This window comes from Condylostylus longicornis, unplaced genomic scaffold (assembly GCF_029603195.1).
Source record: "Condylostylus longicornis isolate FDR11 unplaced genomic scaffold, ASM2960319v2 ptg000027l, whole genome shotgun sequence".
Classification (NCBI taxonomy): Eukaryota; Metazoa; Arthropoda; class Insecta; order Diptera; family Dolichopodidae; genus Condylostylus; species Condylostylus longicornis.
Genome location: NW_026577996.1, coordinates 4,696,277 through 4,768,365, shown reverse-complemented (window position 1 = coordinate 4,768,365; position 72,089 = coordinate 4,696,277). Strand labels below are relative to the sequence as shown.

The window sequence follows — 72,089 nt, the reverse complement described above, 5'->3', positions numbered from 1 at the left end:
GTACATATATATATTTGAATACAATTATTATTTTATTTTAACCTAAACCTTTTCTTTATTTGAGAAATTTATTTCTATATGTTCACCCGCAGTTTTAAAAAAACTAGGTATACATTCATAATAACGTGTGTTTGTGTTAATAATTTTATTTCTAATTTTTCCAACAGCAAAATTTCAAAATTTTCGATTCTAATACATTCATATGTACATACGTTCATATGTTGGAACGAAAAATTTTAAAATCTTTAATTCTAATCCATTCATATATACATACATACACACATGTATTCATATATACATACATACATATATTTTTACATACATAAATTATTATTTTGTTTTTGTTTCTTTTTTAATTTTCGATTCTAATACATTCATATGTACATACGTTCATATGTTGGAACGAAAAATTTCAAAATCTTCAATTCTAATCCATTCATATATACATACACACATATATTCATATATAAATTCATACACATATTTTTACATACATAAATTATTATTTTGTTTTTGACTAAACCTTTTCTTTATGTTTAAAATTCAATCCTATATGTTTACCCACAGTTTAAAAAAAACAGGTATCCATTCATAATTATGTATATTTCCATTTATAATTTTATTTATAATTTTTCCAACAGCAAAATTTCAAAATTTTCGATTCTAATACATTCATATGTACATACGTTCATATGTTGGAACGAAAAATTTTAAAATCTTCAATTCTAATCCATTCATATATACATACACACATGTATTCATATATACATACATACATATATTTTTACATACATAAATTATTATTTTGTTTTTGACTAAACCTTTTCTTTATTTGAGAAATTAATTTTTGTAAGTTTACCCCCATGATATAATAATTATGCGTTTAAAATTTATTTCTATATATTCTACAGTTTTGAATATTATTAAATTCATATAGAAAGCTTAAAAAAAATTACTCAGGAAGCTTTAAAAAAAATATACATACATACATATTTATGTACTTAAAATTTTTGCGAATTTTTCCAAACTATTATAAGAATATTTTTTTGGAAATTTTCTTTAAACTTTTATATAACATTTTTCTGTTATATATTAAAAAAAAAATAAAATACAAAATTTAAACAAAATAAAAAAAAAATATTTAAAATAATCCAAAAAAATAAAAACACGACAACATCCAGGCAAGCATTGATCCAATAACCTTCTGGCTATGAGACTACCACGCTAACCACTAGGCTACGCAGTGCCTTGAATTTCTCTTAATAATTTTATATTTTATTCATATTTCGTATAACTCTTCAAAAACCATCCTATTTTACATTATATACATATAGCTACTTCTCAGGTGGTAAAAAGTACGGGTACTTCTAGAAGGGCTAGAGACATGGGACAAAAGGCATTAGATAGAGTTTTACCTCTAGGGTCCCAGAAAAAGCAAGAATTCCACCCGCTTTCCCCCTTCACCACCGCCAAAGATGCTTTGGTCCATTTTTTTACAAAATGGTATTGCATCTTATGGGGGTAATGTTTATATAATTTTGATGTCATATATATTGGAAATAAGTTAAATTCTATAAGTGTGAGTTATAACAAGAAAACAAAAAATTAATAATATCTACATATAGTTTTATAGCATGTACGATTACATACACATTTACTTATATACATATGTATTCTTTTTGCGATTTGCTACAAAAGTATAATCATTTATACTGAGGTACAATCGGAAAGTAATCGATACAGCATTGGTATGCAATCATGTAAAAGACCTGTATGAAAATGTTTTAACAAAGTTTGGTGCCCAAAAACGTCAAAAATACGCATAGAAATCGTATGCAATACGTATTACCCTATATAGTATATACGTTAGTATTGGTGTTAACTCATTCTACAGTCACGCGTTTTATTCGCATGTATTATAAACTTCAAATACATACGTGCATGAATTGTAGTTTATAATTAACAATAATTTATGGCTTAAAGTGTTTATTGTAAAAGGTATTTTACGATTTTATGCGACATAACTCAAAGTGAAGTTTTAAAATAAATTACTCAAAAGGTATTAGATTTCAAAGGAACTAATTATTTGTTTAATTATGTATTTTTGGGTAATTATTTTTCAGAACTTTTTTATTTTAAGTTTTAAGTTTTATCTTATTATTTATCAGGAAAAAAACATATCTATATGCATATTATGGGTGTGTTTTTGAAGAAATAAAGTAAACTTAAAATATCTCAGCCACAGAATGGAACACAATTTCAAAACTACAGGCATCATACTTGCAAGGCTTGCAATGCAAGCACACACGACTAGTATTATTAATGAAGGTTCTTAAAAGCAATCAAAATGATGATTTATGACAGTTATATGTCAGTGAGTAACATTCTCTACTAACCAATTAATTCAGGCGGTGTTAACCTATTTCACACAAAATCTATTTATCACAATTGCATACCTCTAAGGCTGCGTTTTAGTATTTCTGCAATTCTGTCGATGTAATTGCAAATTAAATACAATTTTCGTTTGTAAACAGTGAAAAATTGCAAATTTTCTCTCAGTTTATATTTTTAAAACATTTACAATTAAATATTTAATTTCATAATTAATTGAAAATATTTAAATTTTTTTTTTCAACATCAATCTTACTCGTATTGTTTATTTTTTAATGCAAAAACACACTCGTTTTTTATAAAAGTGCGTCTTTATATTGGATAAAAGTGTGAATTTTTCTGTTTTCAAATTAAGTATTTAAAATAATATGCTAAAAAAAAAATTACGTATTCTTTACAATGCATTCAACTGAATATTAACATTGTACATATATATGCATACATTAAGTTTTATATTACATATATTCAATTGTATTTTTATGCTTCATGTTTTCCACATACTTACTTAACATCACACAAAAGTATGTTAACGATACGCAAATTAATTGATATGCATCTGTGAATCTTTGAGTTCAATTGTCATCATGAGTCATTTTATGCATATACAATGATTTTTTTTTTTTTTTTGAAAAAGTGTTACGATGCGGTTGAATTGATAGCAAATATGTCTAAGTATATAGTTGCAAGTTTAAATAAAATATTGCTATAAGTATAAAATAATCAATAACATTGCAGTTGGTATAGTGAAAAATGAGAATGTCCAAAGAATGAGTCATTTACCAATGATTGAATAACATTTTACGGTATAACCTAACTTAAAAATAAAACATAATAAAATTATGCATGTGCCGCATAATAATTATGAGGGTTTTGTGTATATTATAATAATGAAGTTTAATAACAAACATTAACAATGTTCAAGGTGAAAAAAAATATCAGACTTTACAAACTAGTCATTTAATTGCGTAATTGCGTATAGTAATATTTTACTATATGTAAATAATTTCGAGTTTGACAAAATTTCTTGCTCAAATTCCACCAAATACGAGTATGTTAACATGTAAGCTCTGCGTAATATTCGACCATTTCAAAATTTCTTTTAAAACCACTCAAATTTCATTGATTATGCTTTCATTTTTTATGTTGTCTAAAATTATTTTATAATTAAAATTAAATATTTTTCTTTTAAATCAAATATTTTGTACTTATTTTCAAATTTACAAATAATCAGTAAAATTAGCTCCTTAAATAGCCTGAATTTTATGACGTGGCGGGGCCTTGTTTATTTTATTTAGAGAGCAAATTAAAGAATAGCAATTTTTATTTTAAATAAACAAAACTATTGACTTTTTTTCTTATTTTATTTATTCTTTTATTTTAGTTTTAATCTGCGTACTTAACTGATAATAATTTCTTTTATTTTTAGACAAGTACGAGTACATATTTACTTTTATGTAAAATTTTTTGATTATTTTCGAAATTAAATATTACAAAACTCATTATAAAAATTTAATCTAACTTTAAAACAATAAAATAATTGAATATTAATCCAGTCAGTTTAATAATAAACTTTGTATACTAATAATAGAGCAAAGTCTATAATTTTTTAAATATAGAATAATTATACTTGCTTACTCTTTATCATTTGAGCAATTTATAGGAGAGTGTTATATTTACATTAGTAAAGTTATTTTTTAATTAATTATAGAGTTTAATTTAAGTTGTTAATTTAATATATATTAAGTAAGTGCTCCTTTTCACTAAACTCTTATTCTTAAATATGTGCACTATAGATAATATTCAATTGTATTCTGACTGAGCCATATTATTACTGCCGCATAAACATAATTGAGTGATTACTAAAAATGATTTAGGTAAAAACTTAACACCACTACTTCATTGCTTTCTCAATTATGAAAGACTGCCGGAAAGTAAGATGTTATGTATGAAAAAATGTTGGATTAGAATTCGCACAAATTGTGCTATATTGTATTTACATATATACACTCAAATTAGACTAAAGATATTATTGAATTAGATTAAAATTATTACTGATTTATACCTAATTAAGTAGTCGAGCTATTTTATTTTACATATAATGAAATGTAAATAATTAGTACCTTTGATGAAGGGAATTCCAAAAAGCCTGAATGTCGGTCCGGTTTGTTCTCTTGCACTCAGGGGAAATAAGTAAAAATGTAATTTAGAGAAAAATTCAAGAGTTTACAAAATAGTAGTTATAAAATTAATTACAAATTAAAGTAAATAAGTTATACTCACATTACTCAAATTGGAAATCTCACACTCACTAAAACTCACATTTGCCCACCTATATTTGATTTTCTTCACTATACATATTTTGAAAATAAAAATGACATTACAAACTAATTATGAATATTTAGCGTACACATTTTTTTTATTAAAACTTAATTTTATTGAATAATTATTATAACATCGCTAAATATTAGAAAACTATGTATATAGTAAGACACCACAAGAAAAACAACAAAATACAAAATCTTTAAAAATGCCACACACCATAGGTGTCAATTTCACAAGACTTAAGCCGCTCTTTTAGTTTTATTTTGTTTTTTTTTCTGTATTTGTCAAATTATATTAAAAAAAAGAGCTTTAAAAAAATAACAATATTTTTTTTTTGTAAAAAATAAAAATATTTTCCTAAATTAAAAAAAAAAAACTGTTTTTAATTTTTACCTTAAATGGAAGCTTGTTTTGAATTTTTGATTTTTTTATTTTCTTCTCTTTTTTTTCATAATTGAAAATCATAATGGCGTTTTTCTTTCATATCAGTCACATAATTAAATTAATTTTTTTTTTTGCATTCAATTTTAAAATTTTTATTTAAAGCAAAATGTTAATAATGATATTTTAGTATATATAACGTAAGTAGGTATGAGGGTATAAAATAGTAGGTAGAAATGTTAGGAATTCATTAATGCCAAAAATTTTTTTTTCATTTTTTTTAGTATTTTAGTACTTTTGTGTAAACTTTTTCATAAATTTATCCAATGTAGTCAGTCAAAATTAATTTTGATTTTTTCTTTCTTTTCACATAAATCTTCTAATTTTCTCTTTTTGAAATGTGAAGTGAACCTGAAATTAATATACTCTCCATGCTATACATATACAATTGTGTGGCATACCTACAAAATTAAAAGATGAGAAATGTCAATTTATTGTTGTTATTTAAATGTCATTATTATCTATTTTAGCATTATACAATAATGAGCCATAAAAAAAAAGAAAAATATGACGTTGTTTTTAGAAAACATTAAGATAAAGAAGTGAACAACATAATAATGATGTGAAAAATTAAATTATTAGATAAAATTACTATTTAATTTTAGTAACTATAAGTATTTTTTAAGAAAACACTAAAAAAAAAAAATTATTTTAGAAAATAGTTTTCGCTTTTTATTCTTTAATTTCAATTTGTGAAAATAAAAAAAAAACTTTTTATTTTGAATTGAAAAGATTTTGATATTAATTAAAAAAAATGGTTGAAATTAAAGTGAAAAGGATTAAATAGAGAAAAATGAATTTAATTTGTGAGGTTAATAAATAATTTGGCTCTTTTGTTTTGCATACTCTAAAAATAAAATTGTTAAATGTATTAATTAAATTTGCAACAATAAACTTTTTAATTTTAATAGCTCACTCAAAATTTGAATCCGATTAGGTTGAGAGGTTTGGTAGATTGACGCTCCGATTTGAGTTTCAAAATTATCAAAATGATGTATTAGCATAAAGCCCGATTCAAACATGATGTGACCGTACACGAACTTTTATTTCTGAACGCTCTCTAAATTTTACCTGATATTTGTCAAATCTGGCGGAGATACTCGATATTGCATTTACATTGTATACGTAATCTAAACTCCCATCGATTTGAGTTTTATAACTGAGGTTAATTTGTTGATGTGACGAATTGAAGCTAACTATCGCCATATGAAGTTCTCAGGATAAACAATTTTTGGGAAATGAGCCTGAAATATAGTGACTATTGATTAGATATTCTAATTATATTAAAGAGTACAATTTATTAAATATTATGTAACAAATTTTGCTGCAACTGGAAATAATTAGTGTAAACGAGTTGAATTTTTAATTATTAAACACAAATTTCAAACAATATATCTTAAATTATTATCAGCAAGTCTTCTTGCGCTCTCATATACTATTGATAAAATTTATGTATTTGCATTACATAAATTCTAAAAATTTTAAATTTACATTTGCATTTTTATTAAAAAATTATAAAAAAAAAAACTATTGCTAATAGTTTTAGATATCATAAATATTAACTATTATTTAAGTAATTTAATTTAGAGCAATAAATTTTATTATAAAATATTCCAAATCCACCCCAGCCGTTGTTGAATTATTGCTATTTTTTTTTTGTTATTCATTCTTTTGATATATTCTATTTAAAAAATGTAATAGTTCACATGTTAACAGTGTTTCTCAAATGTTTTCATTGTCATGATAAATGACGAAAACATCATGTGATGACGCAAACAGACTTACAGGGTAATTAAAAATACCAAGTAAAATTAGTATTCTTGTGTTTGCACAGCAATTATCAAATTAATCACAATAATTTTTATAAAAATTTGTACTTATTACTCACTCTCTTTTTAATTTATCCGTGATATTCAATTCAATTTTACCTAGTAATTAGTTATATTTTTAAGAAAAATGTCGCCACTTACGTTTTGCTCCGTTAAAGAAAACATAGTATTTGAGAGTCACTTTGTATGTTAATAAGACTCTTATAACTTTTTAAAAATTCAACAAAATCATAAATTAACATGAAAAATTAATGAATAATAAATCATTTTTAAATAAAATGAAAAATAACAAAAAAAAATTAGTAGTCAAAACTTCAAACTATTTTAAAAATACCATATGAACTCAAAGTGTCATAATATCACAGCTCCTTAATTAATGTTAGATGTTAATCTTTTGAATTTTCCATACACACACATATATATATACATACATATTTACTAGTTACCCACATCTAATACTTATACAGAACTACTTTTTATATAAGAAAAAAAAAAAGCAACAAATTGGAAAACGTGTGCTTTTTTATTTTTTAATTCTATTAGAATTGTTAAATTTTATTAAATTTAAAAAAAAAAAAAAGATTTATTTACTTATAACCTTTTATTTAAATTTGTCATAGCCTAAAAACAAACAATTATTATCGTAAGTGTCATTGAAAAATGACAATCTAATAATTTAGAATGATTTCTAACAGCAATAAAAAACATTCACACACACATTTAAATAACATTCATAATACACGATATGTATGTATGCATATGTATTATGTTATTTTAAACATTATGTTTAGGTTAAATTGTGAATGCAAAGAAAATTTTTTAAAAAAATTAACTATAATTGTATAGACTATTTTTCTTATCCAAATCGAAGGTTAATACGTGAATAAGTGAAGGTTAATAGGCAGTATAAGTCTTACGGAGTAGAATATAAATTCTTATATAATATTCTAGTATTTAAGTATGTTTGAAGTTCTACATGAGTATGCATACATTTTGTGTTTGAGCTTTTAAGTATTCTAAAATAAATTAATTTAAATAAAATTATTTTAATTTTTGAAGTCATAAAATCGAGTTTTTTGTTTTGCATCGTAAGTATACTTGAGGCACTTTATAAACCCCACAATATGAAAGGTTAATATATTGTACATATATAAAATTAATTTTGAATTAATTAAAAGTACCTAATTCCAGATTATCCACATTAATAAGATTAAGAATAAATTGTTGACATTAGAATTATACAATTTTAGTTGTCAAAACAAAAATTAATAGTTCAATACACTTTATGCATATAAAAAATGAATAAAAATGAAAATACGTCTGTCTGGAACGCGATTTATTTGAAATACAGAGTTGAATAAAAGAAAAAATTAAATAATCAGTAAATGGGAGACCCTCAGCATCATAACGCATACTTGTATGATTGTTAAATTTTCAATCACATTACTATGCTGCAGCTTTTAATTCTGTTGTACACATGCGCCATTATTAAAATTAAATAATTTTTAAGTATTTAATTAGATTTTAAAAATTGTTTCATATATAAATTTTATATTTTTATAACATTCTTGATTTCATTTAATTTTTTAATGATTTTTTTATAATTTCTCTTCAACGGCAACAAACACTTTTTTTGTTAAATAAAAAGTCAGCAAAATTTTGCAAAAAAAAAAACATAGAGGTGAACAATTCGTGTCAAAAATTATCTTTTTCTATTTTTTTTATTTTTTCACTATTAAAATTGCTGGTGGCGATTTTCTTAACTAAAAATTGAAAAAAAAAATTTAGCGAATAAAGAAAAAACAGAAAAATTTCTAACATAAAATTCAAAAATATTCTGAAATTTTTTTAAACTATTCACCCTATAGGCGATAATTTCGTATTCAAAAATCTTGAAATCATAAAATTTAAATGCAATATTTTTTAATATGATAAGAGAGAAAGAGGTGAAAATAGGTGAATATTTGAATATTTTTTATTCTTTTTGAATTTTTATAAGAAGAATATTTCTTATTTTTATGAAAAGAAACTACTTTAATGCTCATAAAATATGCTTCAATTGAAATAAATTGACTGACCCCATAAATATGTTTCTGGAAAAAAAAATAAATTTCAGCTTTAGTAGTTAAATTTCTTACTTACGTTACCTACTAAAGTTTAAATTTATTTTTATAAAAACTAAATAAATAAAATTCTTTTTTATAAATATATAAACACAGAAGACTTTATAAATGTAATTGAATACAGTTTGGATTTTCCAACTCACATTCACAATAATTACAAACCACTCTAAAATAGTCAAGTAACGTGTGCAGTTTCGTAGATATGGCAAAAATGGCATTTAGGCGATTTTGAAAGATCTGGAAATCTTACACAGAACCAAAAAAGCTGAGAATATTCAATAGTTGCGCTAAGTTTTACAAAAAGCGCTGGGAGTGAAACCTGGCTCGTACGAAAGAACCACACACAGAAACTGTAAGCTATGCTAAGTAAGTGCTTAGAAATTATCTGTAACATGCACTGGCCCAGACAAATAGTAAACACAGAATTTTGAGATAAGGCGAGCAAAAGTGAGCGAATATTCTCAATAACGTGACAGGCGATCGAATAGAATCCGCACGACAAAAGGGATGAAGGAGAACACGGTTAACTCGGCGGAAGGCGGAATTCTAAATCAAATGATTCATGATTTATCGCTGAAAATTCCTTTTAGTAAATGAATAAGTGTTTCCGTATCTCTTGCAACAATGTTAAATTATCTTCCTTCATTAAATGCGATTTTGTATATTTAAACGTTTTGAAATTTATTACCCATCAGTATCGTAAAAATGTTTTCTAACTACATTTATAAAAATGTTTTTAAAATTAAAATAAAAAATAATGACAGTACTTAAATTATCATTGAATACAAAGTGTTTAAATTTAAAATTATTTAAAATTGTTTTATATAAACTTAAATATAACAATATAATTACAGTTTAAAAATAAAAGTATGTAGGTACTTATGTGTCATTTAAAAAATTTTTAGCATTTAAGTCAAATTTTACAAAACAAGAAATAAAGTAGAAAAAAAACCTTTAGAAGAATCAAAAATTTGCGGTTCATTTTTTTTTCTTTTACTTAATTTTAACCTTAGGGTATACAGGAATATTTATAAGTTATTTCTATATACTTATATAAAATGTACTCATAGTCAAAAAACTTGAAATATTCTTGAAATTTACTGTCATGCTAAATAATTTTTTAGCTATTTAAAAGAAAAAAAAAAAATTAGATTTTTCTGTTGTTGTTTTTTTTTGGTATTTTCAATAAAATTGTTGAATGGTTGTTTTGGATTACGCATTATCGCGTTTGAGTCATTCCTTTAAAAAAAGCTCAATAAATTTTTATTATTTAATTTTTATTTTTCTACTTTTAAATGTATGTGTGCTTAAAAATTCTACAAATATACTAAATATGTTAAAATAACGACAATAATTTTTGTTGGTGTCTTTATCATTTTGGTGAATTTTTTTTCTAAATTTGTGTTTTGTTGTATTAAGTAAAATTTTTATTTTTTGAATAAATTCTTGCCTTGACTTTGAGTTCATTGGCTTAAAATCGAAGGAATTGATTTGTTTTTTGTTTGGTTGTTGTCTTCGTTTCATTATTTTACTGTATAGTGGCGTTGGTTTCGTGTGTTGCTTATATACATATAGTCAAAACGTTATAGCAACATAAAGAATTTTTTTTTGTGATTTGGAGAATGAAATTTTGCTTATACCCGCTCGGTCGTTGTTTGTTGTATTTTTGCTGATTTTAAATTTTAGCAAAAATTATTTTTTTTTTTTGTAATTTATTCAATTTTGTGTTTTTTTTTTACTTTTGATATTTTTTCTTTTTCTTTTAACAAAAAAATATATTTAAAACAATCTCTCAGCATTTTAATATGCAGTACAACAATTGATGAGAGTTTGAAGAGAATGAATATGAGTTCGTGTAATATGAGTTCGTGCTTTTGCGAAAATTTAGTAAAAAAAATATATTTTAAGACAAAATGAAATTTTTAATTAAACGATTGACTAAGGTAAAACAACAAATCCCTTAAAACCAGAACTCATCCGAATTTCATAATATTACTAACTATATTAGCCATTTTTTATGAGTCAAATTTATAAACAATGCACAATATTAGACTAAATCGTGACTGAAAATGCACAATCGTAAAGTCTATAAATATAAAATCAAAAATTTGTATAAAAAACCCTTACAGCCCAATTTTATAACTAAAAACTGGGTTAAGTTTGACATATTCAAGCCAAAAAGGCAATATTACACGTATGTCATTATGACACTTTATAGAAAAACTATGTTACACGAAACTGACACTATGGTTTACGAAAACTAAAGATTTAAGAGAGAAACTTTTTAATAAACTTGTTTTTGTTTATAAGTAAATTAAAGGTTCTTCTATTTTATACGATATTGACATTGCAAAATTGTTTGTATAAACAGAAAGAAATAAAATTAAAAAATAACATTTTGTATAAAAATGCGTAATCATATATTTTTACGAATGTACATATTTATTTAAAAATAACATAACAATTTTATTATGTGATACAAAGTTAATAAGTACATCTGAAATCTCTCTCTTTAAATTCGCTATATTGAAATGAAGTTGTTAAATTAAATGTTTTAATAAAAAAGTTCTTCTTGAAGTATAACAATAAAATGGAATATAGAGATTTTGTTGCATTGAAAAGAGAATAATAGCATGCCTTTTAATCGGTTCCTAGAATAATTTATATTTTAATTTCACGTTTTGTAATAACCTAATTTATTTTACGTTATGCGATCAAAATCCTCTTATTTTTGTTCAACTCAAAATATTTTTCTGTAAGTGACAGTAAGGCCGAATGCATCGCACTATGCCCACCGCTAGAACACTAAAACACACATTTACAACTCTCCACAGTACTACATAAACTTGAACTCACTCAACATCCTTAATGAATTCCCGATCTTTCTTTAACCGTTGACGGACATTCGTGAAAGCCCTTCCCAACTTTCAAACTTAAACTCTGCCAGACTTGTCTTTGTCTAAAATAAAAAAAATGAATCGATCCTTCACTACTTCACAAACTTATTCAAAAAAGTATTGAATAGGTGTTCCACTAGCTCATTGCGCATTAGACCCTAAAGCCTTGAATATTTCAAAGCTGGGGACACGCTACTGTTCTCAAGCAGTTTTATGAATAGTTTCAGGTTCAGATATTAGAGATCGGTTAGAGCCAACTGTATATAAATGCAAATACCTTTGGTCCATATAACAATCATTCTTCTATTTCTTACTTCAGTCAACCAGGACACCATTTTCCATCTGAATAACATTGCCTAAAGTTTCATATTAAATAAAAAAATATTTGTTATTCATAAGTGAAGGCTTTAAGTAGTATAGTTTGCACGTGATAATTATTATGCAAACCATATGACTTTCATGCATACGTAATGATTACATTTAAAAAAAAAAAAAGAAATAAACCGGAATAAATTCTATATTGTTGCTTTTGTAAAATTTCTAACACCCCACATACATACTTAAAGAATTTGTAATATATAAAATTGAAAATATTTTTTGCAATACAGTTAGATAGTCAGTCAAAGTTCAAGATTATCAGTAAAGTATTTATTGAACTGGGTAATAAGAAAAACAAAAAAAAAACAAAATGCAAAATTAAAGAAAATTCTTTATGCGATTATTACAAAATATAAGAACGCGAATATATAAGGATTAAAAAACAAAAATAAATAAATAAATAAATTTTTATGTAACTGCAGTTACTCAAACGTGCAGACATACACAAATAATTGAAAAATCAAATTTTTTTCTACATACATACCTAATGTAAAAAAATGTAAAAATAAAAAATTACCAAATGCAACAATGCAACAAAATTTTTAAGTATATAAAATTTTTCTCTATCTATAGCCAATTGTATTCGCTTATATGGCACCTAATTATTGTATAACACTTTACCTACTTATCTAAAAAAACGTAGACATATGACGCCTTTTCCCTTTTCTTTTATATTTTGAATTTTACGGAAAAACCTTTATGACTATATTCATAGATGTTATGTATGTATGTATAGTTTTTTCAGTTATTAATGTCGTAACATTTTATACACAGTAATGTTCATAAAAATCGTTCCGTCTAAAACTTCAAGAATAAAATACTTTTAACAGATTTTTTAGAAAAAGTAGACGATATCTTTGTTCTAGATTCTAGAGTATGCTTTTATTCAAGTATGAAAGTGGGTAAAATTGGGTAAACGTGGGTAAAAGTGAGTAAAATATGAATGCACCGTATTTAGTTAATTCTATTTCAAAATTAATAAAGTCAAGGCAAAGTAGAAAAGTATCTAGGTTAAGATAGCAAGAAAAATCGGCTATAATTGCCTTATATAAGGGGGAACTACATCATTATGCGAAATTGGAAAAAAAAATATACTTAACCTCAAATAAGTACTGAAAAAAATATATTATTTTTTTATTAATTTTATTGCAAATTTATTAAAAAAATATGAAGCACAAGTTGTGGGGTCTGAACGATTAGAAAAAACATCAGTTATAAAAGGCAAAATTTTAATTTTACATACTAAGCGTAATAGATTCATTACTTCAACAAAAGTAAACGTCGAGCTACGAGCTTGCATGAATAACAAAAATATGTTCTTAGAGTACGTAGATGACTCCTAGAGTATGGAATCCGCTAAAAATATAGAATTAAAATGAGCCAAATGAATCCCAATTCGAGCTTCATATGGGCGACGAACCAATAATGCAAAGCGAAATCGGCCAACGATTAAATGGAGACTGCATTCAAGAAGTATTTTATAAAATTCCGGATATATCAACTTATAAATTTTATGCTTCACTAGGGAAAGTTTGGTATATTTTTTGATTTAACAACAATAACGATTTTTCAAAGTGTCCTGATTTTTATGAACACTGCTATATGTTTACCTACCTATTATTTAAATAAAGGTAATAAACTTAAACTACTTATTTTATTGATTGATTTTTATAGAAAATTTTAGCAAAAATTTGCGATTTCAACAACGATATGTTCCTGCAGCGTTTCATAGGTAAAAAAGAATTTTGAATTTCTTAAATAAGCAAGTATGTACATATGTATAGTGTTTTAATGTTAACAGTTTCTTTGTGACAAAGAAATATGAGAATGAAGTTTGATTTGAATTTTTCATAATTAGCGTGATAGTAAGGCGCACGTATAGTAAATTTGAGCATAATCATTTTTAATCGTAAATTATACTACATTTGCGATGTCGTTCAAAATTTACTGAAGGAATCAAGAGCACTATTGAAACTATTTGCGAAATTTGCAATCACTAACTTAATTTTTTTTAGGTAAATTATGACGTAAACAAAAATTTGTTTTTAAAGTACTTACATCTTTGAGTTCCAATTAGTAAAAGTAATATAATTATGTATGTATGTATCTAAAAAGCAAAAATAATAATTAATGAGTTTTGATTTCGAAAAACTTTTCGAAGGTAAAGTATTTTAGTTATGTTTTTTTTTTTTTTGTTATTTCTGCTAAATTAAACTAAATTAAAGCTTAATTTTGTTTAAATTTTTTAAAATTTGAAGAGGTATTTGATGAGACTAATTTTTAATTTATAAAAAATTGATTTAACCTAATTTTTGATGACACTGAAAATTAACTCATTACTTATGTCAGTTTAATTTTTTTTTAGTGATATGAGTGCCATCTGTTTTTCGAAAATGATTAATTTTTAATGTTTGTGCGATGTAAATAAACAAATATTGTTAATAATTTTTTTTCGGATTTAGTTAAATATACTTATAATATACTCGTATTATTAACTTAATTGCGACAAAGTGACCATATTTACAGTGGTTTTTACAATTTTTGATTAATTTAAGAATTCATTTGTTGATTGAATGTAATATCATTCAATTTGGTTTAATTTCATAATATGTACATACATAATTTCGTTTAATACAAACTTGATTGTACATGCGTCAAATTCTAAATTCGAGTAATTGCTCTAGGCTAGTCCATATTGCACACAAATTTTGAAAAATTTTAAATTTTCGTTTTCGAACTCGACCAGATAAAAAATTTCAAACTTTATTTGACTTCGATTACGGTTCTCTTATTTCGTCTTCCAACTTTTTTACTCCGGTTTCGACTCTAACTCATGCACTTCGGTTCCGACTCCTTGATTCCCAAAACAAAAACATTTAAAATTTTTTTTTTTTTGAATTTTTTATTTCCAGAAACTGAATTTTTAAAATTAACTGGTCACTGCATACTTTGTTCAAATGTTTCTCTGACCGTAATATACTGAACATGTGTGTATAGTGTGCTATTGAACTTACCCAGCATTTACACATACAAGTTACTTGCATGCAAGTTTGTATAATATTAATTGTCAATTAGTTTTTCGAAATGTCAAATTACTTGCTATTATGACGTAGGCGTTTAGCAAGTTAATTTTTGAAAATGTCTTTGAGAAGAAAACAACTAGCAATATATATAATTGTTTATAAATTTTAGAAACCATAAGTTTGCTAAGTTTAATTTTTTCAAAATAAAATTCAAAAATTTTAAATTAAAAAAAAAAAAAAATCAAAACAAATTTTTTTTTGTGAATTTCTCAATATGTCAAATTACTTGCTCAAATTACTGGCAGCAAAATTTTCTTGCAAGTTGAACTGCAAGTAAACAAGCAAGTAGAAATATTTCAATGTGTTAGTAAAATTTTTGTATGTATTGCAACTTTCTTGCAAGTAACTTGTACGTGTAAATGCTGGGTTAATATTTCCAACAAAATTTGTTGTAATATGATAGTTAGATAGTCATTTTTTCATTTAGTATTATTAAAGCATTTTAAGCTTTCTGGGCGTTTCATGAACTTTTTTTGTTTTTCATATTTTTACATTAATTTGACAATTATTTGACAGTACTTTTGTGAAACACCTCTAATATCAAATTACGATAAACATAATGACTTTTTTTTTACAAAATTATTTTTTTTTTGTATTTTATTCAAAAAGTCGGCATAAATTTTTAAAAGCAAAAATTTTTTTATAATTTTTTTTTTTGATGTGGAATTGTCGGAAATATCAAGTCGTGGTGGTTGGTATAGCAAATGGATTCAAGAAAACAAAACAATTCAGCAATGTTTTATTTATTCTTTTTTTTTTGGCTTTAACGTTTCTGTTTTGATTAATTTAATGAAAGATTTACTAGATGGCCTTGCAAATTAAAAAGAAAAATAAAAAATAGAAAAGAATTAAATATTTTTTTTCTATTGTTTTCTTTTATCATTATTTTTGTTACAATTGTAAAATTATAATCGAATTAAAATAATTTCAATTCATATAATCAAAGCTAGAGTAAAATTGTTTGCGAATAACGAATTAAAATTTTTTGTATATATATAGATGAATATTACAGGAACTTGAAGCACAAGTAAAAATTTTTTTTTAAGAATAATTTTGAAGAATGAATGCGTAATTAAGTTTTTAGAATGGAATAGTGACCATATGATTATGAATTGAGACAATTTTTAATACTGAAATTTATTTATTTGTATGACAAAAATTTTTTTTTGAGAAGAATTGACCCGAATTGAGCCGTATTGAGTCGAATTGAGCCGAATTGAGCCGATTGAAATTATGTATTTCTTAACGGGAAAAGGAAAAAAAAAATTTATTATTTTTGAAAAATTTATGCTTACAAAATCTTATTTTTCAGGATACGTTCCAATCTCGTTATGGTTTGATTCTGAGTCAACGAAATGATGTGCAAATCCCAACTTAATTTTTTTAAAAATCTAAATGTCAATCTATATAAAGATATATGTATATAAAAGAACAATATCTCTATTTATGGTATGGTCTCTTTAAGCAAATTATTAAAAAAAACAAAACGTATAAAAAGACAGAAGAGAACCATTATGGTTTATTTTCATAAAAAAATCACTTTGAAATTCAATCTAGAGTTACAATAGTTTTATAGAACATTTTATTTTTTATTATTGTAGCTACTAGACTAGAACATAATAATGAACCAGAAGTCTTTTCGCTCTTTTTGTTTTTGTTATTAATTCATAAAAATATTGTCTTTTATTATAGAATGGAAAAGTATAGCATAAAAAATTAAATATGAAAAAAAAAAAAAAAACAAAACAATAGGGTACAAGCAAGTACAACAGTAAAAACAAAAAAAAAATTTTATTTATGTATGTAATGTTTGTTTTTCGACTGTTTTTGGACAATAAAGTGTGGGCTTTAATTAGTTTTTATATATGATTTATTTGATTAATTTTGATTTTTTGTTTTCCAATCAATTTAGTATTACTTTATAATGTAAAAAAAGCCTTATATCTCATATTTCAATAATTCAGAGTAAATTCAGGAAATTCTCTGACTATATCAAACTTTTATTTAATTAGGTGATTTATTATAAATTGCTTACTGACTGAACAGACCATATGACAGCAATATTTATTTGTTTTTCTCTTATATAGTGATGTCAATAAAGTTAAAATAGGTGTCGAATTTTTTTTTTAATTTTTTATAGAACTTTTTATAGTATTAGCTTTAATTTTTTTTTGACAGAATCGTGATAGAATTTTCGATTTTATTAAATAAATTATTTGATTTTTAATTAGTTCTTTATTCAAACTCATAGATTGTTGTACATAAATAGAATGTGAGCTTGTGTGTATGATACATGCTTTTTTTTATTGAAGTGTTATTGAAATCTCCAACTTAAATTTTTTTGACTTAAGATAAAGAATTTAGGAATTTGATATTTTAATTATGCCTATGATTTTTAATTCTTTTAAATAAATTACAATTTTATTGGCTATATACAATTGATTTGTACCTATACTTATGTTCTTTTTTATACTTATTATTTTAGCATTGAAATGCAGGAATTGATTAAGAATATCAATCATACGGGGTGGATCACATAAATAACGTATAATGATGCAGGGGATGCCCGATTGAAAATTAATGTAGCATTGAATGGTTTCAAATTGTTCAGAAATTTTGAAATTTTTAAAATTTTGATTATTTGCGTAAATATGAAGAAGGCTTTCAGTTGTAGTTTTAAGTCTGCTTTATCTCAATCCAGGATGAGGCAGCCCAAGAGGCTTTTGGACAATTATGACATCACATGTCTCTTATTAATGAGACACTGCCGATTCAGGGGTCACATGCAGAAGTTGGGTCTGTAAGGCGGGAGTACTTGCAGGTTCTGTAGGAAAATAGAAGAGACTTACATGTATCTTCTGGATGAGTGTTGAGCGTTGATCCAGAGCAAAGAACAGTCTCTGGGTAGTAGCGTCTTCGCATCAAGGGCATACGCATATGTCTATTCTAATCTAATCTCAACAAATCCAGTAGGATTTTTGCGTTGTATTTAACTGTAAAATATTTGTTATTTTTTTCAAACGTTGCATTTTTTATTACCATAGAATAAAATATGTACAATGAATGACAACGAAAACTCCGTATTTTGGTAATATGTTAAAAGCTTTTTTAAGGAAGGCAATCTTATATTACACCTGTAATATCTTGCATTTTCATAAAAACTATTGTTAAATTTCAGAATGTTTTATAAAAATTAAGCATAAAAATAAAAGGTTCACTCTATATTAAACCTTTATCAGCCTTTATAAACATATTATTTAGGTATGAAGGCAAAATAATTTTTTTTGGATACTTAATTATTATTATTGTAATATTTTATAATATTGTTAAAATTACCACACCAAATCGTATAACATAAAAAATTTTTAATCGAAAAAATCTTTTAATAAAATAAAAAAAATACTTACAATTTCTGGTTATTTCTTTGGTCAAGTTAATTCAAAAATTATTTTTCGTATATTTTTGAAAAAAAAATTTTTTTCTTTGTTGTTTAAAATAGTTAACATTTCTGGTTGTAACCCTTGACCTGTATCAAAATATTTTTCATTATTTTTTTCCTATATATGTATATACATACATTTAGTGCTATTGTACATTGGTATGTTTCAAATTTGTGTTTCACTTTATTCCAATTATTTAACACGGTTCCACATTATTATAGAAGAGTACCAAATTAACCCAAATATTTGGAAAAAAAAGTGATTTTTGTTTTTTATGATCAAAATTAAATTTTTGTGTGTAAGTATAAAAAAAAAAATGGAAGAAAATTATAAAAATTTAAAAGCAAGCATTAAAAGTATCTCTAAAAACCAGACAGCATAAAAAAAAAAAAAACAAATTAAAACTTCATTCATAAAATGTTTTCAAAGAAAAAGAAAATCAAGGAAAAATAATTTTAGCCTGACCATTTTTAAGTGGTACTCCATATGTTCTGACATTTTGGGCGAAAAAAAAAATGAAAAATCTATAGCATTAACAATTTCGTACAGAAAATTGTAGTTCCCCTGCGCCCTCCTTTTCTCTAGCACTAAATACATACATATGTATGTAATTTTAATTTTGCGGTCGATGATGCGAATGATGATGTTTTTATCATCTTGTACTATGGCTTGCGAACTCGCATTTTTTTCTTTTTAATATCGAAATAAGAGCAACTTTTAAATAAAAATTGCTTAATAAATTTAAAAAAAAAATTTTTGATCAGAAAACAAGCATAAAAGTACTTATACGAGAAAGTGGATTTTTTAGTGCTTCCATAAATTATAGGAATAAAATTGTTGTGTAAAGTGAATCTTAAATTTTTCTAAAAAACAAAAATTATATTTGCTCTTAAAGTTGTAAACTTAAATTCGCTTGAAACGAAAAATTGATAAATTAATTGATTTTCTTGGATTTATCATGAAAATACAATAAGAGAGCATGATGTACGATCCCTTACCTGTTAGTCAGTCTTTTGAAAAATTATTTCATTCAGTAATCAGTGCTCTTTGTAATTAGGTCTCAAGTGTAATCATTTCAAGTAATGAAGAGCATAAAATCGCCATCTTTACTAAAGAGACTTGAAAGTTATAAAGAGTAGGATAATGAGTCATATGTCATTTTTCAACTTACTATTGTAAAATTAAGTACTGTATGCATTTAAAAAGCATTTCGAACAGGAAAGCATTTTAAAAATATTTTGTTTTAACTTTCATTCGCTCTTCGCCTGTGTTTAGTTCTCCCAATAAAATTCTCTGTTGTGATTTTTGTTAGCATTCTAAAATTATTACCAATTCTAGCATAGTCTATTGATTTTTCAATATAGCTCATAAAATTATACACATTTTAACATTGTAAAATTTTTAAAAAAGCATAAAAAATTTTATAAAATGTAAAGAAAAGAAAACAAAAATTAAACTAACTAAAATACCAAAGCTATTAAATATCAAAAGAATTAAAAACACAAAATCTAATAAAAATTCTGAAAAAGAAATGAGGCCATTATAAATTTTATCACAACATTCAATTAAATTTACAGTTTTTCAATTTTTTTCTTTATTTCGTACTTTTTTAAGTATGTTCGCTCATCTTTAAGTATTTTTGGTCAAATTAATTTAAAATTTTATAGACACACATACCATATGTTAACCCTTTCTCTCTCTTTATCCCTCTTACTCTTAATAAAAATATTTTCAATGCTTTTACTGAAAATTTTTAATTTTTTTTTTCTTTTTTGCTTTTTTTGTAAGGGATAAGTAAAAAGAATTGATGGTTTCAAAGAAGTGAAATAAAAATGATATTTATGTGGTTGCAGCTGTTCAAATTATTTATAGAATAAGTGTAGGTTATTTATAATGAATAATTATTTTTATGTTGAATCCCTTCATTTTGAATTGAAGTTTTTGCACTAAGTAAATACATAGTTATACTTTAGTTTGTTAAATTTAAAAAATTTTGTTTAATATAAATATGGCGGTGGGTGTAACTCGTTAGCTACATTTATTAAAAATATATTATTTGTTTAATATAATAAATGAGATTCAAATATTTATTCTCAATGTATTACGGTTCTCTTATACTTTGAAGCCATCAAGGTCAATGGTCACTTAGCAAACCAATCTCTTGCTCAAACTGACAGTTTCTTCTTTGTCCTACCACAAAATAAACGGTCTGCAACAGAAATCTAACTATCACCACCATATACTTTTATTGCTGCATTATGTATTAAGTATGTATTATAATTTTGACGTTTGACCATAATTATAATATAATCATATAGGTATGACCATAATCCCTTATGTTTTATGATTTTTCCGATTGTCATGACAAAAATTTTCGAATTCCGTCATGGCTATGGGAATTCATGCATTTAAAATTTCAAAAATATTATAATTACATTCTAAAGAATTAAAGGGTTTATTTTTTCTCTTATTTCACATACATAGATATAGTACTTAAATTGAAATTTCAATAGACTAAATGCAATTTTAAAATTATGTATTACAACATTATAAAAAAAATAAAAAATAAAAATATATTCAACCTCTGCGATATGGTTAAAGGTTCTTAAATGAAAACCAGTTTCACGAAAAAAAATTACTTGCAATTTTTTTTACTGCCCTCTCTTGGTTTTGCTAAATAATTTAAAAATAGTACTTCAATCTGGTTTTGTTATAAAAATATTTTACAAAAAAAAAAAAAACCACAAAAACAAACTAAAGTAACAAAACAAAAATAAAAGTTTATTTAACTTTAAAATATTTTTCTAGTCTCCATTTTGATTTTCCCTATTCTAAACATAAATTTTTATCTAAAGAACAAATTATATTCATATAAACTTTCATGAAATACAAATATATGTATGTATATGTTTGCATGTAAGTACGCACGTATTACGTGTATCGAATTTTTAACTTCCCCGGGAAGACTTTTGAAAAAAAAGACTTTGATTATCTGCGTTTTTGATATTTCAGTTCTAACTTAGTACCAAATGTGTTCTATGTTTGACAACAAAGTACTGCACATGATGTCAGAGAAATGTATTTGATAATTGACATACAACTAGTTTAAAAGAATATGTATGTATATATTTGATAGATGTCGAGTTTGAGAGGATATACTGTTTCATCTATAGCACTTTTTTTGATCTTCGAACGTTCAGATAACATTTTTGACCACTCAAAATATAAAATTTAGAATTTCGAACAATGAAATGAAAGGCACTTCTAATTTATACTTAACCATCTTAAAATCCAATATGTAAGGATACAAAAACTGATGTCCAACTGGGCTGAAATTTCAAATATTACTAAAATGCGTGTGTACCCGCGTTATTCTAAGGCAAAATGCTAAGAAAAAGTAGAAAAATTTTTTTTTTTTGTTTATTATACTGGCACAGACTCAGGTTTAGCTATATGATACTTAAATCTTCTTTTCAATTTTTCCCATTTTTTTTTTTTATTTTTATTTAGAAAACATAAAAATGGCGCGTAAGTATTTGCAAAAATGCAATTTTTATTGCAAAAAAAATATTTCGACGTTTTACTACAAGGTCATCATATTGTATTGTATTTCATGTATGTTCATGGTGTATATACATATATTATGTATGTGGACAACATTATAGCCAAACGCGAATTGTAATAAAACTGCTATTGATTATAATGATGGCAATGATAATGATGATGATGATGATGCAAATTCATAATCGTGATGATGAAATTTTCAGAATTTTTTTTTTTTATATTTTGTTGCATTAAAATATTTATATGTACATGATGGTGTAGTATGCAATGGATGCAATGGATGAAATAAGCGATGAATTTCTTTTTTTCATTTTCACATTTTTCTTCTTTTTGCATTATTTTTAGAATTTTAATATGATTTTATTGTAGTTTGTTTTTATTTTGTTTTTCTTCATTATTATTTATTATTTTTAAATTGATGCTATGTAACTTTTGTAATTATTAATTATATTTCGTTGCATATTTTAAATAATTTTTTATATATGTGTGTATGTACATACGTGTATGCTCGTATATCAGTGTGTATTTTTCTATATTTGCTATTGAAAAAGAAGTATGTATTTGATTGCATTTGTTTTAATTGACTGAATTGAAATCCGAATAATTTTTTTTTTTTTAAACGCACTTAAAAAATTTTAAATAAATAAAAAATTATTTTGAAGTAATTTTATATTTAATTTTAATACCATAATTTACTATTTAAAATTAAAATATACAAAATATTTATAATGTCTAGCTACAATGTTAATTTAATTTGTGCATCAGTAGCTTTTTAAAACATTTTATTATTAATTATCATAGTTTTTGATTAATAAAATAAGATTGCTTGCCTGTAATGCTCCGCGTTATGTGCGTTTTATATTTTTAACAAAAAATTTTTGATTTTATTTGTGTATTTTATAAGAATTTTTAATTTTGATATTAAACTTTAAAATTATAAATACAGCAATCCCTCCTATAACGTAATTTTTGGGACCGAAAAATTTTTACGTTAAGTGAAATTACATTATAGGAGGTCTAGCTAAACTAATATGACTAATATGTATGTACATACATATGTATGTATGTACTTGATATTTGTCTAAACTAGTAAGTTGTCTGTTGGTAAAGAAAGAAATTTAAATGAAAAAAAAAATAAATTATTGCATATTAAATTATTTTAAAATTACGTAAAACGAGGTAAAAATTACATCAAGTGAAAATAGGTAGGAAAAATAAAATTTACATATATCGAAATTATATAGTAAGAGGTTACGTTATAGGAGGGATTGCTGTATATACATACTAACTTAAATTAAAAATTTTATTTGTTATTTTTGTGAAAAAATAATTACTATAGTTTTATTTTACATGATTGACTGTCTTAAACACCTGACTCTTAAAAATAATATTAGAAATACACAAATCCTTAAAAAATTAATTGAATACATTTATGATAAATATTAAAGGAATAGTTTTAAATATATTATTGTACTAGCAGAACATTAATTATATAAGTGCTTAGTACCAGTTTATATTTAAGTTAGTTGGGGAAGCATTTTTAATTTTAATATAAGAGATATTTTCTGTTATCTTCTTACAGTTTATCACAAATTCTATAAAACCAGAAGTAATGAATCGAAAATTAAAACTTCGTTAAAATTTTTTGGGGAACAATAATTTATGCAACGGAAGGGAATTTCGATTTACTTTGAAAATAAAAATGAACTTCTCATACATCTTGACACTATTTTATATTAGATGTTTTTTAATAGGAGAGGTAAACAGCTTCTGAGTGCGAAAACTACGATCAAAAACTAGTCTTGTTACGATTTTAAAAGATTACAATTTAAAAAAGATTTGGTTTACATATTTAATATTATGCCAATATTTTTAAAATAAATAATTGTTATATTCTCTTTATACACTTATATACAAAAGTATGAACTATTTACATTTTATTACAAATTTATATTTCCATGCATACATATTTATTATATTAGAATTCTAAACAAACAAACAATTTATGTGTATACCTGTACTAATTCTATTTTTATTTTATTATTTTTTATTTTCAGACATTTGGCGCTTACACAGTTACATCTATGTACTTATAATAAAATTAAAAGATTTTCAAAGTGATCACATTTATCGCCTTGGCATTTATGATTTAAGAAAATATTTATGGTTAAAATTGTAAATATTGCATAAAATGTAAAATACCTACAAACATACATAATTATTCATAAATTTTTGTTATACAATATATATATTATATACAATTGATATATTATATATACTTACAAGAATGTAATGTAAACATAATAATCTGTAGGTATATATAATTGAAAAATGTACTAAAATTTTTATAAAGTTCTACAAATTTATTTTAAGTAAAATAAATATCAAAAAGCAATGAATATAAAGAAAATTATTATGATAATTAAAAAATGAATTTACATTTAAATATTCAACATACAAATATACGAGATTAACATACAATTATACGAGATTAAATTTTAATGTATAAAATAATTATACAATATAGAAATATTTATAAATCGTATAGCGCGTTCGAATTCGCATTTGTTTTCATCTAAAATATTTACATAGGCCAACTGCTAACAATATTGCATATTTGAACTATATTAAAAATTTTTTACATTTTAAAAATACAATAAGAATACTACTTGACAACAATAATATTTTAATTCATAAATTTTGTAAAAAAAAATTACAGTTTACACTTGTATTTTGTATATTTTTTAATACCTTAAAATACTTATTATTTATTTAACTAAACAGCATAAAATTATTAATTAAATTACATATATAATTTTAATTGTATATAAATTATTATTTAATAATTTTGGTGAATTAATTTTTTTTATTAATTATAGCAATTTTTTTGTTTTCAAGTGCGGTATATAATTGAAATTTATAAATTATATTGTTGTTTTGAAAATTTTATTCATACAAATTATTAAATTACAAATATTTTAATTAAAATAAAAAAATAAATAATTGAATAAAATATAGTATATATTTTACAATAACTTTGAAATTACAAAGAATAAAATGAAATGAAAAATATTAAATATAAAAAGTGAGGGGCTTAAAATATAAATCTTTAAAATTAAAAATAATGAATTAAAATTAAAAAAAAAAAATATCATTAATTTGTGAATATTCAATAAATTCAATTTTTTTTATATCTTTTACAATTTAAATAATAATTTTAAAAATTAATATTTCGTAATATTTTGAAATATTAAAGTGATTTATAAATTTAAGTGATTGTTTTCCTTTAATAAAATATATAAATATTTTTTAAATATGAAAATTTAAAATTAAAATATTACAAAAATAAAATGAAATTTTGTATATAAAGATTTTTTACGGTTTTGAAATCACATTATACATTGTCAAATAAAACAAAAAAACAGAGCTGCCTTAATCTTTAAAATTAAAAACAAAAATAAATTTATAAATTAACAAATAATTATAAAAGAAAATTTGATGGCCGTTAGTAATTATAAAGAAAAATACTATATACAATATGTTCGTAATTTAATTGTGATTAATTAAAAAAAAATATTATACATAAAATAAGAAAAATATAATAATTTTAAAAATGTTGAAAAAAAAAATAATAACAGTAAATAATAAAGGATTTAATTAATTTCAAAGTAAAATAAAGTAATTAAAGTAATAAATTTGGAGCATAAAGAAATAATACAAAAATTATTAAATGAAAAGAAAAAGAAAGAGAAAAATTAATAAAAATTTTTGTTTTTATTTGAATTACGGTTTTATAAATTAATAAAATTTGATAATATTAATTTTTTTTAGTCATTTAATTGTATTTGTGTTAACGTACAATGTATATAATGATTTAATTAATTTTCTTTTAATAAATAATGGTGCCAATAGATAATGGTGACTTTAAGAAAAAAAAGTAAATGTGAATTTTAAAATTGAGATTTTTAAATTTTAAATTTTTATTAAAATTAAATCAAATAGACAAACGGCGGTATATAAGTACTTAAATTTAACAGACCAAACTTTTCTCTTAATTTTTTTTTTTTTGTTTTTCATTTAAAATTTTGTAAATAATTCAAATTAAAATATCGTGATAAAAATTTATGAACACTTAATTATATTACATATGTATATATATAAATAATAAAATATTTTAATTTTGTGTGGGGAAATTTAATTATGCGAAAATCTTTTACACCAATAACTGATCCGTCCAGTAATGCCAGCTTTAGTTCAGCATCTGTTGCTGGTTCTATACAGGTATGTATGTATAATTGACATAATATATTAAAAAATTTAATTTATTTACTTAATTTACTTAACTTATTTTAAATTTATTTACTTATTTATTTATCTGAAATGAGCCAAATCGCTCCTGTAAAATGTATAAAAACAAAAATTTATAAATGTAAAAACAGCAAATATTACGTGCAATACAAAAATTTATTAATTTTAAAAATATAACAAATAATCAATTGAAAACTAAAATTAATAGATTAAGAGAATAAGATTTAAACGGATTTAAATATTTTGAATAAAGTAAAAAATCTATAATAATTTATAACTGATTAAGTTTTTTTTTTAGTTGAAAACAGCAACAACTTTTTGATCTTTGTCAAATTCTGATTGTAGTTCCTGATATCAGGTCATATAAAGCTGCTTTAGTTTAACATAGTTCTTTAAATCTAAGTAATTGTTGTTATATTCTGCCTAAAAGTAGAGAATCAGTGTTCCAATTCCTTTGTATGAGGAAAAATATTACGTAACTATTCTGGCTTGAGAATTATTTTTTGATTTTCTTAATCCAATTAGCTGATGTACAGCCTATCCAAATATCTAAAAAATAAAAAATTAATTGGTTGATTTGTATTAACTTTTTGGATTCATAATATTTGATTTCCTATACAGACTGGTTAAATATCCATATAATACGTGTATATTTGTCACATTTAAAGAATCAAATTGAAAAATCAATTAAGTACACAAAAATACGTTCTCTAACTGTAGACTCTCTTCTTTAATTACATATTTTAAATATATATTTTTTTATTTCTCATATTCCTCTCTTACAATTTTATAAAATGTGAATTGCTGCTAAAATTGTCATAAAAGTGATTTCTCTTCAATTATTTTTCGGTTCCCTCTTAAGTCAAATTTTAGCAATATTTACTTTAAGTGATTTTTCATGACAAGTATAATAATTTTTTTTTGTAACTAATATTATTTTTCTTTTTAAATTTTACTGTTCTTTGTAACTACTTTTATATATACATACATATACATATTTATAGTTATTTTTTTATTAAGAAAAGAGAAAAACTTAAGAAGAACACCGACAGTGTTTTTTTATATGCTTAGAAAAATAACATTGAAATTGTAATTGCTCACCTAACTAATTGAATTATTTTTTAATTTTTGTTTGGTAAGAAAAAAAAGGGTAAACGAGCTTGAAATTTTTTAACTTGTTTTCTTGTACTTCCATACAGACATACATTATACATATTATTGCATGTATGGTAAGTATATGTACAAAAAATTAAAAAAAAAATGCTGAATTGTTGGTTTTATTTGCTAAAATAAGAAATTTATACATTTTTATGTACATTTATATAAAAAAAATTACATTATTTACCCTCAATTACGTTTTCCCTTTTGATAACACTAAAGAAAATTATTTAAGTACATACAATACAAAATACTAACAGTTGTTCAACTCAATTATCGTGTACTTCAATTATTGTTTTTTATTTAAGTAAATATTTTATTATAAAAAAAAATAGTTATTTAGTTTTAATACATATTTTAAGCCCTATTTTAATCAAACTTATTTTTATATCTATAAAATTTTTCTCAAATATTTCACAAATATTGTTATACATGTCATATTATTAAAATCTCTAAATCTCGCTTTTATTATATAAATTTTAAATTTATTAGAGTAAATAAAGTTTATTTGTAAATATTGACTGCATTCATTAGTGTTATGTCAAAATGACGTTTGTATAACTTCTTTTTTAGAATTTTAATAGAATTTTGAGTTGTACGAGCGATAAAATATTTCATCTGCAAGAGAAATTTTTAAATATGTATTTTGACAAATTTATTTAATTCATTTAAAATTTTTATACTTACAATACAGGATACCACAGTTCTCTCAGAAGTTTATAATTTGATAGTTCTTATCATATTACGACATGGTGACATTAGAGTTACGATCCCAACTAGTGCATCCGTAAAATTGAGCAATATTTAAATCGCTTTCAGCAATATCTCAGTCGAAATTCTTTTCGAATGCTTTTGTGTTTCCTGAAATTTTTTACAGTCTGTTAATAAAAATTTATTTTATTTAATTTATAATTGATTTTATAAATATTTTTCAACTTTTTTAAATTTAAATTTTAATATTTTATAACTGCATAAAATTTAATATTTATTTTTATCAAAAATGAAAACTGTTACTATAAAACTATAAAAATTAAATACATGAATTAATGTTGGACTTTGATATTCTGTGTTTAATACCCGTATATCCTTTTGGCTATATTATAAATGGAAATAAAATAATTTTTTATCTTCCCTAAGTTCATTTACTTTATTATATTATATTATTCTGTTATTAAAATTAAATGGAAAGTTAAATTCATGTGCCTATCTAAATATGTGTAGTAATTGTATATGTATATTTATGTATTGTAGTATGTTCGTTATAAACTATGCACATTTTATAAGAAAATTCTTGTATTTCTTTATTATTTATGTGTATATATGAGCGCGGAAAATCAACTAAGTAGAACCGGCTTGATTTTAAAGAATTTTCGAAAAAGTTTTTTTCTTTTTTTCTGCTGCTGCCCTTTTGGTATATTGGATAAAACAAGCAACAAGTTTAAAATTTATCTAATTCATATACATAAATGTATGTATGTAAGTACATAAATGGACAGGTTTACAGATATATTTATGTTTGCATAGTACGGTTTACGTATAATTTGGCATATTGTTTGTTGAACGTCTATACCTTTTTTTGCAAAAAAAAAAAAAAATTTAATGCTGGTTGTTTTCATATTCTTCGGTTATTTTGTCTGTTTGTTCTTTTACGTAAGACTCTTTCGGAAGAATTTCTAGAATTCATTTGATCCAACAACTGAGCATGAAAATAAAATTATATGGAATTTTTTTTTGCTTATAATTCTCTGGACGACGTTTTTCGAAACTGCGAAAAGTCGAATGAAAAATACGTATGTAGCTATACACACAAGTTTACTTGCATTGTTAAAAATTTAATATGGTTGCAGCTGGCTAGGATATAAAAAAAAAATAAAGGAAAATAAATAATTTTTTTGTGCGGTTTTTTTTGTATTCTTATAAAAATGCACCTTGTTGAATAAGTAAATATGAAAAAAATTCTTATATATTTAGAAGTTTTTCTTGTTTATTAAAAAAAAAAGTTGTACTTAAAAAATATTACACTTGCACGGGGATATTTTGAATTCAATTATTTCCTACATTAAAATGTAATTAAAAAGAAAATTTTAAACTCATTAATTTTTAATTTTCTAATACTCACATATTTAATAAAATTTATGACATTTCTCATTTATATTTTTAAATTAATTATGAATTTTAATGTGAATAATATTATTAAAAATTTTAATCGATTCTCTTTAACAAAATACATTTTTTTTTCAGTTTTTAGTTTCCTATGCTTTGGGAATTGTAAATTAATTTTTAAGTACATAGGTATGTAAAATGTTTTAATAAGTGTAAATTAAAATTTCAAAAATATCATTCCGATATGATTCTGATTTATTTTGGAATGAAAAAGAAACATAACGGTTCCAATTGTTTTAGCGGCAAATGGAAAATTTTTTGACCCAATAAAGTGGTGTTTCCATATAAGGATATTGCGAAAATAATCTCAAAATCATGATTTTCGAGAAGAAATAAAAGTGGCTGGATGCATAGCGAAATTTTTTTGGAATAGTGTACACTAACGAATACTAGAATAAAATGGTGCTAATGGTGTGTATTCGATTACTAGACCAAAAATGTTCGACAACTAAATTTTAGTGTTAGGATCTAACAATATTTTAGTTCGGTAGTATCTAACACATAATTATACCATATCGTTTACTAAGTATGCATTTATTTTATGAAAAAAACCAAACTAAATTTTTGAATTCAATACAACTTATCAATAAATATTCCATAGATAGTAATAGAATTTTAAAAATTTTTTATCGGATAACAGATTTTGTAACCATATCCTTGGTATTCAATTACATGACACAGGATTCTACATCTTACTTTAAACCAGTAAAAAGTCATTCTGCTATCACTTCCACACTTCGATCGGAACATACATATAAATTGTTAAAAGCAGTAAATCCACATGGTGAATTGAAATATGTTTGAATTTCAATTAGTACTTAAATCGGACTTGCTTTTGATTGAGCGCACAATATTTTTTGATATTTTACACAACAACCCGATATGTATTTGACTATTTGAATGGTTTAAAATGTTTGTAATTATGTGAACGTTTTATAATGTGCCATTTCTCTTCCAATACTTCATTGTTGTTACTGCTACATTGATGATCTGATATGAATGTGATTTTTCAGTTAATCTTTCAAATTATTTATAGTGCACTCCAATTATCCAGAGTCGAATTCGGGAACGATTATGCAGCAACAAATGTTTATCAACATCTAAAAATAAAATTTGGAAACTATAAATTGGATTATTCTCCGTTCTCATCTCTATATTCTTTCATATTTTTTTTTCTATTTACTCATATAGTTTTATAATTTTAAAGTATAACTTTTATTGTACTTTATTAGACGAAAAAAAAAAATAATTTTTTTTTAAGTTTAATGCACCTACATAAACATTGAAAACATGACTTGCAATATTTTTATTTAAGTAAGCATACTTTACTTACTGAATTTTTTTGTTTAACCAGTTTACATTGGAAAAGAAATAAAAAAAAATATTAAACTTAACGCCCTACTGGGTCTTCTATATATTCTTTTCTCTGTATATTCTTCTTAAATTATTTTTATTTAAGTGTATTCATACAAGTACTTGTATTTTTTTTTTCGAATATGTCTAGGGATTTTTCAGTTTTCTTATATAAGTATTTGGATCTTATAAACTCTCTTTCTATCATTTTCATCTTCTTCGTCCCCATTTATATTCCACTTCTTTCTATATACTTAGTTAAAAAAAAAATTCTGGTTTTAAGTTCTTATTTCAATATTTAAAATATTTTATGTTAGATATAGAAAAGAAAATCTTAAAAAAAAAAAATGTGATATGGTTATTGCAAATGTTGGTTTTATACTCTTAACTATTATATTGTTGTTGTTATAATGGTTAAGAAAAATCAAAACAATAAAGAAAATAGAAAACATAAAGTTTACGATTTCATGCACCTTGCTACTGATATTTTTTTTTAAATATCTACGAGTATATACGATCGTTCCTCTATATTTTCCAAGTATCTTGGTATATATACATAATTTAAGTGGTAATGTTATGCTTTAATAGGGATGTGCATTTTATTTAAGAAAATTTATAGAATATTTTTCGTAAAGAAAAAAAAAAAAACAAATTATAATAAAAATGTGAAAATGTTATGCTCCGTCAACCGTATAGTCTTTAAAATTAGTTATAAATTTTGAAAAGTAAAAATTTCATTTTTATGTACTCTATATATTTCAGGTATAACGAGAAGAATCCTTGTTAATTGAAGTTAATAACACTTATATGATAGTTAACTATTTTGTTTTTTCTTTAAGTATTTTTTAAGTTGAATTTGGTCATTAGTAGTTGTTGTAAAGTATATTGGGATTTTCTCTATGTATAGTGATTTTATTATGAAGAAACTAGTTTTATTCTTTGGTTTGGATTTTTTTTTTGTTTTTAAATGATATTGTGATTTAGATGAAGTGAGTGCATGCACCCAGACACATTTCCAGATCAGTATCTTTGCAGTGAACTGAAGTTTATTAATAGGTTTTAAGTTGTTGTTTATTTGTTTGACTCTTACAAATATTTTTTTATTTCTTTTGTATAAATTTCCTATTATTTTATTTTGATTTTCAATTTTCATTTTGTAAAATTTTGTGTATTCTTATAACTTTTAATTTTATAAAATAAAAATTTAAATAGAGTTAATTATAGAAAGTTAAATTTCAATATTACATTTTAGTTATGTTTCGGACTTAATTTTTGCACTTTATTATTTTACTTTTAAGTTTATTAAGTCGAAAAGCACAATGGTTGAATAAAATAAGAATGAATCAGATTGCACTTTTTTTTTTTAGGTCGTTCCAAGTGGGAATTGTTTTTCTTTTTTATTAAAGTTATTAAAGTGTGAATTAGAAATTTATGTAAAATAATTTGAGTCGGATAATTATAGTATTTAATATAAGAAGGTAAAGTTTTCAATATTTTTGCGGTTTCTTACCGTTTTGGCTTTTGCGTACAAATGACTAGAGGCATTTTAATATAGTTTAAATAACAATGAGAAAAATTGTTGAACACTTTCAGCATTCTTTCTTTGCATATACATATCGCTCGTTTGCTATAACATTGACATATCAAAATATGGAGACATTGCCTCCATATTTCTCTTTAGCCTCTGTTTTCCAGTTTCTGACTTGAAGTTTAATGGTGTCATTTTTGACGTTGTTTAGCCCATCTTTTTCTCGGCCTTCCTTTGTTACGATTAAATGTAGGTCTGCTTTGTAAAATTCTATATTGTTTCAAATTTTCATTCATTCGCACAGTCCTTTGCTACTTGCCCACCTTAATCGTTGCAATTTACTAAAACGTATTATGTATTCATTTTTGATAAGATCATTAACTTCATTATTATTTCTACATTTATATTCTCCGTTTTCTAATCTTATTGCACCAAATATTTTTCTCAATATTTTGCGTTCGAAGATTCTTAGATGGTTTCCTCCGCTGCATTCAATGTTCATATTTCGCATTCATATATTACAACAGGACGAATTAGAGTTTTATATATTTGTATCTTAACGTTTCTTTTTAAAAGTCTTGATTTTATTAGTTTTCTGTTCGCAAAATAATGCCTGTTTCTTGCTATAATTCGGTTTTATTTATATACATGTTTTTATAATATTATCATTGGATAAATCAACACCGAGATATTTAAAGCTTTCTACTCCTTGGAAAAAATAGTCTTGTATTTGTATATCTTGTGGTTGCCTTCGTCTTGTGTTTCTGGACATTTTCAAATAATTAGTTTTATTTTCGTTAATCTTAAGACCTACTTTTTTCACTTCCATGTCTAGCATCTTCCATGGCTTCTTCCACAAAATCTTCTCGCAACTATTGCACTGTCACCTGAAAAAAATGAACAAAATAAATTAAATAATTAAAATTTGAGTAAAAATTCTATATTCAAATGACATTCCACAATTGACGTAATATTGACACATATACATATAAATAAAAATTTATTATTTACCAAAAATTATTGTAGTTTAATGATTTCTAAGAGCAAACATAATTCATATTTATATTGTTTACTTGACTACAAATTATTATTTTCGAAATTTTTAAGCCAAAATTCAATTTTTACAATATTGATATACATATTTAATTCCTTGCATTGCACGTAAATATATGAAAACTTAATTTAATATTAAAGAAAATCACGACTGAATAATCATGTATATTAAAATTTTAATAAAAAAAATTAAATTAAAATGACAAAAAAAAAACGCCACCTACTGACTTTTTCACTAAAAACAAAAAAAAAATATTATAAAAATAATGAAAATAAAAAAAATTATGAAAAATTTAATCATTAAATTCAATTACCTAGGTTAAAAATCGTATCAAGATCAAATTTAAGCTTAAAAATAAAAGCATACTTAATGAAATAGCGTTAAATTTCTCAATTGTTATTATTTTATTAATATTTTTTTATTTGAGTTTTCATTCAATTTAATTTTCATACCTTAAACAATACAGAGAACTTATGTGCATAAACATGTTTACGTATATCCGAATATGTTAAAAAATGTTCTCAAATTTTTAACTTCTTACCCATAATTTACAGTCGTACATTGTTGCTTAAGCGTTTAAGTAAACAACTTCAAATTCAAATATAAAATTTTGTGCACTATTAACTGAAAATACATTAAAATTTAAATTTAATCTTGTGGAATATACTTTAATGTGTAATGTCATATTATGGGGCTTAAAAATTTTTAAAAATAAATTATAGAGAAATTGGAGCGTGATAGATAAGTTGATAAAGTGAAGTTGCTTTTTTGTCTTGATTAAAATTAAAAATTATGATAAAAAGTATTAAAAAATTTAAGAGTATTTAAATTTTATTTTGCCTCCCTAATGGCATGATCAGGAACAGACATGATTTCTTATTAATTAATCAATATAAAATTCGTAGAAATTTTATGATTATAAAAAAAATCGTGGGGATCAGATTGAACACGGCTAAGACTACGGTGTTACAATAAAATTTCATGGAGAAACCATTAAACTGAAGGAGGACGTCAAATATTTGGGTTTAACATTTGACAGGGGATATGTTCGAAGCTTCAAGAAGCCAAGAAACTTTTAGGCAATTATCATTAGAAGCGCTTTAAGGCGATCAAAATGATGCCGAGGAGTCATGTGAGAATTTTCACGGTTTTCGTGACGGAACACTGCAGAGCTTAAAAAACACCTTAATGACGAATCTTGCAAGTTCTGTGAGGGAGAGGAAAAAATATTAATACACCTTATCAATAAATATTTCTCCGGGAAAGTTTGTCGTATTCATCAGAATTGTATGGGTCTTGGTCGCGTGCTCTAGGTAAGAAGGGCACTCGTGGAAAATGCGCAATAGATCTTTTAGCAATCAAACATTGTTGCAATTTTTTTGGCATTTTTAAGCGTTTTTTTTTTTAATATTAGACAGTAAATAACCATTGTACTGCCAAATATTTTACACTTACAAAGGTGTTCGAAAGTAGCTAAATATTTTTAAAATTAATGTACACATTTTTATTGTACAGAATGTAAAAATATATATGTATGCAATTGAATACAAGTACACTCTGATATTATTCCCCAGGTCAAACATATTGTAGAATTTTATATAGATATCACAAACAAACTATGTACATATTTATATACAGAGGTTGGTATGGGGTCGGCCATGCTTTAAATTTTAAATGTGTAATGGTATATTAGCAAAATGCTAAATCTATTAGCAAAAATATATACTTAGTTGAAAGTTTAATTACAAGAAGAAAAACTAAAACAGAAAACGAAATTGACAGATAATGTCAATTAAACTATTATTTTTTTTCTCCTGTCCATTTCCGTTAGTATACATAAGTATGATATAACGTTATATAGTTTTGTGTAGATTATATATATATATATATAAGCTTATACATGTTCGAGTGTGTACATAATATGCTGCATTTTACAACAATGGAAATAACAATGTCAAAACCAATTAATGATAGGTTTTGTACCAAAAATATATCAAAAAAATTTTTTTTTTCTTTTCGTTTTCTTTGTTTTTCTCTTTCTTTCTTATACATACTTATACATTACACATAAAGTTATTCAGTCAACCGGAATTTGAAAGATTCAAAAATTGATATAAAATAGAATTAGAAATGCGTTAACGCAATGCATCGCATCGCACAACAATAGCGTTTTATTTTTTTACATAAAGTGTTTTCTTTTAAAAAATTTGTGATCGCTTATTGAAAAAAAGAAAAGAAAAAATTAGATGATGTATTTTTCAAATATATTATGTTTGTATATTTGTATAAGATTTTACAAACATATATACATACATATATATTGTGGAAAGTTTGTGGTTTTGGGAAGCAAAAAAGAAAAAAAAATTATAATGAAAAACTTTTAAAAATTTAGAAGAAAACAAAACCGACAAAATTATTAAAATTATTTTAAATGACGAAATGAAAAGTGAAAGTCGTCGGTGTGGCGGAATCTATAATGTAACAAAAAAAAAAATTTGAACTAAGCATAATAGTTTTGAAGTTTTATAAAATATTAATAAAACGCTTACTTAAACACAATAACGTGCGCATGTATGTGTATTAAAACAAACTTAATTTGAAAGTTACTTTTTATAGAACTACTGATATAGTTTGCGGTTTATTGTCAGTTTAACTATAAGTAACCCACATACCTACACACACATATATATATTTTTTTATTTTGTTACTTACTTCAATAATAAATTGGTGCTTACAGTTAGAAATTATTTTTAAATTACAGTCACGTTATAGTCGTTAATATAATATTTTTTACATTTTAAGTGAGTCTCTTTTAAAAAAATTGGTAAAAATTTCAATCTTAAGATGATCTTCCTTACGCTATCTACTTGCATACATACTATATAGAAGTAAAGGAGTTCAAAAATTTGACTTTAACTGCTTATTATGATAAAGTTTATGAATTATGTTAGTAATAGTCTTTTAATGCTAGGAGCTAACAAAGAATTAATTTACATTATATATATATAAAATATAAACATGCGCATACACATACAAACGCAATTGCAATTGATTTAAATCAAACGTGAAGTTTTATTAAAATTAATTGGAACATGCTTACGACAATCTAATTTTTGTATGTAAATGCATTCAATTTTTGAGATCAAATCAAATATTGTAAGAATGCGCACATCAAATTTTATGCTTAAGCGCAATGAAAACGATATTTCGAAATTCAATTTGATATTTTTTTAAATATTCTTAAGTATTGTAAATTAATTAATATCCTTAATATTTTATTTAATATTTATATAATACATGCTTTAAGACATGCTGTGAACGCATTTTCATATTTCAAACGACAAAATGCCGAATTTCAGATAAAATTATGAAATATAAAAAGTTTGAATATAAAAAACACAATCAAACATTTGATAACATGAAGTCAAAAAAAAAATTAATATGTTTGATTTGAAATAAGATGCATTAATTTGAATTATAAATTTAGGCATTCGAATGAAATATTTAAAATACTTTCTTCTATTGCTTCTACGGTGAAAATGTGTGTTTATATCTGTGCTTCAATGCTGACAAACAAAAATTGTGTTTGACTGCCTATTTGCATGAAAATGTGTGTGTATGAAAGTAAAACTGCTTCTTTTTTGGAACATTATTTACAATATTGCATAAATATAAATTTGTGGTGTTGAAACTAAAAAATCAATTGTTATCAAACTTTTATTTATATAGAAATTTCTATTAGTCTTGTTATTGTTTTCGAAATCAAGGTCAAACGCAATCGATCATACATACAACATTGTTTGATATCTATCATACAACCATTCAAAGCGATTCATTCAATCGATTTTAATGTAAAATAAAATGACTAATTGTTTTTCAACTTATTGCATTCATTCTATGCAATTTTTTATATTTATATACGCATTTTTAATTAGTAGATTATAATTTTATGGTTTAGTTCTAAATAATTAATTATATTTTTATTTTTTTTGAATTCTATATAAAAATAATTTTCAATTAAAATAAATTGTCTTCAATTCTATTCAGATTCCATAAGCTTATTTACTGAAATGTTGTTTTCAACAAATTATTTTATTTTTTTTATAATTTGTGCAATCCTTCAGGTATATACTTGTATATATTTAAATTAATAAAATTTCCAACTAATTATCATTTTTTTTTAATAATTATAATTTTTAGATTGCTCGTGGTTGCAATAATGCTCCAATTCATTATAATGAACAAGTTATATACAACAATTTGAAGAAAAGAAAATAATTTTAATTATAATTGAATTTCAAACATTTTGTATAATTGTACCTATTGTATAATAAAACATGTTGGATTTAAACCTGTTTTTCCTTTTTTTTCAATTTCTAGATTCTGTTTTGGACGAACTTCGATTGTGTTAGAATGTGTGATTAGAATTGATTGTAAGACCGAAAATAAAGAGCAACCAATCGCCTGTAAAACAAGCTTCCGATGGCTACTCTATTCAGAAAAAATCTTGTATCTTTTTTTTTCGACAGGCTGTAGCTCGAAAACAAGTATATCTGAATTTAGAAATTATTTCCCCGAATTCAAGAACTTTTTAAAGTTTACATTTAACTCAAAAATCTACAACTTAATAACTCTAAAGTTTATACATTTTTATGTTAAATGCAATTCTACAATATGCAAATATTGCATTAATTTTTCTGCTTTTTATATAACCACTATAACATAGTGGTTTTATTGTATGTAATTTATTTTGGAAATTTATGAATTATTTTATGCTTGCATGCATAATAATAATATAAAAAGACATTTTATTAAAATATTAAATTTAGTTTAATTTAAAAAATTGCCATTATCAATTGCAATGTTATATTCAAAAGTTTATTTTTTAGTTTTAATTGCTTTTCTACAAATAAGCCAAGTAAGACTATATTCGTTATAATAATTATATTATATTTCAAATGAAATTAAAATTTTAATTATTATTAAATTTTTAGATGGTAAATTCTTGTAATAAGGCTCCCATTCATATTAATCACCAAACAATTTTTAATAATGGAAAGAAGAAATAGTTTGTTTTTAAGAAAATTTTTGTAATTATTTCAATAAAATTTTAATGAAAAACAAAATAAAAAATTTCATTTTTAAATTTTTACTTAATATATCAATTTAAAAGTTACAATTTCTATTAGGCTAAGCTAGGTTTGTAGTTAACAAGACAATAAACTGTTCCATCTTAAGATTTGAAAAATTGAGATAGTAGTAGTTTCATTTTATCATGTAACGAAATATATTGAACGAGTGATTTTCATTACGGGATTTACAGGGTGTTTGAAAAGTACTTTTTTTTTTAAATATTTTTACCGCTTAGAACTGCTACTTGAATTAAGAAATCAACATTGTTAACTGGTCAGAGACATTCATTAGAGTAGTAACCACAATATTTAACAAAAAAATTTAGAACAAACTTGTAAAATTAGTGTTTCCAAAAGTACGGGAACTTTTCAGACCTCCTGTATATTTTAATATAAATTCTTGGTTTTGATTAGATAGCTCTAAGTACTCAATCATACATAATGTATACGTATGTAATTATTAGTATACGAAATTCATAAGACAAATTTTTAATTACGAATATTCTTTAGATTTTAAAATTCTCTCACTTACTTGTGTTTACCAACCCCTGCTGGAAGGATCACAACTTCAATAATAACTTTGAAGAATTTAAAATTTAATTTCATCAAAAAAAGTTCTCCATACATCACGATACGGACTATATACGTTATGAGCTTTGATACTTTTTTGATACAGTTGCACTTGATATGCATTTACTGTCAAGACATTTATTATACTGTTAAGACACTTATTGTCCAAACATTTACCGTTAATACCGATTAGTATGACAAACGCTTAATTTCGTATAAAGTTGCATTTAAATTATGTTTTTTAAAATATTATTCCTCTTTATGCTTGAATAGTAAAAATTATTTGCTCCTTTATTTTTAAGGTTAATGAGAAGAAGATTTGCAGAACATTATGAAAATGCCTACTAAACACTTGTTTCTATTTTTAAAGAGTTAGTAAGCCTTTAGTTAACATACCCAGAAAAATGTAAAATTGGCTCTTAGGATAGAGTTTCACTTTGTGCGGTCCGAATTCCTTGACAAGTTAGTTTCGGTAACATCCAGATCCATAACATTCAAAAATTAAATTTTAAGAAATTTCACCAATTATAGTTCCGTAGATATGGCAAAAAAAATGTAAAATCAGCCACTAGTTCGGTTTCCAAGCCCTGATCTTTCCAAAAAATTAAAGGTTCATTGTATTAACACTCCAAATATATAAATATATATTGTATTTCAATGAAGTTAGTTGATTATTTTTCTTCATATGCGGAAAAATGTAAAATCGATAATATTTACGCTTCTCTACCATGGATTCCACCAAAAACTCGATATGCTAAATTTGGTGTTATAACATAACCTCCCATTCTGGTCGATAATATGTTTGAGAATTAATATTAACTATTAAGTAAAGAATAGTATTTTAAGGTTTCATTTCTTGTTGGTTTCTGTCAAAAATTTCATTCACTTTTAAAATAGAAATCAAATAATGAAGATGAAGAATAAAATTCAAAATAACTTCTTTGAAATATTAAAAATAAAATTATTTATTTATTAAGTTTATAGATAGTGACCAAACTTCAACTTATTTTTATTACAAATTATAAGAATCTAATATGAAATACAAATATCTTATTATGGTATATTTTTTAAAGCTTCTTATAGAGGATGATGATATCGTTCGCTTTTGATTTACTTGCGTTTGCCATTGTTAAGATTATTGTTGGGGCAGCCGTATGCCATCTAAAAATTGTAATACAAGATATAAATTAAATTTTAAATAAATTATTTTTAAAATATTTGTTGCATATTTGATAATATACGGTTACGTATGTGCTATATGTACGCACATATGTACATAAATTTATTTAGTTTTTACCTGTGCAGCAACTAGTACAACAAGGAAGATTGTAACTGCTTGTTTGACGAACAACATTGTTGATTTTTTTTTTTTGTAGTTGAATTGTTCTTTCAAGATTAACTTGTTAAGGAGGTTTCGGGTCTACTACTGAATTTAGTTTTCGATGCAAGCTTTAAATATATTTTCTTGATTCATTTATAACCACAAAAGTGCATTTGATTTGAATTAAGAAAGAGAATTTCCTTGCATATTTTAATAAATTAGAAAAATGCATTACTTATGCTTGTGTGCCCCTATAGTGTGTACTAGAATTATTTTCAAAAATTTGCATGAATTAATTGTAAAACAATTAGTTTTAGGTTTGTGTTTTGCTATATACTTATTTAGAAGTAAAATTTGAATAATAAGTATGTAACCTGTAATTTATTATCAATATAGATGACCTCATTCAAGTTTTTTAATATTATTTTGGAATATCATCATTTATTTTCATTTTGCTTCAGCATAATTTAAGCGATAATCAATAATTGTAATTAAATTGTCTGCATTTAACTATTAATTTCTTACTATTTATTTATTTCTCTTAAATTTATTATATTTAACATTTTTAATTCTCTTCAACATTTTTTTAAATACACTCATTTTATAGGCGATCTTGTTTTGTGTGCAAAGTGCAGTAATGACAGGAACATGCTTGGCTCTCATTTATCATCTAAGGAAAAAGACAAGTTCAGTCAAAATTATTAATGTTTTGTTTGGAAAACCAAATAACTTGTACTCACTTACCTGAATTGCGATTACTAAGAACACAAAAAGCAAAACAAATCCTATTTCCGTAGTAGACAACATCATTTTTAAAAGTTTTTTACAAGTTTTTGTCAAATTACAAATAATGTTTAACTTTGAATATTTTGCAATTTGTTGGAATGATAAAATTTCTTTACTTATAACTAACTATGAATATCATTTTTTTTTTTGAATTTCTCAACCGCGAATCGTGTTAGAACAATAAACAATTGAAAATTTGGAAAATTCTAAATTTTAGTATCTACATACATACATACATATGTAGATACTAAAAATCAAATTTTTTTAAATTTCTAATTAATAATCTTTTTTATGTAAACCTGGTCAACAACGGCAGCGAGAAACACAAGCGTATTTATATTATAGTATTCTGAATGTGTTAAATTTTAATCAAGGCTAATCTGCTTCAGGTCAAGTATGCTTTAAAATTTAACTCACGCAGATATACGTATAAACCTAAGCTTGAATTATATTAAAATTACACTGTATTAAATTTTTGCAATTTTCGAGATTTGGTAAAATTTTATGAATATTTCAGAGTCCGGCATTGAACGATTGTAGTTGTAAATTTCAATTTTGGTTTAAATTTGAGTTATAAACTGCAACAAACCCCGGGGCAATAATACCAGAACTCAAAATTTGATATCAACTGAATACTTTTGATTTAAGAAATTTTTTGCTGCCCAAATTCAACTAAATTTTTAAAATTCTTGACATATCTTTGTCAAATATTTCTGGATGGATTAAACTGAGGCATAGAATTATATAATTAAATTATTAGAACCTGAAAGTTGGTAACATATTATTGTTCATACAATGTTGTATGTCATCGCATATATTATTATGTAAATTCAAGTCTCCATGATTAATAATATTATTCAAGTTAATCATCACAAGTAATATTTGAAAATTTTTGAATTAAAAATTCGATTCGGTTAACTTGTGTCTGATTGACTTTGAATATTAAGTAAATACAAATTGTATTTTCAATTTTGAATTCAATAGCTTGCATATTTTAGAGTAACACTGAATCATTTATATTTTATGTAATTTTCTTTAGAATTATAGCTCTTCAACACAATACGGCAGTATAAGGTTCTAATTTAATAAAAAAAATGCGACAGGTTTTGAATTTTGGATTACTTTAATGGGAACTGGATGTAGATGGAAGTTGTCTTTTTTATAAATTTTAATCCAATCTAAATATATTGCAATAGCAAAATATTCAAATTAGCTCTTTCTACAGTAGCCCTATAAAATAAGAAAATATTTAAAAATCATCTAAATTTTTGTTGATATTGAATAATTTATTACTTTATTGAATTTCAAGTCATAGGTTTAAATTATAAGTTATGAAACAATAATTTTAGAAAAGTACGCTGCATTTTATTTTAAATTAATTTTTAATTATTTAAAGCACAGATATTTTATTTCATTTTTTACCTCTTGAAAGGTAACTAACACATGCGTGACATTTTTGTATCATCTGAGAAAAAAAATAAAATTTATTTTATATTTTAAAATTCCAAATATTTTGTCTTACCTGGCAAGCGATTAATACAAATACAAAAATGAAAACTATGTCGGCTTTCTTAATTGTCAGCATTATTGAAAATATTATTTTGTTAGCGATTTTCTATTAAGATTTTCCTTCTTTAGAAGTTCTATGAATTGTGGATGATTAAAATCTTTTGTTCAATTTTAAATACAAGTTCTAGACCGCAAATTACGCTTTGAAACAATAATATTATTTCAATTGCTTTGAAATAATAACACAAATTTTCATTCAATTTTAACGTCTTAGAAAACCAATAGAATTTTCATATAGTTTTAGTCTTTACCAGTGGTCTTTACCAGTTATTACAATTAATATGCTTTTAAAAATGTAAGTAATGTTGCTCTACCTGACACCCAATGTGTTAATTGAATTTGAGTTTGGAGTAATATCATTAATATAGTATAATATGTTGCTCTAGAATTTCTACTCCTTTCTAGCATAGTTTATGCTTTAATTCCACGTTTTAAAATTAGCCGTCAATGCATTTTTGAATAGGACAAGGAACAAAATAATTAAAAAATATTTTTGAAAGGTAAGTAATGAATGCATTACTCTCCTGTACCACCTGAAAATTAAACAATTAAAATTTTTTCAAGAATATTAGAATATATTTTTTTTATATAAACCAGTAAGTAATAAGTTCCATGCTCGTAATTGTTGAAAATGGAGCAAAAACGAAATTTTAGAAACATTTTCTTTATTATGTGAAATAAATCTGAACGACGAACAATATTTTCGACTGAGGTCTGCAATAATAAAAAGTAAGATATCCATAATTCTCAATATTTTCAAAATTGATTTTTGAAATTGGCTAGATTTATCAACAGAATTTTTAGCTTTAGTTTATTATATTTGCATAAACAGTTGGTAGTAAATTTAGGTATGAGTTTGAATATTCTAAAATAAATTTCAAAACTAAAGATGCAAGTAGAATTTTTATTTTAAAAATTGTAAGTTAATTAATATTTTATTCGTTTATTTGGTTTCGATTAAAAAACTCTCACATATTTTTTTTACAATGTAAAACTTATTTTTTATTTAGAAAATTTCTTTAATTCTTCCTTTGAACCTTTTTTTAGCATCATTTTTTAAGTTTTTATTTCTAATAATTATTTCTGTTGCATTTTGATCTCCTATATTAATACCGGCACGAGGACAGCCTCCAATACAAGAACAAGCGTCGTTCATCTATATAAAGTAAAGAAATTTTTAAAATCAACTTAAAAATTTATAATTAAATATTAAAATCTTACTTTAAATAACACCGCAAGTAGTAAAAAAATTGCAATAGAACCTTTAAGTAATAACATATTTTATTTGTAAATTTTAGCACTTTGTCAGTAGATGTGTGATGACACAACTAGCTTAAATAAATAAAATGTTTATATTTTTATATTTTGAAAATCAAAAATTTCATTTTAACCACAATTAGAATAATTTTAAAAATTTTTAGAATTTAACCACAAACAACTAAAAAATTTTAAATTTACACAACTGCGCTACTTACTTGACGAGACTTTATTTTTACTAAAAATTATTTTAAGTGGCTGAGCTAAAATTTAAATGGTATGGATTTCTACTTTTTGCAGTGTATAGCTTGATATAGTTATGTGTAGTTACTGTATGTAACATCGATGATTACATCGTAATTGTTACACTATTTAAAAATAATACCGAAAATAAATAATACCGCATAAGAATTAACAAACTTGAAGCCACATAATACTACAAAGCAGAGAATTTAAAAAACTTTGAAACTTTGAAAATTCATTAAAGATTTTAAGAAATTGTTATTTTTTAATTATCTTACCTTTCTACAGAAACTCACATATCATATATACTTACATACATATACATATACATACCTTCAATATATCATATTCAATATTTCTTGACGTATGGTTTGCCAAAAGAGACGGTTCCTATTATTTATGTGAAATTATGTTCTTGCTCAGAATAAAATTTTAAGATATAGGTATATGAACATTTACGTGTATTAGGTATTGTCATTTCCAACAATGTGTCTGCTATTGAAATGGCTCCATTGAGAACAGAAAAAGCCAAAACAATCCATTCTTTAACAGTTTTACTGCATACAAATTGATATTCGCATTAGTTTTCATTAAATGGAAAACCTCCATGCAAACTTTTAAAAAGATTCTATATGGAAAGTCCTTGGAAAAATCAGTAAACATGGTTATATATAAGTACATACATACATATTATATTGTTGAAAAAATCTTAATAAGCTCAACATCTTCATTCAATTGCGTTTAAACTTAGTTATGCGATACCTCAATTTGTGAATAGTATATACTTATGTATGTTCGCCAATATTCAAAGTCTTTTACTTTAAAGAAATTATTTATTCGGTATAATACTATTTGACAAGACTAAAATTAAATTATATTTACTTAATTTAAAGTTTATTTTTTATAATCACTATCAAGAGTTATGCGTTGCTTAATATTAGAAAATTCAATATTCTTTTAAAGTAGCTACTCTCTTAAATACACCTACTCCATACATGCATATGTATAACTTTTTATTTGATCTCCTCTTCGAAATTTTTTCCATCTAGTCTTAAGGTTATGTTTTTTAATTGAACTAATTTCAAAGTTTATTAGGCAAATAATAAGCATTTTAATAAATTGTTTAATCATTTATAATTAAATATACTCTTTCATTTTACTTTTTATTAGAAATATTTAAAAACACAATTTTCTTGCACATTTTTTTTTTAATTTTGAAACCAACACAGATTTAATTTGGATACTTTCTTTCCCATTTATTTTTCTTCTGTTCCCACTTGTCTCTGGCTTTTGTTGAATTAAAGATGACAGTTTGTGTACCGTTCTCATCTTCAACAACTTGGAAACGACGATTACAAGCTGGCCAACAAACAATACAAGTATTAGTCAACTAAAATGACAAAGAAAAATATAATTAAATACATATATAATATGCATTTATTTTAATTTTTAGAGTAAATTTTAATAATTACATGCACAATTCCCATCATAAGAAGAAAAAGTATAAAAATTTTTTTATATAGAAGCATTTTTTTTTCAAAATTTTATTAAAAATTTCACTTGTTCCAAAAGTAATCTTACCAAAACTACGATAAATCTTTATTATACATAAGTTTATATTATATTCAAAATTCAAAGAATAATTTTATTTAAACAATTTGTAGATTTTTTAAAATTTTGTAAACGATCTAAAGTTTTCAATTTGTCCATTTGTCATTTTTTTAAAGTGAACATACAGGGAATTGATTCATACACTTAAACATGAGTTATTTTTACCTTATATGGATTACTTACAAATAATTTGAGTTTATAAGTTTACATATATATATATTTCGTTAATTTATACTACTGTAATTTCGAGCGCGATTCAGTATATTTGTAACATTTTTCTAAACCACAACCAAATAATTTAAAAAAAAATTCAGTAATTTCTTTTTTTTTTTGGTTAGACAAATTGATTAGTGAGTAGAATAAGTAAATAATTAAATAAAAATTTATAGAAAACATTAAAAAAACATCAGCATTGATCATCACATATAATTTTTTATACATTTAAGCATAAAATTTGAAAGTACTTGAAATAAAGTTTTCAATTTCTTAATTAGTAGATTCTATCTCTGAAGTGATTTGCCTGATCATATGGATTACCTCTTTTAATAAATATTTCAATTTTATTATAAAAACATGCCAAAGCGGTAGTAAACCGCAACGGCGAATGATTTCCGTTGGCATCTCAGAAACAACATCGGAACAGCAATATACACATACATAAAATACCACACATAAAATGTCAAAAAAGCTGCTAGCAATGAAATAAGAATTTAAGTTATTTTATCGCCGACAGTTTTATTCGGACATTTTCATCTCAATAAAATTTTATAACAAGTTTTTTTAAATTTCTATAGTGAAGAAGAAATTAAATTTTATTCAAATTCTTTCATAACAATGTGTACTTCTGTACTCCCGAAAACCACAGTTTTATTGCGCAGTATTCAATTTGTGCATTTAACTTTTCAACTCTATCGTTTTTACAATTTCTTAAAACTCCAATGGCCAATTTTTAACTTCCTCCAATGTAAAACATTTGATTAATTTATGAAGAATAATGATTGAAAAACTTGAAGTTTCCGAACGAACACGTTGAAAAACACCCTCGGTCAACACAACCGCTTACACTTCAACATTATTTCAATTTTTCCAAAACTACAGTTGTGCTCTTATACAACATACAAAATTAAACCCACAAGAATTAAAATTTTTTAATATTCTGTTAAACCAGGTTTCAATCATCAAAATTTGATAACCCAACAATTTAATAGTTGACCAACTAGTCCACTAACGATTTAAAATGTTGAAAACTTGCAATGTTTTGTAGTTGTCAAGTTCGAGGGATCAAGTTGAATAGTGGATGGACAGCATTACATGAAGATATTTGATATGAAATGACAGTTTATTAAGTTTATGTTGTCAAATTTTTGTAATAAAGTAACTACTGTCAATTTTGTAACAACGAACTACTGCCTCAATAAATAAGTTTAATTACAAGGAATTAATATTTCTCTAAATTTAATTCAATTTTTTTCATAATTTCTTCATTTTTTTTTTCATAATTTCTTCAATTTTTTAAATCAGAAAAACAAAGTTTATGTTGCTATTTACGAAATTGAAGTATTAGAAGAAGCTTATATTTAGTTTGTATAAAGAAAATCAATATTTCTGTAATTTTTGAATGGTGAGTTCTGTATTCTTTTCACCGGCGTTATTCTTTTGTGTCTTAAATTTGAAATTTTAAAATATTTTCTGTTTTAGAAGAATTTTAATATAACATCTACTGGTATATGTACAAACATACATATGTACATAAATGGTTTGTGATCTGATTTCGGTGCGTGATCAGAAAAGATACAGGATAATGTACGTATACCTACCTATATTCATTAACATGTGTGTAAGTATGTATATACATACATTTATAAGTAGAACAATTTTAGAAAATTATTTGCGACAATTTATTTTGCACTAAAATTTAGGAATATTTTCGTTTCAACTGAATAAATTTTTCTTTATTTTAAGTAAATGAAATTTTTGATTACATGCATCTCAACTGTGTCTTGTTGACAGTATGAATTTCAAGTTGAAAAAGAAATGGTTTGCTATTCATAGCGATTTTGTACATTTTCTATTTTAAGGTAAAAAATTCTAAAACACTGTTGCATTAATAATATGGTATTACGAAGAAGAATATTGGACTATGATATTTTGTTTTATATATAAAAATTAAAGGGATATCTTTGTGCTTCAAACTAGGTGCTGAAATCTGAAGAACGTTAGAGATCACTATTGATAATAACGAAAGTTTTTCAAAATCCTAAATTTTGTATTTAAGTATATACATATATATTGTCATTATTAGAGTTTTTTCTTTCGAAGCAAATCCTTTCCTTAAAAACCAATGAAACTGAAAATTTTAAAGTAAAAAAGTCATTTTTTTTACAATATTCTATATAAATTTTATTTATGTGACCATCTTTTTCTAAAAAATAAATATATTTATTATTTAATTAAATTACTATTTGCATTGTTTTATCTGCATATTTTGAACTCTTTTTTTTTTCGGTAATATTTTTTGGTTTTGGTTTACTTCTTGCGTTTGCAGCTGTTAATAACACAACAACCTTGAGCAAGCTAAATATTTTTATTAAAAAGATAAAATATTTTTAAAAATAATTTAATGTTTTATGAATTTCAAAATTTTTAGATTTCTTACCTCAGCAGCTACTAAAATGACAACAAAAATCATTACTGCTTTTTTGATGAACAACATTTTGTAAAGTTTTGGTTTTTTATTTTAATGAAAAAAAGGAAGAGCTTAAATTGTTTTTCTTTTACTGCAATTGGATTGTAGTAAACTGCTGAAAAATACTGCCAAATTTGTCTTTATATATCCTGCCAAAATAACATTTTTGATAATAAAAATTCGTGGTTTCTAATGTTTTTTTTTAACGAATAAAGTAGAATAAATTAATGGAATTAATTTTGTTCCCGTATTTTGAGGTTTTAAATCAATTCAGGTAAAATAATTTTACATAATTTATTAATTTATTAAAATATTAATTTTATTTTATGTTGGGGAACAATACGTAAAAATTTATTTTGTATTGTAAAATAAAATAAAATTATTTGTACATAAATGAATGTAAAAAAATGTAAGCTTCCCTGTTTAAGATTTTTTCTAAAATTTGAAATTGTAGCTTTTAAAATTGTTCAAAATTATTGTTTTAGTTTTTAGGTTTTCCGGTGGGCCAGGTAGCCATGTATATTCTGATGGATAGTTGAGATTGCTTCTTTCTATCAAATAATTCTTTACTTTCAATAATATTATGTTGGGATGTTATATATGTATAGGGATGTTACATATGCTAAATTTAAAGCAAGATTAAGATAAGAAAGATTAAGTGGACGTTCATAACATTTCAATCAAACATTTGTTTTTTTTTTTTGCTTTTTAACTTTTAATCTAATTTTTTAAAATATTAAATAATATTTTTAAAAATTTTCATTTTTTAGTTTCAAATTTACATAAATTATAAATTTATTCTACAATTATGTAAATCTTTTCAGTATGGTTTAAAATAAATATTTCATACATTTTCTTATTTCTATTTGCAATAATTCAAAATATTGTCAAGAATATTAATTTTTAATGTGAAACCAAGTAAAATGTCGTGAAATACATAAATTCAAAATCTGAATTTTTAAATAAAATTATATTGTACTCAAGTAAACCTCTATAGAATTTTTAATGGTAATAAAAACATTCCATAACTTTTATGTTTTATGATTAAATAAATTTCATATGCAATCGTGATTAATGATTTTATAGATCAACTAAATCAAGTGCAATTTTATTAATTAAGATATTATTAAGTGAAGGATCACGAATCACTGCTAATATATTTTGTTTGATTAAAAGAAAGTTTAAAAGCTTCATATCTAAATGGTTGATTTACTTACTATTTTCAAACAAAATACATGAACAATGTTTGATGATTAAATCTTGCGGAAGAATTAGACTTAGATAAAATGATAAATCTATATATACTTGTGAAATGCCTTTTATCTCACTAAAATAGCTATGTGACTGCTTCGTTTTATGAGTTATTCTTTGTGATCTGAGGGAGAGTTCTAGAACACGATTACTTTTATAAACATGTTCGATATAGATGTTAAAAAAAATTGTTGAATTCTAATATTTTGTATTAAAATTATGCAATTCTTTGCATGCAAACAACTTGCAAGCACATTTATATATTTACATATATGTACATACGTTTGTATACGTTACTATATTTTACATTGGTCAACAATAAATCACTATTATTTGCATAAAAAAAAAATTATATAAAAAGGTGAAAATGTTCAATGTTTTAATGCAGTTGCATTCTTTAAATTTATGATTAAAGAACTTATTGTAAAAGTTTAAATTAAAATAACAAAAAGAAAAAAATGTTCCGTCAAAAATTTATGATTGGTATTATGCTTATTGCTATTGCAATAGCACAGGTAATTCAATAATAATTAAATTTACCGAAATGTTTTTAATTAAAATTAAATTATTTTGTAGTTTGTCAGTCTATCTGAAGCTTGTCCAAGAAAAAATAATGTTTTACATGGTGGTGGTCCAAATGGTGAAGGTGCTTACATAGCCCAATATTAAATTTTTGAGTTTTGTGCGCTGAACGAGATTTTACGGACTTGAAAACAACAAAAAAAATTAATTAAAAGTATATTTTTTAAATAAAATATTATTGGTTTTAATTATTTTGATTTGCAACAATAAATTAAATGAGAAAAATATAAACAAAATTTTTTGATATACTTTTTCAGTTAACAATAATTAAATTTATTAAAGTAAAAAGTACAACCTACAGTGTGGAAAAATTGCAGTTCCCCGACCTTTTTTTGCTGCTTGCTTTAAATATTTGCAGCCAAAATAAACATTTAAAAAATCAAAATTGGAAAATAAGTAGTGTCGTAGTTTGTATTGCAGTGGATAATTCTGGATTTTTTGATTTGAATCTGATAGTTTAGATTTTTCATATTAAATTTTAAGTAGATAATCTTAGATTTTGGGAATCGGGAAATGGAAGTATTTCTATAAATTTGTATACATGGAAAAATTATGGCTTTTCACTGACAAGTTAAATTGTCAAACCTTTTGAATTTATGATGCGTTTTGAAAAAAGACTTTCTTGGGTTTTCTATCTCAACTTTTAACTTGACGATTCTTTTTGATTTCAATGAATAATTTTGTGAGAGACTAATATCAAAATAATCAGTTTCACTTTGGGTGCTATTTTTTTTTCTTAAATTTTGAATTGTTTATTTTCATATCATTAATTGCCAAAATAAAAAAGTAATGAACTACTGTCTCACTACCTTCGACACAGACGTATATAGAGATTGACGTAATTTGTTACGAAATAGTCCCAGATCGCAGATCTTTTAGGGTATGCCTGATTCCTAAAAAGAAATTCAGAACGGATGGTTATAGATTTCAAGTTTTTTTAAAATAAGTCTTGATTTCTCTTTTTCGAAAGTTCATTCAATTTGGTTTTTGCTTTGATTTTTTAAAACAATTTCGATTGCATTTTTAATTATCCGACTCTCTGTCTCTTTTCATGTTTTCGTTTTAAGACATTTTACAATCAGTTTATTGTAAAATTCAAATTGTGGTTTAAAATTTATTAGTGGAATAATAAAATGCATTATAATAGGAAGTATTATTAAAAATTGAAAATATCTTGTATAAAAGGAAAAAACTGCATTAAATTTTAATAAGTTGCATTATTAATTTCATTGAAAAAAGGTGTGATTTTTAAGCAAAAATGAGTTTCCGTAAAGGAACAATTTCTTTTATCGCATTGGTTTTTGTTTTAATGATCTGTCAGGTGAATATTGGTAAACCAAAAAAAAATTTAGCTAAGTAAATACAGAAATTTTATTATTTAAGGTTTGTGAAGCTTGTAAAGCACGAAACAATATAGTAAATACCGGTGGACCAGATAGCTATGTATATTCTGATGGAGGAACTAATATATTAGTTAGCGGTGGCCGAGGTCCAGCAGATAGAGATAGAAGTGTACCTGGTATAGCTCCCATTGGAATCAACAATGATATTAGAGGGGACGATGGTTTTACACGTGCTAATGACGGTCGAAATTTTAATAATGATGGTGGTTTTAGGGGTTAATTGACTTAAATATACCCATAGCAGAGAAGGCTTAATAAACATTTGTAAATAAGATAAAAATAAGCTGTTTTCTTTTTCAAAAATATTTGCAAATAAAATTTAGAGAAATTCTTAACATGTGCGTTCTGAACATGATTAAATTTTGTTTTTTGAAAATTGTGAATAAAAAATTTTACGAAAATTTTTGAATATTTGGCCAAAAAAGGAAAAATTATGGAAATCTTGAATTTTTTTAGTTAAAAAGAAGAAACATTTTTTTGTTTGTCAAATTTGTGAGTTCATCTCAGAGACTTTTTGTCATGCCTTCGAGCTTGTTAAATTTTTAAAATTTTTATATTTAATTGAATTCATGTCACGAATTTTGTTATACAGTTGTTGATTTCCAAGCCTTTGGTATTGGTTTTTATTCGTATCTAAAATATTCAAATGCGGTTTTATATAAAAATCACGTGTCAAGTGCATTCTAAAAGATAACTGTAGTTATTTTGCATATAAAAAAGAAAATGTTCTTTGTATTATGTTGCAGTTGTGAATAAAGCTAGAAAATAAAGAAACCACTTTAAGAGAAATGCGTTTTGTTCACAACTTATTTGTTATTTTAATCCCTTTATTGTTTGCTTTACAGGTAAATTACACATTGAATTTTTTACACATACTCATAAAATAGTAAATTTATTGAATTTAAATTTTAAAGATTTTAGAAGCATGTAAAAATACAAACACTAATGTCGTGACTGGACCTGATGGTACGAGACACGTGTATACACAAACAACTTATGGATTTGGTGCAAATAATAATCTAAATAATGCTGGTGGTTCTGGTAGCAGTGTTTTATATTCAAATGGATTTGGAGGAGGCAATATATTAGTGTCAGGAGGAGGGACAGAACGTAGAAATAATGGAAGAAATGTGTTATTATCAAACGGTTTCGATGCTGAAAATACAGTACCTATTTCAAATGGTTTCGGTGTTAACAATAATTTAAATGTTGGATAGAGAAATTGGATAATTTTACTATTTTTTTTTGAAATGTATATAAAGCAAAATCAACATCGAAAATTCCAAAATCTTACATAATTTATGATTAATGATATTGAAATTTTTATTGCAAAAATTAGCAAATATCTTTAAATGGCTTTTTGTAAATTTTTTTTCAAAAAATAAAGATTCTAAAAAAGTTTCGTTGATGAAAGAAAGTTAAATCGAATTATTAGAATAATTAGAATTTTATTCTGAAATTTGAATAATTAGGCAACTGTTGCATCAACGGCACTGATATAAGTTTCATTTTCCCTTGCACTTGATTATGTTGTGAGAAATTCGTTTGAATATTTTTGTGCTAATGCAAATTTGTTGTTCTTTCCTTAATTAAAAAACGATCCAACCAACTGCATTGCTTTTATTTTACATTATTTATTTGATAACGTGACAAGTTTATTAAATAGATTTAAAATGCGGTTTTTTGTTGACAAACAATAAATGCAACTACAATAAAAATTAATTTTTCTAATTTACTACTGGTATGCAATTGAAATTTATACAGAAGAAGAGAATTGTTATATAAAGAGATGAGCCTATTAGAAATTATTGTAGTTACATTTTTTGAGTTGTTAACTGAAGGAACATTTATTAAGGAAAAATGTTTGCTTTAAGGGTTTTCTATATTTTCTTGATTTTAGCAGTATTTAGTAATACCAAGGTAATGAGCTTTTATATGGAAAAATTTCAATAATGGTCAACGAATGAAGCTAATTTTTTTTTTGAAAGATCTCTGAAGCTTGTAAAGGTGAAACTAACATTGTGAGTGGTGGCCCACATGGTGCATCAATATACTCCAGTAGTGGGGGAGGTGCCGTACTAGTTACTGGTGGTCCTGGTGGTGGAATAATTTCTACAAAAGAAGAAGAAGAAAAATAAAATTTAAATTGAAAAAAGAAACGATGAAAATGTTTTATTTGAAACTAAAAATATTGTAAAATATTAAGTATAGTCGAATATACATACATAAATATTTTGATGAATAAATGACCTCTTTTATTATTTAGTGCATTTGATTTATAATACTCATTGATAATTATAACAATTATGAACTTTTAATAAGGTTGAATTATATTTTCTATTCTGTGTCACCTCAGAATCAATAGAGTTTTGTATGAAATTGTCGTCTTTTTTTTTTTGTCTTATGTTCCGTCATCCTAAAATACCTTAAATAAAATCAAATTTAATACAAAATTTTTATTGAATATGGTGAAAATGATTTTGAATTGCTCATACATAAAAAACATTATTTCAATCTATCATTTATCCATATGATTGTGAATACAAATACAATAATTTTCGACTTTACTTGCTTTAACTATATTAAAATTCTGAAACGTGAAATATTTATGGAATATATTATAAGATTATTTTGAAATACATATTCAATACAATTTAATAAAAAAAAAATCAATATAAATAGGAACAAATGCGTACCATTTTACTGTAGTTACAATTTTTAAGTCGACCATTTAAGTGTAAAAAATTTGGAAAAAATGTTTTCTCTAAAAGCTTTTCTTATTCTCTTTGTTTACAGTGTAATTTGTTGCCAGGTAAAATATTGCCATTTTGTGTAATTCATTTAAAAAACAAAAAAAATTTGCTCAGGTAAATCATGCTTGGTCCGGAGGTTTCATAGCTAGCGGTCCTGGGGGTAGTGTAATATCGGGACCTAGTGGTTTTATAAGAACTGGTAGAGGCGGTACCGTAATATCTGGACCTAGCGGATCAATAATAACTGGAAAAAAATAAATTTAATGTTAATCAAAAAAAACTAATAGTGTTTCTCTTAAAAAAATTTTTTTTTTATAGGAAACTGACCGAAATTCCCTAATAAACTGAAAATTATGGGGTTAATACATAAATTATAGGACAACTTTTTTTAAATTTAGTTTTAAAATAAAGAATTTTGTTGTCCTTTCCATAATTTTCAAAATATTTGAAATTTATGAGGTTTAAATACGTTGGCCGAAAAATGGCTAACATGTGCAATAAATATTTTTTCACAAAACATTTCAGTTTTTTATGATAAGTGTTTTCCGGACATCAGTCTTATGATGTAATGTGAAAACCAAATTAAATATGTAAATCTTACCTTCGAAACAACAACTTGAATTTTTCTATCCGTGTACTTTTAAATTGAGTCAATGTTTTAAATATGTAAAATAATTTTGAATTTCGCATAAAGAGAATGCTTGCAACCTATAACTTGATGAAATTATACAATACAAACACAATTATGTTCGATTGCATTTGCTTCAAATATATTAAAATTCTGAAACATAAAAATGTTATGGAATATATTATAGGATTATTTTAAAATATTCAATGCAATTTATAAAAAAATTAATATAAAAAGAACCAAAAGCAGAAAATTGTAATGTAGTTGCAATATCAAAACCGATCTGAAGTGTTAAATCTGAAAAAAATGTTTTCTTTAAGAGCCTTTCTCATTTTTTTTGTTTACACCTTAATAGGCTGTCAGGTAAAATATTGCATTTTCCAATTTGATTTTCTGAAAAAAATTTTTTTTAGTTAAGTAATGCTTGTAGTGGTAGAACCGTATTGTCAGGACCTGGCGGTTTTATATCTAGTGGTGGTGGCGGTAGCATATTATCTGGACCTGGTGGTTTTATAAGTAGTGGTGGTAGTGGTAGCGTTTTATCGGGACCTGGTGGTTCAATAATTACTGGAAAAAAATAAATTTAATATTAATCGACAAGCAAAGTATTCTTGGTTTTTTTTTTAAATTTTGCAAATTTCAAAATCTTTATTTCAACCTCAATTTAAAACATAAATTTAAACAAATTTTTGATTAATTCCAAAAATTTATTTTGCGGTCTGGTATTTTATTAGAATAAATATTTTAATTTTAAATTATTTGTTATAATTTTGAAGCTAGTATAAATTAAGAACTTGGAATTAAAGTTTGTCCACACTTTTGTTTCGATAATGTTTTTAAATAAACTAAAATCAATTTTGTTTTTAATTACAATTTTAATGCTACAGGTAAAAATTTATAATTTCTTTCGTACTTACTTTCATTTTCAATTTTCTTTTCTCAATTTAAGATCTTGGAAGCCTGTAATGTTAACATTATTAACACAAACAAGAATATTAATCACACACATTCAATACATTATTCTTCCAGAATACCAGGTTTTCCAAGCTCTGTTAATATTATTAATTATGCAGATACTGAAAATTAAAAATGATAATGAGAAAATTTAATTAAATAAAAGAATAAGACAATAAAACTTGTGAATTGTAGGCTTATCAACATGATCTAGTACAAGTTTGTGATATGTTCTATATGGTATGGTTTTCATGACAATATTAAATAAGCATTTACATATTTGAAAACAGTCTTTCAATCATTCCCATTTCCTTACATTCATATTTTATTTACATGTACATAGCCCTAATTAAATTTGATCTGGTAACCGCAATGTGTAGTTTTTAATGCTATTTACAAATTTTACTAAAACTATACTTATTAGCCTAACAATTGTTATTATAATACATATTTACTTGATTAAGTGATTTAAATCTGTTGGGAAACTCAGATATAAAATTTTAATTAAATTGATAAAGATCGAATCCACATTTGATATATCAAAACATTATATCGCTATCGTTTTTTAATTTTAATGAAAAGTGGCGTGAAATCTTGTTGAAATCAAAATTTTCAATTTATGGAAATGCTTTCGAATTTCAATTGTATATGCAAAATTGTCACTCGTCTGCTCATTGTATTCATGACGTTTTTGACTTGCGTGTGTCAGAAATCAAACCACAAAAAACCAAGCACTTATTCTACTTATGTCAAAAATTATAATCGCATTTTGTATGTTAATTCTCATAAAACTCTTAAAGAATTTAAATAATTTCAATTAAACTCAAAATAAACTCACTTATATTACTAAGAGCTTGATTTTTAATTATGGAAAATTTTTGAGGTTAAATTAATTCAAAATTTTGTTTATAAAATTCACTATACATTTAATTTGAAGAACATATAAAATGTGAATTTAGTTTAGCTGTATCATTATTTTTAAATCAAGAGTTAAAGTTAGTCAAAAAAAAATTTACACAACGATAATGTTAAATACAAAAATAATTTTCGCTTTATTGACACTTGTAACTGTTTTATTTCAGGTAAATATAGTGTCAAAACAAAATGAAATTTATATAATTTGAATATTTGTAAAATACTAAAATATATGTATATTTCAGTTTACTGTAACAGCTTGTAGTGTTAACATTATACATTCGGATAGAAATACTGGAAGAGGTTTTGTACACTTTAGCCCGAGTGGTATTAATATCGTAAGTTCAGATCGTCGTCATAGATATTTCAATGTACATCAAAACTCTTTATCTGGTGGAAAACCTATTCAGAATGATGTAACGTCATCTACTATGTCAAGTTTATTGACAAACGCAACAAGCGATCAAAATTCTTTGTTAAATTTAATTAATACACGAAATGTCAATCAAGAAGTTCCTATTATTAATGGCGATGCTTTAATATAATAAAAATTTTGTTTTACTTGAAATAATTGATTTTGTGTTATATACTTTAAGTGTTTTACCATTATGTGCTATTATGCCCTTAGTTATAAAACCTTTTTAAAAGACGTCTTGTATTGTCTCACAAAATTATAGTAAAACATACAGGTATAAATTATGCGAGGTATGTTTACATAGGTACATTCATATTAGCTATAAATTTATGCGATCTACTTATATATGTATGAAAATATAATTGTAATTCAAAGTGATATGTGAAAGTTAGTAAATAAATTCAACTACATTCATTTTTTAAATTTTCAAATGCTTTATTTATTTACTCATAATGTAACATTTATGAATACAAAAGAAAGAAAAAAAAACAAAATAACTTTGTTTTATAGAAAAATTTGATAGATGCGCTTTTTACATTCAAATATATTTGGTAAATAGATTTGGTGAATCTGACCCTGGGCAAGGTGATCTTATGCACCTGAGGAACGGATCCTGTAAAAAAAAAATTTATGTAAAAAAATATAACACTTAATAAAATATCAAATTGAATTTTATGATTTTAAATGTCACAGATGTTGTTTGACTTAGAAAAAAAATAACGTAAGAAAAAGGTGACTTGGTACTGTAATGAGTCTATTAAACATTATTTTATTTTGACTTACTCGGTAAACTGCAGCACACATAATTACAGTTATTAGTATAGAAAGTTTTTGCAAATATTCCATATTGTTATACATAAAAATTCGAAATGATAAGTTTATTAAAAATGTTTAATGTTTTTATTATTTTTTTTTGTACACTACAGTAACCACAATTCAAAATAGAAAATATGGTTATTTTAACACAAACCACATTCGCGCTAGGCTAATATTTACGAAAATCGCATGAAGCCTACATAATCACGCATTTAATATTCCATGTCCATATTCGAACGTTCTTCGGTTTGATAACTGAACCGATTTTTTATGACTTACCGTTTTGCATAAGAAATCATACATAAATAAATTTTGTTTGTGTATATGAATTCTATATGATAGCGTATTTTACTTCTAATGAGTGCATGTTTGTGGAAATAATTTACTTCAATAAATTGAAGTAAATATGCAAATCTATATCTCATTCATCGATTTTATTATAAAGTTTTATTTCATTGAAATTTTCTTCAAGATTTTCATTTTAATAATGAAATATTTTTTAATACTTTTTAAAGAAGAGCCTGTGATTATTTTGTTAATATATGTAAATATTACTGATTTATTCGCTTGTAAAACTCTTCAAAAGTGTGTTGGATTTACATAATATACGTATTGCAGCTGTGCTTAATTTTAACACCTAATGTATTTTTTAATACATAATAAAGTTTATTTGAAATTTGAATTACATAATTATGTTCTTATACTTTGTTTTGTCTATAATATAAAATTAATATGAAATTTACATTAACGCCACCTACACTGCCCTAAAAATACATGTTGTATAATTTATCATCATAACAATTCTATATTAATTTTTAACTACAAAATATTTTAAAAGTAATTAATAGTTATTAAATGATTCATTCAATTTGATCGCACCTTAAATTTTGTCAAATTAATTATGAAAATTAAAAGTTCTTTTTATATTTTATGCATCTGTGGTTAGAAGAAGCAAAAGAAAGAATCCACAATATTTTAAAGAAATTTGTATTTGAAAGAAAACAGATTTTTTATGGAACTATTTGATATAACTGCGTAGTAGTGAACTGACGTAGCAATATAATTATTGTCATATTCTTTTTTAATGTGTTTAATTTTTGATAATTATAGACTAATATTTCTTGAATTTACTCTGAGACTCAATAAAATTTTCAATCATATTTAAATATACATAAATTTTATTTAAAAAACTGAGTAATTATTTTATTAAAATCAAATATTTTTTTTTAATTTCAGGTAATATACAAGATGTTATTTTATTACTTATGACGTTAAAAGAACAAAGGTAATCATGTAAAAAAAATTTATCTTTAAAGTTATCATATGTCATCTTTGACATTATTTCGCTATCATTATTATCATAAACTGTCAAGTATAAAATATGACATTGGATTTTCATCAGATACAATTTTTCGAGCATAAATTTTGCCATAAATCAAATCAATTTAAAAAATGTTGTTCTCGAGATTTGCCAATATATAGCACAACTACGTAAAATAATGAAGCTGCTATGAATTATGCAGATGTATTACAAGGTACAAGTATTATTATGCAAAATACATTAAAAAATGCCATATAAATTTATTATAACACTAGCATTAATTCACTATCAGTCCCCTATATTTGCACAAATTATAAAAATCGGTGTTATTATATTTGTGCAATTTAGCTTGTTCTATGAAATATTATTAATACATTTAATTCTAATTTTTTTGTATAATTTATGAATAAAATGTAATTTTATGAGTAAAAGAAAACTCATATCGTTCAAAAAACGTTTACAAAAATAAAAGAACAACCAAAAATTTTCGAATTTCGGCTCACAATTCTTCTCAGTTTTAATTAATACGTTTTATTTTTTAGTTAAATTAATTTAATTTTTTAATTATTCTTGAAATAATCTTTAAACTAACATTTTATCATATTGATTTTATTTAAATAGACAGCGTTTTAAAGATGATTCTAAAATTTTATAATTAAAATAACACTCCTTAATATGAAAATACAAAAAATCTAGCATAAGAAACGTACTTATAATAAAATAAGCTTAAAAAAAACTACTGAAAAGTTTAATAAATTAAAAAATTTACATAATTTGAATATTGTATTCAAACTGATTACCATAAAATCATATTAGAAGTCATGAACAAATTTAGTTACCCACTCATAAAAATTTGCAAAAAAAAAAAAAAAATACTTAACCTACAATAACCTATTACAGATTTAAAATTATTGTTTATAAACTCTACTATATATAATAGAATAAATATGTACCAACTCTATAACAAAAATTAAATTTATTCAACCATTCATTTATTCACTCCATTCAATCGTTCATCTTGAACTAAAATGAACACCGTCAATTTGTAATGATGTGTTGCGTGAATTTTTTTAATTTTTCACTTCAGTTTTTAAAAAATCATAATTTTCATTTCAATTTCATTTCATCTTATAAATTTAAATTTAGCATAAAAATAGAAATAGGAATAGAAAAAAAAAAGAACGATAAGCAAAACTGGTAAATATTTTTTTTATTATTAAAAAAGCTATTAAAAAAAAACTGGATTTGATTGCTTTTCTTCCTGTTAGATTTAATTTATTTTAATAATGATTTAATCTGATGTATGATTAACAGGAATGATTTTGAAGATGATAAGTTGGATATAAAAATAGAAAATGCGATATGTACTATGTACCTACATATATATGTAAAAGTTTATTGCATCAGATATTTTACATGAAGAGTGTGATTTGACTAACAACATTTCAATTTTAAAATTGCTAGGTTTTTTTAAAATGAATGTATGTATTAGTCAAATTTGATTAATCTGATATGTAAGTAGGTAGTATAATCAGTCATATGCTGTTTTAAATTGGATGTTTTATTTCATTAGAATAGAAAGATTATTTTTTTTATATATACACAATTACACTTTTATAGTTATTGTATAAGTAATAATAGTTGAAAAGAAATAATTTTATTTTTTATGATTTAATAATTATAAACTTTTCACTTTAAAATTAATATTAAAATAATATTAATTTTAAAGCCAGCCAGTACTAGCAAATCTGTCTCACTTTAAGAGAGGTTTTCAAAACAGTACCCACTAAATGAACCTGAAAATTACTAATTAGTAACTGGGTAACTAGTATGTTTAGTAACTATTAACAATCAAGTAGCAACACATGTAATTGAAAACTAACAACCAATAACTAGAAACTAATAAATAGTTGATAGTATTTAGTAACTAGTAACTAGACAATAGCAGTTAATGACTAGTAACTATTATTAGTAATTAGTAACTCGCGTAGCTGGTAAATAGTAATCAATAACTGGCAAATAGTAACTAGTAACTAATGATTAGTAGGTAGTATTAACTAGTAGTTCATAAGTACTAACTGGTAATCAGTAATTAGTAAATATAGTTTCAAGTAAGTTAATAATATATAATAGCTTTTCCACTTGCATAACAAAATTAGTATTCCACTTACAAACTGATCTCATCTCTTCCTTTATATCATCTCTTCTGGGTTAAAAGGAACGATGAAAACGAATTCTTTAAGATTTAAAATTCCTATTATACTCGTACATTGAATTTCCTTCTATTATATTTTGATTACAAAAACAGGAAATCAAAATCAATTTGTTAAAGAAAAACATTAACTTGTAAGAAATTAAAAAAGCATGTTAATGTCCGTCCTCTCTCTCAAATTTTAATAAAATAATACTACAATTAAAGTACACAATAAGTTGTCTTTCAAACAGGTTACACTAAAAATGTGTGATATATTGTAAAATTAAATTGTTTAAGGTATGATTCATAATATTTAAAAAAAAAAAATGTTGGAATTCTATCTATGTTATCGTTCTACTTATTTACTTTAAATTTATTTTAATTTGATAAAAAAAAAACGTTTGACAATTTTTAATGGATAAACTTGTTAAACAAGTTAAAAAAAAATATTTAAATATTATTTGATTTGTTTTTGTTGTTATTAAATTTATGAGTTCATTTCGTTTTTTATCCTTTTAATAAAAAAAATTGTTTAATCTTATTGTGTTATTTAAATGAAGTTATAAGAATCGTGTATCTCAAATATGTCATCATACTTGGTATAGTTAACTGGATACAAAACGGAAAAACGAAATAAAAAAAAATTATACTAATAACTTGAAACCGTAAGTGTATTAAGTTACAAGGTTCCTATTGTAGGTGAATATACTACTTTTAATTTAAATTTTCATTTTGTTAATTTATTTCGGAAATGTAACTCATAGGGTATGGAAATTTGATACTCCATATGACAAAATTGTGTGGAGTGGTTGACCATTGTAGAATGTTAAATGATTATCAAGAATAAAGCGTGATTGTCCATATTGCACAAAACCTTGAAAAATAAAATGGAATTAAAATTTTTATTTCAAATCGATTGTAATGCAAAGGCAACTTACAAGAAAAAGAAGAATGAGCACATACAAGAAGTGTGTGTCAGTGTTTTCATATTCTAGTTGGAAAACGTCCAATTTTACTTATTTTACTGAAAGATTGCATTAACTTACGCATAACACAAATTATTTATCAAGACTTAAACATTAATTTATCTACAGCATCAAAACATAAAACCATCCACAGACACATAGTTATCTATCTATTTGGCAGAAAATTATTCGATATCTTGTTTCCACAGATTGCTATTAAATAATCTTCTATATTAAATACTTTTAACAATTAAAACACATTATTGCATTAACGAAAATACAAAAAGTTTGTTGTTAAATTGAAAACAAAGTGAAAGTTTCCAAAATCTTAAAACTAACCATTAATAAAAAAAAAATAGTGTAAAGGTGGATAGGTCTGAATCATTTTTAAAATTAATACAAGAAATAATTATATAGAAAAAAAAAAATTTAAATAAAAAATTTAATTTTACTTTTTGTTTTACAATTTTAAGATGAAGGTTAAGCCAGCCTTACCAGTTTAACCCTAAGTATCAACACTATAGTGACCACAATAATGGTTATAGTTACATTATATATGTGAATAGTGTTCTCCTGTGATATTCATAGCATTTTTATGTTATGTTTAAGTTCACGTCCATAATCCCTAATGAATATTTAAATTTTGACTGAATATCATTATTTTGTTGAGGCGACATTTTGATAATATAGTTAAAGTGTAATTGAAAGGTCACAGCGTTGATAATGATTCCGATAATAAGATGATGACGAATTTTTAAAAAAAGTAACTTTTTTTTTTTTCATTTCTTGTATATTTCGTTTTATATTTTGGTACCTAAGAGGGCTCTACTAAAAGTTCTCAGAAAATTTTCTTAACCATTGTTCAAATTTTGTGTTTTTTCCTTTTGGTTTCTTGATCGCAGACTTGTTGATTTGGCAATTAAAAATGAAACAAGAAAAAAATATAGTGTCTTTTTGTCCAGAACCACAAGTTAAATATTTTTTGAATTTTTTTTGAAATTTTGTTTTATACCAATTCGTTTTCAATGGTTTGTCTTAGAATTCCCAACAATATCTGTTTGACCAGCCGATGTTAATGTTGTTATTGTTGCATATTTTCATGGCAAAGATGATATTGATGACTACATATGATGATGATGATAAAAGCTAAAAAAAAAAAAACAAAACGACATAAAATTATTGCTTCGTTTCTTGTCTCTTGTTTTGTGCTTGTAAAAGAATTTTAAAATTTATAAGAAAAAAAATGTGTATATTCTTTTTTTAATCATTTTTAGTGGAGAGACCACACACGCGGTATTGTTGTGCTATTATTATATAACAAAAATTATGTATATATGCACAAATAAATTATGTACGTTTATTTGTGTATTCATACTTATGTTTTCAACTCATATTTAATATTCTGACAAGTGTCTTTTTCTAACTAGCGCAGGTATTTTTATGTTCAACACAATAATTTAATTTGTAAATTAAAGATTAATAAACATGTTGTTCTTCGTTTATGATGCAGATTGCGTGCTTAAATCCATATAATTCCTAAATTTGACAGTTGAAGTATATTTAATATTGATCTTTTTTATTTTGGAATTGTGTGAGTTGACTTTAGTTAGAATTGACGTAATTGCGTCAAGAAATTTTAAATTTGAAGCGCAACCACAAAAAAAAAACAAATATTAATGACAACTACTTATTTTATTCGAACCGGGAATAAATAATATGTATATACAAACATATGTTAATTCATAAAGTGTAAAATAACTCGATATCAGACTAAAATTTACCCCAGATGTGTAATTTTACTCACTTATGTTGCAATATTGCTCATTTATGGAGTAAATTTCTTCCAGAAAAAAGTGCTTTTGTTGGCTCGAATTTTTTAATTACTTCATTGTGGAACATTATTATTATGACAAATATCGTATTTTTAGATTTTTAGATTAAAAAAATATTAATAAAATTCTTGAAACGATCTATAAATCCCCTATAAATGAATGGAACAAATTTATGAATATTTTCAGTTCACAATAAATTTTAGAGCGCAGAACACTATGTGTATACATAAGTGTCCTTTGTGTAAACTTATAATTTATTTAGTAAAATTTTATGATAAATGTTTGTAGATCATTCCATTGTTTAGGATTTGTACACAAACTGTAACCGTACATATATACATACTTATACAACCAGGTAAATTGCATATACATACATAATAATATATGTGATTAAAATAATAATAATAATTTTAAAAACGATAAGAATTATGCAAAAGATTAAAGATAAAAAATTTGAAAAATAAAAATATTTTATTTTCATGCATAATTAAATTAGAATCTAGAATTTTCATTGTATGTGTGTCAAATTTAATTAGAAAATATTTTTTTTTTTTAAATAAAATTGTTGGTTCTAATGGGAATTAAAAATATTTGTGAATTATTATAGCGTTTTTATGGCATTTTCCTAAATATTAACGGTAACATAAAGTGTTAACGGTTATAATACAAATGTTACTTTTGGAATGACAAGTTTACGAATGTTGTACATACATATATACAACTATCTTTTTAATGTGGGACTTATAATAATTTATGATTAGCCAACCGACTATATCTGTTTGTGCGAAAGGTTTCAGAGATATCTTTAAAAAAAATTTATGCCTAAAATTTAATACAAAGGAGTGAATTTTAATTAAACCGTTCCATTTAAAAAAAATATATTTTTCTGATTAAATAAACATTGTGTGCTTGTACATTGCATGCGAGTGCGCCAGTATGTAAGTTATCTATTTTTATGTTACGGATGTACGTACCTATATTATAAAACAATAAACACTGTACATAATTTACTTTTCAATTCTTAAGCATATTTGTAAATTTCCAATAAATCTTTTCTTATGCCTTGAATTTAACAAGAAATTAGGTAAAATCATGGCAGCCCGAGCAAATAATGCAATTTCAGCAACTATGGCCGGATCATGATCTGGTGGTGAAGCATAGTCAATGGATGAAGATCGTAATCTATGAATGGGGAGGTAAATCTTTTTACTTCTGGTCCATCACGTGAAATAACTGGCAAGATACTAGAGCGCAATAGGATTGAGATCAAAAAATTTTTGCAAATTTTGTAGTGACTCATGAAGATGTATGCTTATTACTGTAAGGTTTTGACCTGGAAAAGGCTCGTCTATATCTCTAACCATATATATTGACGCCCTCGGACGTGTGAGAAATGATGCACCGACAGATTTTTGACTTTATACGACGTGTTGATTAGACGAAAATTTTTTGAGCGGCTTTTTGAATTTGAATGAATTGAACAAAACGAACAATGAATTTTTATTGTTGCAATGATTCGGTTTGAAGTTACCCCCGCAAAATACAAATAATATTCGTAATAGCCAGGAAAAATGCTAAAATTAAGAAATATTTAATAATTTTGATTAAATTAAGCGGCAAACAAAGATTTTATAATTCAAGTACTACTGTTTTTTTGTTTGGAAAATTCATGAGGCACTTATTACCCTATGTATCCAGTTGAGAAGGTGAAAACATACTTAATCTCACATAATAATTAAAAAAATTATTAAAAATATATTCAATACCAAAATTAATGAGTTAATTATGTATTTCACCTTTTAAGATACATAAAAGTGAAAAAAAAACATTAAAATGAAAACACTAAACCTCTACAAAAAAATATATTCATATGAACAATAATAAAACAAAGAAAAAAACACTAAGTAGGTCTTGAAAAATGATTTTATTTTTTTATACTAATTTCGCCGAATTACAGTTTTATTTGAGTTTTTAAAAAGTCAAAATGTCACACATCTTTGTGACATGAAAAAATTGAAATATTTAGATCAAAAAATTATGATAAATATCAGTAAAATGAGTGAAAATTGTACTTATTATAAAAATTTACTGAAATTAGCCGTCAAGTTAATGAAGGTTTTCAACGTAACCTCTGATGTGCATATTTTAAAAGCAGCAAGTCTTTTTCAAGTTAATTCAAGGATTAAGAATTTTAAATGTTAGAAAAGCAAAAATAAAAAACTAACAGTTATAGTCTAATTTAATTTATGTCAAGCCCACTAAACAATTTTTTTTTTAATGTGTATTATCAAATTTTCTATACGAGTTATTTGTAAATCTATTGTGAATACAAAATTAGGTACTGCTTATAATTGTATTGTGAATCAATACGAAAATATTAACAATTAAATTGTATTTAATTTTGATTTAAAGTAACAAGTACATATTTTAACATTTTTATTTAAATATTAATTATTTTATAGCTCCTCAAAATTAAATAATTTCTTGAATTTATATTTTATGAAATTCTTCTTAATATTTATTGAGTACATGTGCTTAAGCGTTTACTCTTGAGATCTAATATTTTTTAAAACATTCTTAAATTCTAAACACAAAACTCAATTTAGTGTAATTTTATTATGAATTTCAAACAATTTGCTTATACAAAATTGATAAAACGAAAAATGACATTTTTTGGCATTTTTGTCATATTTATGATGTTTCTCATAATGTCATTAACACAATATATAAATTTATCAGATTTTAATTTAAAATGTCGATCACAACTTAACCGCAATAAAATATTACAAGTAATAAATTATAAATTCAAAAACAAAAATAGAAAACAAAAATTATTAAACCCCAAAAATTATAATTTATTCTTATAAATATGCCACCTGTACTTGAAATTTAAAAAAAACACACCAAAAAAAAATTAAAATTACCTGAGTTGAGTTTTATATATTTAAATAAAATTCAAAATAATTTATTGACTGTGAAATAAAAATTTTTATAAAATACAATGTGTAGAAGGGCGAACAAATAATAGAAAATCACGTTGAATGGAAGATTGAGAAAAAAAAATCAATTTCAATTTCAGTTCACTTCACATTTTAAGATCAACACGTTTATATTTAAATTTTCTGTTGTTGTTGGCGGAAAAGAGAGTCCCCCCATATATATAATGAAAAATAGCAAATATTAATGTAGAAGCCATAAAGCTATTAAAACCAGTATTAAAATACTAAGAGAGAAAAAAAAAATAATCATATGGGATATAGCTGGAGGAGATAAGGTGTAACATTTTATGAATAATGGAGCATGGTGGTTTTCTATTCTCTTATGATTTTCTATTTTGTAAAAATATGTAAAAAAACAAAAAAAAGAAAAAGAACAAAAACATGAATAACATAAAAATCAAAAATCGTTGTAAATGGGTGGAAATCAAAAGAACACATTTGAGAGGAACAAATCAAAAAAAGAAAGAAAATAAAACAAAAAAAAATGGTGTCATATTTCTAATGGCACATTTAGTTATAAAGATTGGATACAAAGACTCAATTCACTTCTCTATTTTTTCATATTTTCATTTTTTTTATATTCCATTTCAATTACAATTTTTTCAGGATTTCTCAAACTGAAAAAATCAAATAAAATATTTGATCTAATTATAAGAAGTCCCTGATGAGAAGCCCATGAAATATTAAACTGCACAGAAAATATTGAGTTGTAAAATTTTTCAAGTTTGCGGTTAATAATAACCTGCGCTTAACCTCCTTGCTATAATTTTTTTGGTATTGGCAAACATTCAGTTTAATCTGCGTTGTTTACTGAATTTTCCACATCATCCAATCTTCAAAACGGTTTAGGCTCGAATAACATTTTTTTTAATTCACAATTAATCTTACAGAATGCAATGCCACTTTACACCATGCATTAAACAATATTGTTTAATAAATATTTTGATTTCTTTCACATGCCTGTATACAGGCAGGCTTCTTTGCAATAGCAATAAATTTTAAATTTAATTACTATTTAAAAACCACTGTTCGAAACTTTTAGTTCTTGCAAGCATGAAATTTATACTTTTTTTTTTACACACTGTCTATTATATATTTTTCATGTATTTAATCTGCGAAGACAAACAAAATTCCAAAGATTTTAATAAATTAAAATTATACACGCACAGACTAGAGCACGCTTATATTATTTGATTTACCCACAAATGAAAAGGTAAGTAAGTGCGTTTGTTTATAGTAACATTGGAATTTTTTGAAATTTAAAACATAAATGTGGTGACTAAGCGAATAAGAGTATCATTTTACTATGTCTATATAAAAAGTGATTTTAGTAAAATATTTTTTTAATTTATTTTGAGCCAATTTATGCAGAAAAGATTGTTCAATGGCAGATATTTTTGTTTAAAACGAAATGAAATTTAAGCATCCAATGACCGAATAAAAATTGGTCTGCAGATCCTATTAGGTAGAAAACCCGACATCATATTCGGACAAGCACGTAAATTTCTTCTGAGATAACATTTCGCAAGGGCACAGAAAATGTAGAAAAATTTTAACTAGGCCTAGATTTGTTATTATTTGTTTGCTAAAACTTGTGTCGTTTGCGAATAGAAAATTAGTACGTAGTGGTTCGTCAAAACATGGTCTGCCACTCGAACCTCCTTTCTGGGGGAGCTGCGGTAAGCCTAACCTGCAAACAAAACGTTTAATATTTGCTGGACCAATGTATTTTTTGCAGACCATCATGCATGCAAGTGCAACGTTTAGATTTTCGATTAAAAACAACGTTAATGTGAACAATTTCCAGATAGCTAAAGAAATTTCCTAATCAATGACATTCTACTAACTCTATTTTTCAGTTTCCTATTCGTTTGTAAATTATTCATGTTTTTTCTACACAAATCGGTAAAATCGATTATAATTCTTTTATAAACAAATTTAAATGTTATGTAATGTGGAAATTGTTTTTTAGAAATGTTCATTTTCTCATCATTCCAACGTTTGAATTTGATTGCCTAAATGTTTTTGTGTATTTTTGATTTGAACCTCCCGGATAGACTGGTCTTTTTGGCTTAACCAAAAATATTCTACAAAAACAGAAAGAAAAATAATCTTTTTTATAAATTTTTGCTCGTTTTTTTTTTATAAATATTCTGGAACGATAAAATTGTAATTGTTTAGTTTAAAAAGAAAATCGTAAAATAATTTTCTGTACAAAAAAAATTACATATTTTCACTTCAATTATCTTTGAAAAAAATCGTACAAGTATAATCCACTTGCTGCATTAGTGTAAGAGATCACGGCAGATTATTACTATTTAAACATAGACATAAGTGAGGAGTTATACATATAACAGTGATTGTCACAACTCTGACATACGGGCCAATTCTATTTACCTTAAAATGTTATAATCTACTCAATTTCACCTGCATACTAGCATCTGATTATTTTACATATCGTCTCTAAATCAAGCAAGCATTCTATCATATTACAAAAATGAAGGTTAAATATATCCGACTTCCAATCTGAAACCTGAAATGTGAGAAACATTAGTTTTTTTGAATGAAAAATCATTTTTTTTTTTCTAACTTTTTTCCAATCGGACACGTTATTTTGTGGCGGGTCTTCACAATTAAAATTCCTTTGCTAAATTGTACCACAATGAATGTAATTCTTTATAAGAAATACAATTTATTATATCCTTATAGTTTTCCATTAATTGCAATAGAATACTTTCGTGTTTCCTGTTCTTATGAAGTTCCCTAGAACAAAAAATATAAATTGGTTAGATATAATATAAATAATATAAAAAAGATAAAAGAAATTGTACCTAAAAAAATAAAATTTAAATTGTTACATACAATTTTAAAAGCGCACAAGAATTCGGCTACTCAATTGGAATGAATTGAAAACTAACATTTTTTTACATTTTTTCGTTTTTGATTTTCGATGTTTCATTTACACAAATATCATTTCAGTCCACAATATTCAGATTCCAGAACCTTAAATATCACTTTCATCGTCATTTTCAAAAATTGTGAATTTTTGGAACACCGTCGATTATGATACAAATTACATATAGTAATGGCCTTTTGAACAAGCGTGATCGTGGTAACAGCCCCTTTGATAAGCATATACAGTTGACTCAATACTCGCCTCAAACATATGATAAGATATGGTCGTTTCATTATACAATAAATGTATGCTTTTGTTAAACACGTATAAATTATATATAAGTGACTCCAGAGGCATTTAGATTTCCTTACACTGAAAAAAAAAACAACAACAATAAAACGAAATTATTATGTTATTATTATGTTTTTTTCATGATTTCTTTGTAAACAAAGATTTTAAATCCAGAAAAATTATCAAAAAAATTACTAAAAGGGGTACTGGAAATAATAATGAAAGAAAATTTGCATTCTCACGCCAAAAAAAAAAAAAACAAAAGTTTGAGTGATAATTACTGACAATAACTATTCAACTTACAACAATGTAAGAAAAAGACAAGTGGTACAAAAAGGTTAATTCATTTAAAAAAAAAACAACAAAACGTTGAATTTCGAGAAAGTTTTCATGTTTTGTTTTTGTTTTATTAACTGGAGGGTTTAAATGTCTTTGTTTCCTTCCTTTAATATTTTTTGGTTGAAATTTTTATAAAGTTCTTAGAAATTTTTAAACCTTTTCTTGATTATTTTATAATATTGTTATATTTGTTTTTCTTTTTCCTATCCATTACAATTTTGACCTTTGACAACCGGTTTCCCACTATTTGTGTTATTTTTTTTTTACCTTTCTTTTATTATTAAATTATTTTCGTATTAATTTTTTTTAATCTTAAAAATAATAGTTT

General features: G+C 24.2%; 2 protein-coding genes and 1 long non-coding RNA gene across 3 annotated transcripts; 2 read left to right on the top strand and 1 right to left on the bottom strand.

Annotated features, from left to right (window-relative positions):
* Positions 1–40,671: 40,671 nt before the first annotated feature.
* On the bottom strand, positions 40,672–41,176 carry LOC129607297 (uncharacterized). Its single transcript, XR_008696804.1, has 2 exons — positions 41,032–41,176; positions 40,672–40,895 (listed from the first exon to the last, which is right to left on the bottom strand). It is a non-coding gene; the product is annotated as an uncharacterized LOC129607297 (long non-coding RNA).
* An 11,077-nt stretch (positions 41,177–52,253) lies between these two features.
* Positions 52,254–52,797, top strand: LOC129607296 (uncharacterized). Its single transcript, XM_055518199.1, has 2 exons — positions 52,254–52,361; positions 52,424–52,797. The coding sequence occupies exons 1-2, from the start codon at positions 52,299–52,301 to the stop codon at positions 52,661–52,663; spliced, it is 303 nt and encodes a 100-aa protein (XP_055374174.1). The 5' UTR covers positions 52,254–52,298; the 3' UTR covers positions 52,664–52,797.
* Positions 52,798–57,773: 4,976 nt separating this feature from the next.
* LOC129607501 (uncharacterized) lies at positions 57,774–58,238 on the top strand. Its single transcript, XM_055518530.1, has 2 exons — positions 57,774–57,860; positions 57,939–58,238. The coding sequence occupies exons 1-2, from the start codon at positions 57,804–57,806 to the stop codon at positions 58,236–58,238; spliced, it is 357 nt and encodes a 118-aa protein (XP_055374505.1). The 5' UTR covers positions 57,774–57,803.
* The last annotated feature ends 13,851 nt before the right edge of the window (positions 58,239–72,089 follow it).

What these genes read in the sequence shown, in the direction of transcription:
- LOC129607296 (XM_055518199.1), top strand. Translation starts at nt 52,299, where the DNA reads ATGAGTTTCCGTAAAGGAACAATTTCTTTTATCGCATTGGTTTTTGTT. An exon ending in TTGTTTTAATGATCTGTCAG is followed by an intron (nt 52,362 to 52,423) that starts GTGAATATTGGT and finishes TTATTATTTAAG; the next exon opens with GTTTGTGAAGCTTGTAAAGC.
- LOC129607501 (XM_055518530.1), top strand. Translation starts at nt 57,804, where the DNA reads ATGTTAAATACAAAAATAATTTTCGCTTTATTGACACTTGTAACTGTT. An exon ending in TTGTAACTGTTTTATTTCAG is followed by an intron (nt 57,861 to 57,938) that starts GTAAATATAGTG and finishes TGTATATTTCAG; the next exon opens with TTTACTGTAACAGCTTGTAG.